Source organism: Schistocerca nitens, chromosome 6 (genome assembly GCF_023898315.1).
Source record: "Schistocerca nitens isolate TAMUIC-IGC-003100 chromosome 6, iqSchNite1.1, whole genome shotgun sequence".
Classification (NCBI taxonomy): Eukaryota; Metazoa; Arthropoda; class Insecta; order Orthoptera; family Acrididae; genus Schistocerca; species Schistocerca nitens.
In genome coordinates, this window is record NC_064619.1 from 26,013,867 (window position 1) to 26,085,955 (window position 72,089).

The following is a 72,089-nucleotide window of genomic DNA, read 5'->3' on the forward strand; positions in this document are numbered from 1 at the left end:
CTTCCATCTGAGGGCGAAAATCGCTCTGACTATACCACCGCCAGGGATGTGGCCAATCAGAGGGTTCTACGGTTCACTTTCATACTTTTACAAGTACAGGCCATTATCGCAGCGATAGTCTGTAGCTAGCTGTCATTAACTATGTTCAGAATTGCTCCATAACTTTTCTTTATCGACGTTAGTATTAAAGAATATTCGCCTTGGGATGCGCCAACAGTACGCACCAAGCGAAATGTTTTGGGCTGAGAGTCGAGTTTTGGGTATACAGTGACTGCGGCCGGATGGAGCGATTTTACGGTATCGTCGTAGGCGGGAGGCTGCAGATTTTACAACTTAGTTACTAGCAGTGCGTGTAATTAGCTCGATGAATCGCATCTTTGCGAGCAAAACAGTGTGGAGTGAAAATAGAAAGTTCGTTTTCATATATTAAAAACCGTTCAAATGCCGAGATCGTATAAAATATTTTATTATTAATGATAGCTGGTTTCGACAGTCTTTACTGTCATCTTCAGGTCTTAAACATTTTTGTGTTGTAAAAAATGTTCATTTTACGCTGAACCCTAGCAACAAGATGTCAAGTAGATAAAATTCAGCAGATTATAACGCTTGTTATCACTTAAATATTTAAAAACACATAGCATCTTCTCCAAGGGCCATTTCCATATACATATTGCTCACAGATACTTGTTACATGATACAAATACGGTACACCGTAGCACATCTGTTTAGATATGCTGGACACATGTTTAAGACCTGCGGATGACAGCAAAGACCGGTTGTCTTGAATAAAAATTATTTTGTGCGATCGTGGCTCTTGGATTGTTTTTAACAATTAAAACAGATCGCTCTTCAATATCCTCATAATGAGAAAATTCAATTTTCATATGTGATGATAATACATGTAAGGTAGTTTATGGGCTAGGATGTTACGCACTGGAGCTGCGTTACGTATGACATTGTGGTTGAACGTTGATTACATAATTTGTGAAGAATTAATGGCATTGCCTGCTACTGGCATCCGTAATAGAAGACTGACTGCTTATTTCGTAGTATAAAGAGTGGAACCTACGATCTGAGTGCTCTACTGCGCAAATACATCTATAGAATACACCAGGTGGGCGGGCAGTTAGAAGCAAAGTGCTCTACCTTGATGTGATAGAGGGCAAGAGGCACTTCACATGCCCTTTGGTGACAGCACGAACGTGGGCAGACATGTGTAATCTGCAGTAGTACAGAGTGTGAGGATGTTGTATCATCTCAAGTCAGGATGAATGCTATTATCTGTAACACATGAGAGTAAATAAATCTAGCTCCTTAATCTCAGTGATTATGTGTCAGCTACCTCTGGTTTCGCCGAGGCAGAACTTCACAGTAACCTCTAACCACTGACAACGTTTTGAATAAACTCAAACTGTTGATTCTGGGTCAGAGATCTTCGAGTAGCAGTCGCGTCCAATGGGTCGAATAGTAGAGCTCAGTTTCGGCACCAAAGCAGAATCGTCGGGTTAAGATTATGCCTGGGCCGGTAAATGAAGTTCCTAATTTGTTTGTAATATAATTATTCGCGACGCGTTTCTTCACTTGATGGTTCCGATATGAAAAATATTGATGCATCCTAGATGTGTATGGAATATTGCGAAACTGTGAGTACTTAGAAGATTCTGCTATGAGTAGTACTCTTGACAGTAGGTCGTACTGTTCTTGATCTTCTGACAGTAACTCTTCGTAAACGACCCTGACTTTATCTCTTTCCTCAAATTGTCAGTCATTGCATTACTTGGCTTTTAATTAACGGATCTGAGCGAGGCAGTAGTTTCGTCGTAATGCAGCACGCAAACAGTGGTCGTCTTATAAGTTTAGAGGCATGCACAGGACCCTACGTGCACCAAATATTGCCTATCGTGTCCACTCGGTAGAGCTGCAAATGTTAATTACTTTCCAGCAGCGAGTGCGGCCATATCTTTTAACCGCAATAACGTATCCAGTAGAATCTATGTACTCCATCAGGCTTCATTATTGGGAATGGAATTTTTCAGCATTAAAGATAACGTTGTATAAGAATGGAATTCTACTGAAAAAACACTCCTGGAAATTGAAATAAGAACACCGTGAATTCATTGTCCCAGGAAGGGGAAACTTTATTGACACATTCCTGGGGTCAGATACGTCACATGATCACACTGACAGAACCACAGGCACATAGACACAGGCAACAGAGCATGCACAATGTCGGCACTAGTACAGTGTATATCCACCTTTCGCAGCAATGCAGGCTGCTATTCTCCCATGGAGACGATCGTAGAGATGCTGGATGTAGTCCTGTGGAACGGCTTGCCATGCCATTTCCACCTGGCGCCTCAGTTGGACCAGCGTTCGTGCTGGACGTGCAGACCGCGTGAGACGACGCTTCATCCAGTCCCAAACATGCTCAATGGGGGACATATACGGAGATCTTGCTGGCCAGGGTAGTTGACTTACACCTTCTAGAGCACGTTGGGTGGCACGGGATACATGCGGACGTGCATTGTCCTGTTGGAACAGCAAGTTCCCTTGCCGGTCTAGGAATGGTAGAACGATGGGTTCGATGACGGTTTGGATGTACCGTGCACTATTCAGTGTCCCCTCGACGATCACCAGTGGTGTACGGCCAGTGTAGGAGATCGCTCCCCACACCATGATGCCGGGTGTTGGCCCTGTGTGCCTCGGTCGTATGCAGTCCTGATTGTGGCGCTCACCTGCACGGCGCCAAACACGCATACGACCATCATTGGCACCAAGGCAGAAGCGACTCTCATCGCTGAAGACGACACGTCTCCATTCGTCCCTCCATTCACGCCTGTCGCGACACCACTGGAGACGTGCTGCACGATATTGGGGCGTGAGCGGAAGACGGCCTAACGGTGTGCGGGACCGTAGCCCAGCTTCATGGAGACGGTTGCGAATGGTCCTCGCCGATACCCCAGGAGCAACAGTGTCCCTAATTTGCTGGGAAGTGGCGGTGCGGTCCCCTACGGCACTGCGTAGGATCCTACGGTCTTGGCGTGCATCCGTGCGTCGCTGCGGTCCGGTCCCAGGTCGACGGGCACGTGCACCTTCCGCCGACCACTGGCGACAACATCGATGTACTGTGGAGACCTCACGCCCCACGTGTTGAGCAATTCGGCGGTACGTCCACCCGGCCTCCCGCATGCCCACTATACGCCCTCGCTCAAAGTCCGTCAACTGCACATACGGTTCACGTCCACGCTGTCGCGGCATGCTACCAGTGTTAAAGTCTGCGATGGAGCTCCGTATGCCACGGCAAACTGGCTGACACTGACGGCGGCGGTGCACAAATGCTGCGCAGCTAGCGCCATTCGACGGCCAACACCGCGGTTCCTGGTGTGTCCGCTGTGCCGTGCGTGTGATCATTGCTTGTACAGCCCTCTCGCAGTGTCCTTAGCAAGTATGGTGGGTCTGACACACCGGTGTCAATGTGTTCTTTTTGCCATTTCCAGGAGTGTATCCGACAGGCTTGGAAATAGCAGAGTATTAATTCAGTGGCGTTCGGTCAGCGTGTTCATGGTGTAACACTTTCCATTTCCGTTAGTGAATGAAAGAATACTCCATGCCTGTTCTTATACCTTTTCCGGCTTCTTCGTTCTTTCACCTCCCTTGTCGAAAACTGCACTGGAATTCAATCTCAAGTAGAGTAACGATTTAGAATAAGAGAAAATTCAACTGTTGCTTAAGGATACCACATTTTCGATAAAAGAAAAAAGAAAACAGTGTTATAGTGTTGTTGGCTGGGTAATCCCGAGGTTTTGGTTCACCCACCTAATCGGAAATGGTTTCCTTCCAGCGTGACAACGGCATTGTCCCTAGCAATTTCTGAGAGTTGTGTCGTAAGTGCATTTGTTGAGTGCTTGTGACTGTAATGAATGTGTGAATTGTGACGTCATGTTTGTGTTGTTCAGTTTAGGGAGGTGGATGAGGGCGAAACCTGGTGGCGGCGCGCAGCTCAATTCTTTCGCAAAGCTCCAGCGCGTCCGATAAGCTTAACCCATCCATCCAACAGACCTAAAGTGTAAGGAAGAAAGAAAAGGAAAGAAACGCATCACGAAGGATTTATCCGAACTGGACGGAAATGGGTAGATGTGAGTACATGCTCAGATAAAAAATGTACATCATAGATACAGATAGTCTGCGTAATCCACTTAACTTGGCAACTGATGCAGCGCATATGTGGATCATGATAACCCCTTCAGCATCAACTAAGGCCTGAAGATGGCGCACTGAAGCACCGAAACTGTCAGTTACACAATAAAAGATCATAAGGACAGCTGTAGGCCTTTCATTTTCTTGCAATATAAGATAACTGGCTGAGTTCTTCAAGTGAAAGAGTTTCACAAATTTAGCTTGTCAATAATGCTCTGGTCCACCTCTGCCCTTGTGCAAGCAGTTATTCGGCTGGCCAAGGTACGCTTGTCAAGCACTAAGACAAGCAGTAGAACCTTTGTGCGCGGGTAGCCATTATTTTGCTCTAATGTAAGCCCAGGATGGCTTATCATGAAGAGCAACAAAACGAATCGTAGAATATCTTTGACGCTGTGCTGTAAGGGTACTACGGATGAGAACCAAAGGGATTCTGCTGTGGAAAGGAGCCGGCCACTTTGACCGAGCGGTTGTAGGCGCTTCAGTCCGGAACCACGCGGCTGCTACGGTCACAGGTTCGAATCCTGCCTCGGGCATGGATGTGTGTGAAGTCCTTAGGTTACTTAGGTTTAAGTAGCTCTAGGGGACTGATGACCTCAGATGTTAAGTCCCATAGTGCTCAGAGCCATTTGAATCATTTAAACCTGACTGTTAGTAGTGGTAATTATCTGCATTTCCATCCCAAGAAAATAATCTATACAGTTATTGCGCCGCACTGACAGCAGCTCAAGTGAGCAAACATTTGCATTCACTATTATTCATTGGTCTAAGATCCTTAACCTTGCCAATTATAGAAAATTTTCAGCTTACATTTCTTTTTATTGTTTCCTCCTCTTGTTAATCGTCGTATTTGGCTGCTACAAACGCGGGTAATGTGTTTCATGACGTGTGGCTTTGCTTTTTACGAACAGGAGGTAGGATGGCTGCAGTACGAACCAAAGGTGATGAAGCTGTCTGCGGCTGCATTTTTGTAAGCTTCGTATAGGTCGTTGCTACTCACATATCTTGTAATAGAAGGAACATATGCTAGTAGTACAAGAGTTCTGTTTCACGTGTAAACATGTCAGCGCGCTTCTTATTCGCTGCTTAATACACTCTTCTATACACAGTGAAGCTTCTGGAAAAAGAGCATATTGCTATTCATGCCGCTTTCTCTTCTGCTGCAATGTGATGAACACACTCACAAGCTGGACGTTCATACAAAATATAAGTTTTATAGGAAAAAGACACTAAATATGGCGATGTAACGGAACATATCTGCTCGAAGCTGTCGAATACTGAATTGGTGTACAGAGCGCCTGTAGGTCCAGCTAACATTTCAGAAAATAATATCTTCGACATGAATATTTAAGGTGTTTCCCTAAGAGCACTTCGAGATAGGGAGCCTGGGGTCGGAGAAGCCAGCTTAAGGAGGTATGGAAGTAAACTTGTCTACCGCTTTGTCTAGCATTACTGTTTTCTAGTGTATTTACAACTAACGTGCGCACAAGTTTGCACAGACTGTGCTGTTTACTTACATGTACATCCTTTATTTCCTGCAAGGAAACAAGGAGGACGAGCCTGATTATCAGGAAGTCATGATGCAGGTATTGTTTACATGACTTGTCCTTGAGGTGGCTCTGTTGTATCGTATTCACGTTGTCCCATGACGTGCTATGAACCAACGACAGAACCATTCATTACTCAGTGCTATTCAGAGTCGTACACAACCATACGATGGGGCAGTACTGGTACAGTGATTCCTAGTCACAGGATTGGAAGGGGAGGTCCTATTCCACGGTCTGCGAGGTCACCTAACCTGAATTACCATGATTATATTTCTTCACTGCAAATTGCAGTTCAAATTACCGCTTTCGATTATTACATGACCATTGTCTGTTCACACAAAAGGTTGTGTATCTTAGCTGACACCCATTAAACAGTGTAAATCCATGGTATGTCACTATTAACGAAATATGTGACACAGCATATTTATACACTGCTTAATCTACTGTTCATATGTTTCTTGTGACCTGGAGGTAATAGATTTATTGCCAACGAAGACTAGTGAGACATAAACTGAAGCCCGCATCTCGTGGTCGTGCGGTAGCGTTCTCGCTTCCCACGCCCGGGTTCCCGGGTTAGATTCCCGGCGGGGTCAGGGATTTTCTCTGCCTCGTGATAGCTGGGTGTTGTGTGATGTCCTTAGGTTAGTTAGGTTTAAGTAGTTCTAAGTTCTAGGGGACTGATAACCATAGCTGTTAAGTCCCATAGTGCTCAGAGCCATTTGAACCATGAACTGAAAGGAGGTGAGCTGACATATTTTATATGTGTAGACTGTTATCACTGGTATAAGCTACTTATTGCATGCATTTATATACTTGACTTTAATTCTGTTATCATTATTACACAAACATTCTTCTCCTCTGATTGAGGATTTACTTTCCTGAAACTGATCACGTAATCAGTAACTCAAGGTGGCAGCGGAAATATAGTTAATGACACAATAATGTACCACGCGCGGCCTCATAGATGTATCTTCAATATCAATAAAATTTTGTGAATAGATTATAACGGCCAAAGTGAGTACTCGAACAAAGTAACACAGCTTAGAAGAAATTGAGGATTTTATTTACACCTGCGTTTGTACACCGACAGCCACAGTACGTCGTGTGGCTGATGGTACGTGGCTACCGGTATGAACTCAACAAAAATCATGTCTTGGTCTCTCGTGACATCCGTAAGCGGATCGAAATCATACGTTCAGCATATTAATGAACATAACAGCACCGAAACGAAAGATGAAAGGAGACGGTCGAAATATTGAATTTCGTATTCTCAAACTCTAGCACCGTAGAAGACAGGAATATGCTTCATCCAGACATCACAAAACAGCCGAAATCGAAGACACTGAGATACATGTCTTGAGGAATAAATAATGTTCTGTAGTCGCTCAATAACTGAAGATACTGTAATAGTATACACAGATTACTACAACGAAATTAAGACCCTTCTGGCAGCAGTTAATTGCGGGATTCTGTAACAAAAGTGTATGTTATTCCCGATATCAAGAAGAGTTGTGGGACAGATGCAGATAATTGCACGCCTATATAGCTAACGTCAAATTTTTTACAGAATTCTGGAATTTTGGTTACGGATTATCACTATTTTAGGGACGCAAAATCTTATCTAATAATATGATTACACAAAAGCTATCATTTGAAACTCACCTTTCTCTGTTCGTCTGTGATATCCAGAGCACTATAGGCAAAGGCGTCCTGTTGATTCTGTGATCCTTGACTTCATGGCGGCTTTCGACGTAGTTCCGCCCTGCCGTCTAGTGAAGAAAGAATAATACAAGCTTGTCGAGTATCGGACCAGATTTGCTATTGCATTCAAGACTTCGTAGCAGATAGAAGGCGACACGGCGCTCTTAATGCGATGAATCCGATAGTTGTAAAAGTAATTACAGGAGGACAGCAAAGGTCTTGTATCACACAAAACACTCACAAATTTTCTAGTGTATAACATAGCAAGTTACTTGAACATGTTTTTGGGTGAGTATATTGGCTATAGCTGCACTTGTAATGTACGTATAAGCATTACGTTTCTCTAATGATCTCATGTCTTTGCCATCATATTTTAATACTAAATACGTTACGTACAGCTTGTCTGTGAAACCAATAATTTACTTTACAGGTACATTATCAATATTAGCAAATTTGAATGCAAATAACTGGTCTCTTCCTTGTAGTACCTCTGTGTTCAAAACGTTACCTATACCCAGAAAGTTAATTGTGAGATCTAAGATCCAAGCAGTAAATTTTAATGTACACAACTCCAAAGTATAGCGCGATTTTTGGTTCCTAGCTTCAGATCCTCAACTGGAGATTTACACAAAGTATACTTTAATATGAATGGAAGGTGTCTAAAGGAACAATCAGTTAACATACTGATTTAGTAAGTAAACATATTCATATCCAACAGATTATGAAATGCTGCGGAATGGTTGACAAACCCTATACATTAAAATTCTAAATATTTGATTTCTATCGATTCGCAGACTTACTTCACCAAAAAAGCTATGCCTTCCTAACGGACATGTCGCTCGGAACATAGATGTCGAAATACCTGAACCGCGAAGGAAAATAGTGACAGTAAACCTTCTGGTTAGTGAAGAAGCTCAAACATTCAGTACAGAAATGATGGACCTGAGACAGGCGATCGTACGGATGTCTGCAAAGTGCAGGCCAAGAAGTACCCCACCACGCCGATGCTGCTACTTTTGCTGACCGTAAATACGAACTGCCATGGTGAACGCCTCTGTCGTGCGAATGGCTCTGCCGTAAATAGGCCAAGGGTGTGTCGCCGCTGCCGCAACTATGGACCAGTTCATCTCCTGGGAAGTGCACGCACCTACGTCCCCGATGTACGCTTCACGTATGCACAAGTAATGCACAGCTTCATGTCTCTTCCATTCCACTTTCCTACGCATGTAACCACTGACTGGACTAATTACCATTGATTTCTGCGCTGAGCTATCGTTTCCCGTCAACACTACAAGCCCGTTAATAGTGAAAAATACATGCATGCGGCCCTAATGGTACGAATCCTTCTAGTAGACAAAATCCTACCAATACTACGCATCGTGGTACAACACCAATCACAGAACAAAACGCCTTAGAAAATGGTTCAAATGGCTCTGAGCACTATGGGACTCAACATCTTAGGTCATAAGTCCCCTAGAACTTAGAACTACTTAAACCTAACTAACCTAAGGACATCACACACACCCATGCCCGAGGCAGGATTCGAACCTGCGACCGTAGCAGTCCGGCGGTTCCGGACTGCAGCGCCAGAACCGCTAGACCACCGCGGCCGGCCAAAACGCCTTACAACATGTAAACAACGGCTGGTGCTGTTCCAGTCACTGACTAATTTATCAGTGGTGCATTTTGCACCCAGCACTAGCCTTGCATCAGAGGTCTAAATCTGGAGAGCAGCTCATGAGGCTAGGACATTATTTTCTGTAAGCTGTGTCCGTAACGGAAAGCAAGTGACGGTTGTTTACAAAAAGCTCTTAGTGAAACATGAGAGATGGGCACTCTCCAAATGCTAGTGCTGTGTCCTGGCCACAGGTCAGGCAACGGACAAGGCCCAGGTTGTAAATACAATCACCTGGCCCATTCCGGCAAACTGACTTCCGCGAAAATAGGCGCCTGGAAACCCAGACAGCAGTGACGACAAAAGACCGCTATTTCTGTAACATTCTCTGCCCAGTATGCCTCAAATCCAACGTTTTGTGCTTTCCCACACATAAATATCATCCACGAAACAAGCCATCACTGAACCAATGTAAATAAATGGAAATAAATATCGAAAGACCGCAGTGTCTCCAAACCCTGTCGTTCGATATGCTTCAAATACAATGAAGGGCCAAAGAAACTGGCATAGGCATGTGTATTCAAATACAGAGATATGTAAATAGGCAGGCTACAGCGCCGCTGTCGGCAACTACTGCATAAGACAACAAGTTTCTGGCGCCGTTGTTATATCGTTTGTAGGCAGGTTATCAAGATATAAGTGAGTTTCAGCGTGGTGTTATAGTCAGCACACGAGCGATGGGACACACCATCTCCGAGGCAGCGACGAAGTGGGGAATTTCCCGTACGACCATTTCACAAGTGAACCACGAATATCAGGAATGGGGAAAAACATCAAATTTCCGAAGGCGCTGCGGTCGTAAAAAGATCATGGAAGAACGGGACCAACGACGACTGGAAAGAATCGTTCAACGTGACAGAAGTGCAACCCTTGCGCAAAGTGCTGCAGATTTCAATGCTGCGCCATCAACAACTATCAGCGTGCGAACCATTCAACGAAACATCACCGATAAGGGCTCGTACTCTCACGGATTTATTGACAGCCCTGCAGGATACATGGTGTCAATTCCCTCCAGCACTGCTTCAGACATTGGTCGAGTCCATATCACGTCCTGTTGCGGCACTTCTGCGTGCTCGCGTGGGCCCTACACGATATTAGGCAGGTGTACCAGTTTCTTTCACTCTTCAATGTAACAATATTGTAAAGGGAATAGGCATCTTTGCCCACTTCTAATTACGTAGTCAACCTCAAATTGAATGAAAACGGAGTGCAAAATTGCTTTCCAGAGCCGGCCGGAGTGGCCGTGCGGTTCTAGGCGCTACAGTCTGGAACCGAGCGACCGCTACGGTCGCAGGTTCGAATCCTGCCTCGGGCATGGATGTGTGTGATGTCCTTAGGTTAGTTAGGTTCAATCAGTTCTAAGTTCTAGGCGACTTATAACCTCAGAAGTTAAGTCGGATAGTGCTCAGAGCCATTTGAACCATTTATTTTGCTTTCCAGATTTAATCCTGACGGAAAGATACACGAGGGCGGTTCAGAAAGTAACCTCCGATTGGTCACAGTGCGGGTTGTGGGGGGAGTAGCGACGCCATCCGTGCGTTCACGCACTCTACAGGTCAGTCGGCATCAAGCCGTGGTCGAGTGAACGTCGTACCTGCGCTAGTTTAGTTTTTGTGGGAGTTTGAAATGTGTGCTGCAATAGAAAACCCCGCCAAATGTGAAGTGCGTGCTGTCATAAGGTTTTTTACAGCCAAAGGATATTCTGCAGCAGCTATTCATCGTGAGCTTTGTGCCGTGTACGGACCAAGAGTTATGAGTGAAGGAGTTGTCCGTGAATGGGTACGTTTATTTAAAAGTTGACGAGAAAACGTTCATGATGAAGAGAGGAGTGGTAGACCATCATTGGTGACTGACGAACTCGTTCAGACAGTTGATGCAAAAGTTCGTGAAAATCGACGTTTCTCAATGTCGGAGTTGTCTACTGGTTTTCCACAGATTTCTAAGACTCTCTTGTACGAGATAGTCACAGCAAGATTGGGTTACCGTAAGTTCTGTGCACGATGGGTGCCCAAAATTCTTACCGACCACCACAAAACTCAAAGAATGGCCTCTGCATTAGACTTTCTGTCACGTTATGAGGACGAAGGAGAACCATTGTTAAACAGAATCGTGACCGGTGACGAAACCTGGATTAAGTACGTGAACCCCGAGACAAAAGAACAATCAAAGATGTGGGCACATTCAAATTCGCCTACCAAACCAAGAAAAGCCTCGCAAGATTTTTCTGCCAGAAAACTGATGGCAACGGTGTTTTGGGATGCCGAAGGGGTGTTGTTGGTTGAATTCATGGAACGTGGTACGACCATTAATCAAGACGTGTACTGTGAAACAATAAAAAAGTTACGACGGGCTATACAGAACAAACGCCGTGGTATGCTGACTTCCGGTATCGTTTTTTTGCACGATAACGCCCGTCCTCACTCTGCTCGCAGAACAACGGCCCTTCTTGAGTCCTTCAAGTGGGACGTTATCAACCATCCACCTTACAGCCCAGACCTGGCGCCAAGTGATTATCACCTCTTCATGCATTTGAAGAAATGGCTCGGGTCACAGCGGTTTGATGACGACGAAGAGCTCAAAGATGCGGTCACAGGCTGGCTCCAGGCACAAGCGTTGGGTTTTATGCAGAAGGAATTTCAAAGCTTGTGAAGAGATACGATAAGTGCCTCAATCGCTATGGAGGCTATGTAGAAAAATAGTGCAAAGATGTAGTTGTAAGATGTATATATTAAAATATTTTTATTTAACTTGGTGTATTTTTTTAAATCAACCGGAGGTTACTTTCTGAACGGCCCTCGTATAAAATTTGATGTGATTAGGAAGGCTTTTCCGGCGTAATAATTGATAATATTCTTCTCGGGTGTGCAGCCGGATCATAACGTCATCATGACACGATATATCCGCGGTCCAACTAGTCGCCATCTTCAGGTGAGAGCGCTGGTACACAGTCTCACTGAACTGGCTTCCCTGGGCAAGCGGCGGCCCCTATATAGGCCACAAAAGACCCACAAAGCCCGCAGGAGGTGCCGTAACTGCCTTCTAGGGCAAGTTAACATACCGCGCCGGCAGTGGTGCAAACAGGCGATATCGAGATATCGCTATCAGAAATTAAAAATTATTCCGACTGACGGAACACAGACCGTTGTTTTTTAATGTCTGATAACACTGGGTTCCAAGTGTTACCTAAAAGGTAACCCTGGCCTCTATTAAAAAGGTTATGAGTTAAACGAAACTCTATGGATTCTTTTAAAACACAGTCCGAGTAGCGAGATGCAGGGACAACCATTTGTGTCTCGTCATACAGAATTCTATGTCCCTCAGTGAGACAGTGCTCCGCCACTGCAGATTTCTCAGGTTGAAGCAACCGTGTGTGCCGCTGGTGCTCAACACATCGGTCCTAAATGGTGCGGATTGTCTGACCAATATAAGACTTCCCACAGTGGCAAGGGATCTTGTACACACCGGGCTTCTTCAAACCCAAGTCATCCTTAACAGAGCCAAGAAGCGCTCTAATCTTGGCTGGCGGACGAAAAATGCTTTTGATATGATATATTTTTTTAGAATTCTTCCTATCTTCGAGGAAATGCTCCCAGTAAAAGGTAGAAGAGCCACCGATTTGCAGGTATCTTCTGGTGGTTCAGGAGAAGGTCCAAACTGGACAGCGCGACGGATCTGTTTATATGTATAGCCATTCTCCTTGAACACAACCTTAAGATGGTCCAATTCCTGTGCCAAGCTGTCTCCACCTGAAATGGCATAAGCTCTTCTCGCCAACGTCCGCAGGACCCCCGTACGCTTGAACGATGGATGACAGCTAGCTATTATCAGATTTAAAATTTTTTAAACTGATTTTCATCCAGAAAAGTATTGACTATACATGTCTCTTCTTGCGACCTTTTTCTTGCCTTGGCCCACAACATGAAAAGAGACTTTCAGTCAGTCGTATCCAGGCTGTAGTGCAGTTTTCTCAATTGTTGCTATTTATAAAGAGCAGTTCTTTTAGTGCAGAAAATTTTGTTGCGAAGCGTTGAACTGAGACGTCGCTTTGGTAAATTTGTAGTAATAAGTCTGTAACGACAACTGTACATATAATAAATTTTTTTCTTTATGAATTTAGATAAATTAATGTAAGCAATGTTTTGAACTTCTTTTTCGGTTCGTATCGTGATGTTAAAGAAACTGTGAGTAACTTTTGAAATGAATATTATTATTTATGTTGGATTTCAAATAATGTGGTAATCAAAGGGAAGTGTATTTAATGTTAGAACTATTCTAAGATGTGAAAATTGTAATTTATACACTTGGTCCATACGTAGGTAATGCATTAGGATATGTGTAGTAGAAAACCTGTGGTGAATACCCTACCTGTAGGGGAGCGGGAAAAGGTGGAGGCAGGCGAGCGCGGAAAACGCACACTGGCACGGTTCGGCACAACGGGCTCAGTAGATCAGTCGGAGTTGTGAATCGGTCAGAGGAACACGTACTGTACCGAGGCGGCTACCCAGGAAAAGTGGATTCCATTGAGCCTCGGATGCACCGATTCCGACGACTAATTGGCATGGCTATATTCTGAGGCACAAAGTTGGAAGGATTACGACGCTAAGAAGAAGGAAAGTGCCTATGTAATGAGAGCCTTAGCCGTGCTTGTATGTGTGCCGTGCTGCCCGCTATCTCGCTGCCCGCCAACCGCCACACCGACTTGCACAGGTCAAACATTTATTTCATCTTTAGAAGTGTATCTGTGTGGACCAGTGTCGAAACTGTTTCTAACTGTTCAATAATAACGTGACTTTTACCAGAATTGCTTTATCCATGACTAATCCTGATCACTGACCTAGACAGGATCCTTACCTCGTATTGTGCAATCCGAGTATCCTGAACTGAAATTTTAAAAATTAGTGTTAATAAGAATTATCAGCAGACAAACCTATGCTATAAAGAAGTTTAAAGTTCTATGTGTTATTGCAGATGTTGGTAAAGAACAAAAGTATGACTAACTTGGAAGAGAGTTTTTTTGAATTGAGTTAGCGATGTTATTTAATTAATCTGAGACAGAAATAATGACTGTTAAATTATTCAGAAGTAAGACAAAAGAGTAGTTATCCATAGATTGATAATTTGGAGTGTTAATTTGCCTTCAGTACTTAATAGTTTCAGTATAACGACCATAACAGTTTTAGGCCCCCCCCCCCTTCTCTTGTCCATTCTTTCAAACCTTGAAATGTGCTGATCAGATTTGACCAGTAAAGTTAAGTTCTATATTGAACCTAAGGATATCAGTGTTGTTTTCCAATTTTAATAGTGACATTGTATGTGTACTTTCAAAACTGCTCATTCTAGGACAATCTATGCCCGATTTCAGTCTGATCAATATACAAAATGCAGTTCGTAGTAATCATTGCTGTGTGGTGTTGTGTGAATTTATCTCGTCCAAATTAGTACAAAAAGATAAAACTTTAGTTCAGTGGCTTTTTCTGGTTACAAACTTTGCCATATAACGCATCATTACTTCGTGTTACTATGCTTGTACATGCACCCACTTGTACAAGGAAAAACTTACTCATTGCCTAAGTAGGCTGGCGACCGAATTATTAATTATAGGTAGCATCTACTGTGTATACTTCTAGTCCATGTGAACGAGCAATTATGCTTTACATTTGCTTGATGCATCACTGTAGTTATTGACTGAATACAAGTCCGATCTTGCTTCTATTAGGTACACGCGGTCAACTTATGTACTAAAATCCTTGTTTATAAGGTGAAGCCCGTGAACTTATTACAGTACAGGCTTTATAGAGCTAACGTACGTCCGAGTAGGGCGGGAGTGTTACAAGTCGCCTGATTTATGCATAGGCTTATGTGTATAATTTTTTTATTTCGAGGCTGAATAAATGCTGAAGTTAATCACAAGTCAAGCAAATCATTGTGGTCAAGAACTGTATTAAGTAAAATATTACTTAAACACTTCATATGGGATGATACTGTAATGTGTAACACGTACACTACTTGTATGCCAGGCTTTCAGTTAAAAGACATCAACACTTTTCTCCATTGCAGCTGTTACATAATAATAATTGCTGTTTTTGATAGTAGATTAGAGTGCTCGATATCAGCATTATGTTAGTACTACTTTGAAAAGTGATGGTTTCATTTATCCTGTACCATCAGTACGGTCAGTGATACTAGCAGACGTAACTGGGGGTGATCAGAAAGTTTCCTTTCGAAGAACACACTAACCCTTCACCTAAATATCGGTGCTAATATACCCGCTTCATTGTCTAAGTGAGTTGCATATACATTGCAGCAGTCCACGCTAACAGAATCTGTTTGATCACCCCTGATTTTGTTGCAATGCCTTCAGTGCAGAGTAAAATTCATTAGTTAATTTCATGTTGCGAATTGCTATTACTTAGATACTGAACAGTAACAAGAAATGTCACAGTTCAAAGACAAGAAATAGTTTCAGTTATTTACATGAATAGTCGCTTTGCTAATTCGTTGTTAATTGGGCATCGTAATTTTAACGATTAAATTAAGACAGACAGATTTAAAACTGCTGTATTTTTCTTTGAATACTGCCAGTTACGTTGGTAGCTAATGTTTTAATGATTGTTTTTGTTTAATTATTCTTTTCTTATCATTTAAGAGAAGAAGTAATCCTCTATTGATATATTCCCTTAATTAATCTGGCGTAAGATCCAAGACTCAGTTTTGTCCTTCAGGACTAGAAATCGAATTGTTTGGGGAACAGCATATTTTCAGAATTATCAGTCACAAAGTAGAACTGTACTGATTCTCTCTCCAGCATTAATTATAAGTACTGTGCTTCAGTGGATGCCTACATCTGAACAGCGATGAGGAATGCATTGTATGTGTGAAGTGTTTTAGAGAACCCACGTATTACTTAATAAGAGCTTCAGAGGAATGTGATTGCCTTTACGGTGACTGAGTCAGGTGTAGGTCAGAGTTAATCATATTATACGTTAAAAATCATTAAAGGTTCTATTAAAAGCATTATAGTTCAAGGTATCACTGTATTAATTTGTTCCTTTGTAGAGGTAAGCCGTGAGTAGCATTACGTGTTCGTGTCTACATCATGCCAGTGAAAATAGGCGACAAAGCACTCGGTAGTAAAAGTTTCGTTTAACGATGAGTGGAGTTAATAAACATAGAGGTAAAGCAGAATTAACGAAACAATAAAAATGACCGCGTGACAGGTTTTATCACTACAGCACTGGAGTGAAATACAGGAAGGACCATAGACAACGGACGGTTGTTACGACTGGCAGTTGATTCTGAACGTCGATAAGTATAACGTTCTGCGTTTAAATATACGAAGAGTTCGATAACTTGTCGCCTGAGCTATTATTTATGTATCACTGGAAATAATAAAAACTGTTACCGTTCAGAGCAACTTAAAGGGCAGTGATAAAAGAAATAGAAGGTAAAACCGATTACAGCCTGAGATTTGTTGCAGCAATCATAGTGAAATAGAAGCAACCCACGAGAGAAATGACTGAAAAACGGTACGTCCGATTATTGAGTATTGTTCCTCTGTCTGTAGCCACTATCCGGTTTCATGAATGTAAGTGGTAGATATGATGTAATAAAACGTGGTTCGTTTCGTAAAGAGTTTTTCAGCTCGTGGAAAAATATTATGGTGATCTTCTAGAACTCCGTTTGCAGATGTTGTACAAAAGACACTGTCCATGGTGGAGAGTTCTGTCGCGTTTTAATTCTTCTTTCGTATGCATCTGGTAAAATGACCACGTCCAGAAGAAGACAGAGCTTATAGTCCATGCGGAAATTTATCGACTGTCATTTTCCCAATACGCCATTCGCGACTGGAGCAGAGAAAAAGGGAAATGGTAGTGGAGTCAGGATTATCTTTCACCACAGATCACAAGATGGTGTGTGGTGTACAGACACTTTTGCACTTTAACGGCGTGTGACGAGGGCCTCCCGTCGGGTAGACCACTCGCCTCGTGCAAGTCTTTCGATTTGGTGTAACTTCGGCGACTTGCGCGTCGATGGGGATGAAATGATGATGATTAGGACAATACAACACCCAGTCCCTGAGCGGAGAAAATCTCCGACCCAGCCGGAAAATCGAACCTGGGCCCTTAGGATTGACAGTCTGTCGCGGTGACCACTCAGCTACCGGGGAACAGACGGAATACCCGAGGGACTTGTACTCGAAGTCGGTGCTCCGTTCTCAACGAAGGCAGCCTGCACGTTCAGTGGTACCAAAAAGTTAAGAATAAAAGCAAGATTCCCACGGTGTGTCACTGCCAAGAAACATAACTCGATGAACCTTCGATCAAACATAGATTATACTGCTAGATTACAGCATTTAAGACAAGTAAAATAGATACGTATTGAGACGAGCAGAAACGATAATTTTATTCAAAAACGGCAATTACACTGAATTTAGGGCGTTTCATGATGGTCTCCTGGCATTAAAAATTGCGGAATATGACTGCTAATGCATCCCCACGTCCTCGGAGAGATTTAAATCGTGTGAAACGACAGTCGCATGAAATCGCCAAATACCCTCTTGCTCCAAAGGCTAATCGACCAGCGCGGTTCGAGCCGTAAGCACATAGCCAACATTAAAAATGGAGCCAGGGCCCAACGCATACTTCAAAAGATGAATCTGAGGAAGAAGTACAATTTCAAAATCTCGTTTACCCGTGTGTATACCGTGCTCAAAGATTTGGAGATCGTTATACCCGAACGTCATTATGTCTCACCACACGATAAATGCTGAACCACCAACATTATTACACTCCACAAATCTGGACGTATCCTCATATGGTAACAGGTGGAAATAAGTAGGGCACCCAAGAACCTTGTTGAACATGATCGGATTGGTGGTGCAGCTGTAACAGTGCCAACAGACATAATGTTGCGTTGATGTACTGACCTTCAAACTTTCAACAAAGTAGACTCACCAGTCAACGTTAGTGCGGCGCAGTACTCCTCGTCCCTGAGGGCCTTTTCAAGGATGCATTCGGCCCTGACTTGATTTCCATAAATGATAGTTTGCGACCGCATAGAACAGCTCAGTTCGAACAGCTCCTTGAACCAGAGTAGAGTTGACGAATGAACTGGCCTGCCTGTTCCCCAGACTTCAATTCTATCGAGCACGTGTGGAGAGTGTTGGGCAGATCTGTACGTCCACTTGTAACGCCGGAAATGCATATCCTCCTATTTCCATCTGCTGCACTATAAATATTTTTCCTGATTTTGTTACCTGAAGATGTGACATTTCTGTCTCTTTATATATTGTAATTGTTTTACTGTTTGTGTATATATATATATATATATATATTTATGCATTTATGTTGGTTTGTTTTGTGAATATTATTTGTATTTATACGCTGGGTCTGGCCAAGGGAAAACTATGCTATCGAACGAATACATCGATAGGTCGTGTGGAGAACCAAAGTGTTTAGGATCTTTGGTAGTGTTAACTCTGTCGCGTGGAGCGCGGACAGAGCAGAGAGAGTCTGGCTGGAGTAGTGCAGTGGAGCAGGTGTGTTGTGTGACGCTCCCGCGAGTTGCCGCGCGTTCGGGGTTGGACAGCATGTAATTGCACTCGACTGGCTATAATAGTTTCTAGCACAGTGTCGCGGATGGGAAGCATTAGCTGGCACACATCAAGAGCCCGTTTCGCCTGGTGACCATGTCGAGAAGAAGGCGCGCCAGCATCCAGCTTCTGCAACAGCGACGGCCGACAATGAGTAACTGTCGCCACCTCCTCGATCGACGACTTCAAACCTTCAATCAACCAACAAGGAAGACTAAAAGCACGTAAAGTTTCAGAATTGTATGGCAGACCTCAGCTTTTAAAATTGTTGCATCACAAAATTACAGCAACTTAGCATGAACCTTTGTTGCTCATTGTCCCAACTGCATTGCCAAGCAGGGTCCCTTCCTTTTCCGAAATGAACCCGAGTGTCGTTGAAATTCAAACGCCAGCATTAAAATAATATAATTCGATTTCACTGCTTTAATTTCAAAGTTCAGTTAAAATATTCGTAGCTGGCTACAATATTTAGATTAACGATCACAAATTAAGAGTGCGAGTTTTGTTAGCATATTTTAGCTTACCTGTGACTGCAGCTCAGCTAGGTACGTACTAAATTTTACTATTGTTAATTGTTCAGAATCATTTAATTCAAGTTCGAAGTTAAATCTCTTACTTCTAAATTGCGTAGATTCAAGTAGCTTTTGAAATGATTGTTGAGGTAGCCCAAGACTAACTGTATTTTACTGAATTTCGATATGCTTCAGAAACAAAGTTCACTATTAATCTCAGGCACTAAATTAACTTTCAGTTTTCCGGTTTTATTAATTCTTTTGCTAAATTAAGTCAGAGTGTGGCGAAATTTATTACTTCTGACAAACTTTCAGTTTTCACACTACACGTGTCAACCTTCAGTTGCCACGCTTCTAGTGCTAATTATATGTGTAATAACCTTTTTCAGTTACTATAGTAATTGTCCTTAGGACTGGCGACCGTAATTTCCCCAAATCTCAAATATGTGATAACCGCTAGTTAATTGTTGACGTAATGGCCGCACATTTACTTTATTAACTGTACCCCTTTTCAAAATTAATTTCCACCAGTTTCATTTGCATTTTTCCTTTCATTTGGATGTAACTCTTTCCTCCCTCTTTACCGACAGATTAACTTCGGTGACGATTGCTTTAGGTACACGCGGTTTAATTTTTCACTGTCATTAAGGTCGATAAGTGAAGGGGAGGTTACACACTACTACCAAGGACTATCCAGCAGTCGTCAACAACGCTGCTGGAGGAATGGAGCACCCTTCCTCAAGAACTCAAAAATGTTTCAAACAGCTCCAACTGAAACGACCATTGGCAGGAAATGGTTATGTTTGGCTACTTGGAGACCATTCGCAGTAACTCATGGACCTCATGTTCCTAAGAAAGGTAGAGGACAAAGTGCCATGTCACCGGGCAACAGTTATTCATGACTTTTTTTTAACAACTTTCTAGACATTTGGAGAGAATGATTTGGCCTACCAGATCGTCCGACATAAATCCCATCGAACGTTGGTGGGACACATTCGAGAGGTCAATTTGTGCTGAAAATTCTGGACCGGTAGTATTTTAGCAATTATGAAGGCTGGAGAGGCAGCAGGGCGGAATAGAGGAATTCCAGCGACCTGTTAAGTCCATGCCACGTCATGGTGCTGCACTATGCCGACAAAAGGGGATCCGACACGATATTAGGAGGTACCCATAACTTTTGTCCTCTGTGTGTACAGTGTAGTATTTGATACCTTGAGAAATGTGTATTATGTCAAAATGTAGCAGAATCATTACAACCTCTGTCATATTAGGCAGGCCACTCAAATAATTTTCTTCCTGTCCTACTTGAATGTCGAACGCCTCCTGAAATCATTGCCATGTCTTGTCTTATGTGGCAGTTCTGCCTTTCGTAAACAGGTTTCTAATGGAATTCACCTTAACCGTGAAATGATTTTGACTGTGGACTGGAGGTCGAGACGTCGCCCCGCAAAGTAATCAGGGCAGAAGGCGTGCACCACAACTGACGATAATGGTGGTCTAGGCACCCACATAGCTTTCGCCAGACATCACTGTGGGACACATTGTAGTACTTAGTCAGATCCACTCTAAAATCTAGACAAATGGTTCAACTGGCTCAGAGCACTAGGGGAGTTAACTGCTGAGGTCATCTGTCTCCTAGAACTCAGAACTACTTAAACCTAACTAACCTGAGGACATCACACACATCCATGCCCGAGGCAGGATTCGAACCTGCAACCGTAGCGGTCACTTAGTTCCAGACTGTAGCGCCTAGAACCGCTCGGCCACCCCGGCCGGCACTCAAGAACTCCTCACCAACTTAATAGCCACCATGGGAGCACGTTGCACAGCATACACTGCAATCTGTGGTGATCGTACACCTTATTAGGAAACAAACGCAGGCTTTTGCAATGTTCAAGGGACCATCACAAGTTACCGTGACTTCAGTGTAATTATTGTCATTCAATAACAGTGCCATTTGTATTCTTCTCAACACCCATTACTTTCAGTTGCCTTCTGTACTACTCTGCAGCTGATCGTTCAATGTGTGAGACAAGCTCCATTGATCTACATTACTTAGCAGTGGGAAGCAATGCGATTTCACCCTCGAGCTTTGGATACAAGGGTGCTACCAGCTTCGATTACTGGCCAGCGACGGAGCAGGAGCGCCGGAAGCCAGTCCGGGAATGGCGGGCGCTGTCACACCTCGCCATGGGACCCGATAAAAGAGACGGGACGGGAAAAAAAGGAGGAGGGCGGGAAAAACAGATCGGCTGCGCCGGCACGTGGCTTTCTGTGTCCGTGATTTATAACGGGCCGCCGGAAGTCGCTCGATGCGGCGGACGCCATCGCGCTGACCGCCGCCTGCAGCTGCCGGCGCCGGCTTCGCAGGTCCCGCCGACCGCTGCCGCCGTACCCCGAGAGCAACCGGCGGGGGTGGGACATTGCCCACCCATTCCCTGAGCAATGCGGCCGGCGTTGTCAGAAAGAAGCGTAGGTACAGTGATGACAATAGAAGGCAGCACGTCATCAGTCACCACTCCGATATTTATTAAACTTTGTGGGGGTGTTCACCTCACGACGTCTATTAAGTGATTACACTTTCACGTTATTCGGAACAAATGTCAACCAATACTACCTCCTTTTGCTCCCACTCTCAACCCGTCCCCTGTTCCTCCCTTTCTCTCTGTATTTCCCCCTCCTCCTCCCACACCCCTCCTACTCCTTCTCTCTGCCTATCCCTCCCCTGAGACCTTCCCGTCTCCTCTATATCTCTTTTGTTACGCAACTCTCCCTTTTACAATAACCTATGAAACCTTCCCTTTGGATTTCTACCTCTTTCTTAATAATAACAAATGAAATCTTCCCTTTGAAATTAATTGTTTTTCTCAATCTCCGCATACAAATTTAAATGCGGCTTATTAAAAGTTATTTTCTGATTATTTCGACGAAACATAGAATATGTCGTCGGTGTGGCCCTCAGTCGTTACCAGCAATAGCCCAAAACTGTTCCTTAGCTTTTCTACTGTTACTGGATAGCCATCTGACAGCTACATCGAACTGCGACATGAATATACTTACTCTGTTTTACTATACTGTATTAATTACTTTTGAATACGTTAATAGTAAATATACTTTATTAGCTGCTGGTGGGCTGTCATAATAAGTGGCTGTATTTATTACCAAAGCTGACGTTATTCTTTAATAGCAAAGCTGACGTTATTCTTTAATTAACTTGACTGAAGTTACGTAATTCATAGTTAATCTTTTTCTTGACAACAATAAAATTTTGCAAAGTTTTACGTTGTTGGTTTTAGGGATGGATTATAATCAGTAATGCAATATTGGTGACAAAAATTAATTATATTCTGAATGAAATGATATTATAAACGTTCAAATTAAAATTATATCAATGTGCGGTCTCTCTTGGCAACAATACTTTGGTGCAGACATTCCCTGCTACCACAATTATTTCCAACATGACAAATATTAATTATTCCTACTTAACCCTATTAATAAAATATAAACATCTTTCACAAATTGTGGTTTGACAATAGACAATAGAAATATACAAGTCTTACACCCTCCCCGTGTCCCTGTCCATATCCTCCTCTCCCCTTACTCCATCCATTTCAGCATCTCCTATTTCATATCTCTGCCCATCTCTTACTTAAGTTTCACAGATTCATAAAAAAATTAGAAATTTGTGGTAAGGTCTTATGGGATCACTGCTGAGGTCATAGGTCCCTAAGTCTACACCCTACTTAATGTAATTAATATTTGTAGCGCGTCAAACCAATAAATTGAAAGAGGATCTCCAAACTTAGTTTAAGTTTATTTCCTTACCGTACTCATATTGCAGCAGGGATAATGCAGCCTCATTCCGAATGCTGATCTTACGCACGGAATGAGTCATTTGCTGTTCATAAGCAGCAGGAAATCATCCCTGCTACTGTCAAGCGATTGGCAACTACAGCGAATAGATGTATTGGGAGGCATACTGGGAGCTTTCTACCACATGGTTCAAATGGTTAAAATGGCTCTGAGCACTACGCGACTTAACTTCTGAGGTCATCAGTCGCCTAGAACTTAGAACTAATTAAACCTAACTAACCTAAGGACATCACACACATCCATGCCCGAGGCAGGATTCGAACCTGCGACCCTAGCGGTCGCTCGGTTCCAGACTGTAGCGCCTAGAACCGCACGGCCACTCAGACCGGCTTTCAACCAGAGATATCGGAAGTACCTGAAGTACTATCATTACCTTTGCATATTATGCCTTCGGTAGGAGAACGTTCCGGAATGATTCCTTAGAAAAGCGCGTGACAGAGTTTCTTTCCAATCCTTCCGTAATCTCAACTGATGTGCCATCTCTGACGACCGCATTGTCAATAGGACTTTAATCTTCCTTCCTTCCTTTCTTCCTTTATCTGCAGGAAATGGTAGATCACCACTAGTCTGTTCCTTTACTTGACTGGGACGGGCGTGTCAGTGGTAGGACCATCCGTTCTGTAAAGCGAGATAAGGTCGAGGGGGAATGGTACAGCCATTCCCCAAACTGACAATTTCCATGTGGTTTCTTCCGATGAATCTGAAATAGATCCCGAGAGATTCACTTCACTTACAGGTATACGTAATGGGTCCAGTGAAAAGGGAAGGTTGACACACATGGTTTCGGCCTACCGTAAGCAGTTGAAATATGGGGTGAACAACGGTACTCGTTAGGGAAATGCCAGCAGGGAATGCGGAGCAACACGTTGTGGACTCAATTTACATGACTGGGGACCTCGTTCAACATTCCGAAGTGAATATTTCGGCAACATTGAGGAAAGAGGGCATAACGAACTGCAGACAGTAGTTACGTCACGTGCGCATTAGACATCAACGGCGACTACGCTGATAGCTGATTGTGCCTGAGGTGCACACCATGCTAATTTAGATTAGGCGACTCTACATCCAGTCATAATGATAGCAATAGGAGACCCGGAGATATCTGTGTAAGACACAAATAAATGCGCTCCACAGGAGAGAGTATTAAAATCCTTGCAGTTAACTACCAAAGCATTTGCAAAAAAAAAGTACCAGGGCAAGAAGTGTTCCTAAAAGCACTGAATCTCACATGACTAGGTACAGATAAATGATCTGACCTCTATGAGGATGTCCACCTTGAGGCACTTGTAGCGACAACGATTATCATAGTACAAAGGGAAATTAAGAAAAGTCGAAACATTTACATGTTAAGAAAACTAGGTAAAGAAAGAGTAGTGTCATTTAGCAATAAGGAACCTGAAACTTTTACCTCAGGATAGGATCATGCAGAGGAACTATGGGTCAGTTTTAAAAGAGTGGTTGACCATACACTGAATAGATATGTTCGCGCAGAACAGCTCGTGGTGGTATAAAACAAAGTGCAGGATTATAGGTAGAGAGTTGCTTAATGAAACATGTTTTGCTGTCAACGATGCAGTCACAATTCGAACGGTAGAAATTCATATTTTAGTACCATGAAATTATTGTTAACAGCCCAGTGGATTACTAACTTAGTTTTCACGTAATAATTTTCTAGAAGGGGCGCTCAAAAAATAATGCTATATATTTTTTTTCTGAAAGCAGATTGTTCTTAATTAAGATTCCAATACACATTGATGTTCCAAACTGTTTTGGTGGCTACAAAACCCTATTTTCCTACATAATTTCCGTTCAACGTGAGTGACCTACGCCACCTTACTAGGAGGTCATTTATGCACGCATGATACCACGCCACCAGTCGCATCGGAGCCAAAGACTCGCTGCATCAATAGTCTCACTGTCACCCACGTAGCGCTTCCCTCAGAGTGGACCCTCTATTATGCAACAGGTGGAAGTAGGAAGGTGCGACATTCGGGCTGTAAGGTGGATGACGGCCCAATGACGTTCTGTGAGCTCATCTCTGGTGCGCAGACTTGTGTGACGCCTTGTGTTATCATGGAGAAGGAGAAGTTCATTTGCATTTTTGTGGTGACGAATACGCCAAAGAGGTTCTTCAATTCCTGAGGGTAGCACAATACACCTCAGAGTTGGTCCTTGAACCGTGAAGGATTACATCGGACAGAGTAACTCCTTCAGAGTCTCAGAAGGCCGGCAATGTGACTTGTCGGCTGGGGGTATAGCTTTGAACTTTTTCTTCGGAGAAGAGGTGGTGCGGCTCCACTCCATGGTATGTCGTTTTGTTTCTGATTCAAAGCGATGAACCCGACGAACGAAAGTTTCATTGCCTGTGGTCATGTTCGACAAACAGTTGCGACGATGGGCCTCGTAACGGGCAAACAATTCCGCACAGATGATCCTTCGTTACTCTGTATTGTCTCCTGTTAGATGTCGAAGAACCCAGCAAGCACACACCTTTGAGTACCCTAACGGATGGAGAAGTGTGTCAGCTCTACCAACAGAGACGTCGAGTTGAATAGTGAAATGTTTGACTGTGATCCGTCGGTCACCTAGAATGAGAGTGTCCACACGTTCCAATATTGCAGGAGTCACATTAGTGTACAGCCGGCTGGCCCGTGAGAGGTAGCGACAGATGTGCAAGACCAAATTGCGATGACGAGAGACGCGTCTCCTTAACGACTCACCGCGATTGTGTGCAATGCTAATTCTCCATAGACATCCTGCAAGAGCCTATGAATATCTGCTATACTCTGATTACACAGGCCAACGAAAAAATTTTTTGAAAAACTTATTTTACTTTGATACCTGTTCTTCCTAGATTTTTAAGAGCTAAATCCAAATCAAGCCTTAGTTTCTTTGTATCACCCATAGTTTTCGAGCAATTTGCTTTTTACTATATAGTATAAAATCGTATGCTATATGGTAAACGGGGGAATTAAACGAACGCTTTGTTACAACATAAGCATGGTTTGTATTTACAGTAAGCTACTTAAAACAATGTTATGTGTTAATAGAAGCTTCACTTTTCAGCTGGAATTGGTTTGTATTTTCTTTCTCTTTTATTCTTTGAAGCTTCAAGTGTAGCTTTTCCTACTATGTCACTTGCTGAACTTCTTGGTGAAGTGACCAAGAGTAGGCTCCCACCATTTTGGTGTTCCAGCGGCCTTGGTAGCGTTTTTCCGTCACTTTAATGTACTGGTGAAAACGCTCTCCTTGCTCCTCACTAACATCTCCCATATTGTGCGGGAATTAATCAGGGTGATTGTTCAAAAAGTGAACTTTCAGGCTCATGAAACATCTTAAAGCTTTAAACTTCTTTAACATTGTAAGTAAAACAGAAACATATTCTGGCTCTTTTTTATGTCCTACGAACTCTGTAACGGCTTGCTTGAATGATACCCATGATTATTTCACATTTAAGATAATTGTGGATTCAAAATTAACATCAAACATTAATTTTCTACTGTCAGACCTCCTTTTAGCTTAGCTTCTGAAATATGTGGGAACTTTTGTCAAAGATACTTAAAACATGGTCCATCTTTGGGCAAAGCCTTTAGAAACTGTTTCATTAGGGCTAATTTTGTGTGTAGAGGTGGTAGGATTACTTTTACTGGATCTACAGGGTTTCTGCAAAGAATGTTCTTCTCACCAGGTTTTAAAGACTCCCCCACATACCAGTTCTTTCTGCACCAGTGTTGATCCCTAGCCCTACTGTCCCATTCACACAAGAAACATGGAAATTTGGTAAAGCCCCCTCGCTCACCAAGGAACATGCATGTTACTTTTAGGTTGCCACGTATCATCCAACTATGAGCGGAATAGCATATTTTATTTAGCACCATTTCTGGGTCTTCATAGCTTTATTTCATATGTATAGAATGTCCAACAGGTATAGATGCATACATGTTATCATTGTGTAAAAAAAAAACAACCTTTAAACAAATTTTGGATGTTCAGATAACTTACGGGTTTGCTGCCGGGTGACATCGTCGACCATCGCAGATATTTCGACAGGAGCACACCCTGCCATTCTCAAGGTACAAATTCACCGGGAAAAGTTAATGTCTCACATAGTTTTGGATGAATCAATAAACAGCTTCCAGGCTTCCTTTTTGTATTCAATACCAGACTCATTCATCAGATCGGGAATGTCTGAACGGTACACTAAATCACCTTCTTCTTGAAAAAACTTGGAAAAGAGCTGCTCTCTCTTTCTACACATGTATATCCTGGTTTCAACTTTCAATAAGTTCGTTTCTTTTAATCTAGAGGCAAGCAATTCAGATTTTTCTTTCGTTTGGCCCAGATCCCTAACCAAATCGTTAAGCTTCACCTGTGTAAACAATTTGTGCTCTAGACTTTCTATATTACAATGGAATCCATCATCATCTGGTTCACCTAAATCACAATGTACATCAGGAAATACTTCTGTTTGAAAATAATTTAAATCATCTGGTGGTTCAGAAACCAGCAAATCTTCACTATGCCCTACTGACGGACGGAAAGATATGATAGCTTATTACCTTCTTGTTTTTCGAATTATAGTCAGTAGCATCAACACTGCAAAAGTAACAATCATCAGAATGATTTCTTGGCGCCCTCCATATCATATAAACAGCAAATCTAAAGGCAGTTTTCCCCTATTGGACCATTTTCTCAGAATCTTCAACACTCACATAACATACCTTCTGCAGCGCCCAAGATTAATCTTCATCACCAAGTTTAAATCCTAAGTATGATATATAAACCTTTTTCACAACGTCTGTAATGTTTCTTTGCTGTGTATTTAATCACAAATTAGACACAAATATAGCAAAAACAGTCAGCAGAGTTTTTACAACCACGATTAGACACTGTACTGAGCACATGTACAGGAAACGGGAAAGTGAGATTAGGTTGACAGTAAACAAAACACCATCTGTTGACACAAAAATAGAATCGACCTTTTTTGCCAGCAAATGTTTTTCAGCGGTGGTACCAACGTCATCTATAATCATTACACCTCATTTTTAAAATATTTTAACTACATAAATGATGTTAAATTCTTCAAAATATCACTTAATTTTATAAATTTAACTGTAAAATTTGAAAAATGGTGGGTGATACAGTTTTTTAAGTATTATATTTGGATTTCCAACCCTAAGAAACACAAGATTAAGGTATTTTTAGCAAAATAGTTTTGCCAACGTTGGCCTGTGTTATCCGTGAAAGGATGATCAATGACAGCTCTACTGGGAACGCATCTCCGTTACAAACGCCATTTTAAACGCTGCGTATAGCGCCGCCATCCGTTGGAATTTAGTGAAACTATAGGACCAAAGCGGGAATATTCCACGATGTGCTACAGTAAGTCCCGCATTTTTTCAAGCGGCAGTGCCAGAGTAAGTGATGTGTTGCATCACTTATTGAATTCCCATCGTATGAAGGCATAGACACACTTTTTGTATATTGCAAATAAATCTGATACGTTTTTCACTCTTAATCAGTTTCCTTCCGTCGTCCTTCGTGGGACAAACAGAGAGTGTACGGTTCTAATAGTATTCTCTTTTGGAATGGCTTTCAGCGATGTAACTCTTCTTGCATCTCGTTGCCTCCATGTTCGTTTCCTCATTCGCCAAAACTTTCATCTTCAGAGTTAAGTATCCTGTTATCCTTCTCGATTATTAATTTTTTCTTCAATGAGAAAAAGAAGCCATGGATAACAGGTCATATGCTCAGACATCAGGGAATAGCTTCCATCGTTGTAGAGGGAGCCTTAGAGGGTAAAACATGTAAGGGAAGACAGAGATTGGTACACGTCGAGAAAACAATTGGGGACTTACTATGGAGGTGCTACTCCCAGATGAGCAGGGCGACACAGGTGAGGAATTTGTGGCAAGCACTCTCCAAACAGTTTTATGTCTATGTTTTAGAGAGTTGAAACATTTGAGGTATCAGTTTTACTGTTTCTTTGGCATTAAAATCACGGAACCGTTCGTATTGCGAAGGTGATGATATTTGCGTGCCACCCACGTTCAGCATCCTATTTAATCCGGTGTCTCTTCAGCAAATCTATTTGAGTAAAACACGAAATCTTTTACGCCTTCAACCTGCATTAAATCTGCTATTGTTATTATTATTAATGTCTTTTTTATTAACATTTGAACAGAAGCACAGTTTTTCATCACACAGAGACGCCACTGAAAAACGTGACATGACCGAGTAAGGAGGCAGAACAAGTCTGAAGGCCTATATCCTAGTGCTGTTGGTGTATGTGATGTTCTGTCTCTGATGATAACCGACTTCGATACTTTTGCCCAGTCCTACGGAACCGATTACACACCTCAACAGCAAGTTACGCAAGGGATCCCGACTTCGTTTTGCTTCACTAATTTTCTGGAAACAGAGCTCCACCTAGGTGCCGGTGCAACAGGCGTCCCATCGCTGTTATCTCGCGGTCGTGGCTGCTGCGGCTTGCAGCTGCGGCTTCTGCTCGTTATTCAGCGGTCTCCGCCGCTAAACAGGTTTAGGGTGAGGGCAGCGGGGCAGGGGGAGGGACGTACTAGTGGAAGGGAAAGCTGACAGCAACCGCATACTCCACTGGTTTCACACCGGACTAAGTAGGATGCGGAACGTGGGAGGCACGCAAAGCTCAACGCCTTCACCATACGAACGGTTCCGTGATTTTAATGCCAGAGAAACAGTGAAACTGGTACCTCAAATGTTTCAGTTCTCCAAAACATATACATAAAGCTGTTTTGAGAGCGCGTGCCACAAATTCCTCACCTGTGTTGTCCGACTTATGTGGGAGTAGCACCTCCATAGTACGTCCTCAATTGTTTTCTGGAAATGTACCAACCTCTGTTTCACTTACATGTCTTAGCCTCTAAGACTCCAACAATGGAAGCTATTCTCTGATGTCTGAGCATATGCCCTGTTTTGCATTTCTTCTTTTTCTCAGTGTTTCCAAATGTTCCTTTCATCGATGATTCTGTAGAGTACCTACCCATGAGAAAAAAATAAAATTCGAAGCGCACACATCTGACAGAGTCAGGAACTAAACAGTCTGATGATGTCGACGTTGTACTATCTGACGTGTCTCTTGACTCTTCTTTTGAGCTAATGGACCTTGATGATGGACTGGTAAATCATCTCACCCCAAGACTGAACCTCCCCCCCCCCAATTATGAACTCGCCTCCCTGGCGAAAACACAGGGTGAAAGTGTGGCCTCCGTGATAGATGGGTCCCATATTACGAGGTGCATTCAAGTTCTAAGGCCTCCGATTTTTTTTTTCTAATTAACTACTCACCCGAAATCGATGAAACTGGCGTTACTTCTCGACTTAATCGCCCTGCAGACGTACACATTTTTCACAACGCTGACGCCATGATTCCATGGCAGCGGCGAAGGCTTCTTTAGGAGTCTGTATTTACCACTGGAAAATCGCTGAGGCAATAGCAGCACGGCTGGTGAATCTGCGGCCACGGAAAGTGTCTTTCATTGTTGGAAAAAGCCAAAAGTTACTAGGAGCCAGGTCAGGTGAGTAGGGAGCATGAGGAATCACTTCAAAGTTGTTATCACGAAGAAACTGTTGCGTAACGTTAGCTCGATGTGCGGGTGCGTTGTCTTGGTGAAACAGCACACACGCAGCCCTTCTCGGACGTTTTTGTTGCAGTGCAGGAAGGAATTTGTTCTTCAAAACATTTTCGTAGGATGCACCTGTTACCGTAGTGCCCTTTGGAACGCAATGGGTAAGGATTACGCCCTCACAGTCCCAGAACATGGACACCATCATTTTTTCACCACTGGCGGTTACCCGAAATTTTTTTGGTGGCGGTGAATCTGTGTACTTCCATTGAGCTGACTGGCGCTTTGTTTCTGGATTGAAAAATTGCATCCACGTCTCATCCATTGTCACAACCGACGAAAAGAAAGTCCCATTCATGCTGTCGTTGCGCGTCAACATTGCTTGGCAACATGCCACACGGGCAGCCACGTGGTCGTCCATCAGCATTCGTGGCACCCACCTGGATGACACGTTTCGCATTTTCAGGTAGTCATGCAGGATTGTGTACACAGAACCCACAGAAATGCCAACTCTGGAGGCGATCTGTTTAACAGTAATTCGGCGATCCCCCAAAACAATTCTCTCCACTTTCTTGATCATGTCGTCAGACCAGCTTGTGCGAGCCCGAGGTTGTTTCGGTTTGTTGTCACACGATGTTCTGCTTTCATTAAACTGTCGCACTCGCGAACGCACTTTCGACACATCCAGAACTCCATCACCACATGTCTTCTTTGCCGGCCGAAGTGGCCGTGTGGTTAAAGGCGCTGCAGTCTGGAACCGCGAGACCGCTACGGTCGCAGGTTCGAATCCTGCCTCGGGCATGGATGTTTTTGATGTCCTTAGGTTAGTTAGGTTTAACTAGTTCTAAGTTCTAGGGGACTAATGACCTCAGCAGTTGAGTCCCATAGTGCTCAGAGCCATTTGAACATGTCTTCTTCAACGGTCGATGAATTTCAATTGGTTTCACACCACGCAAATTCAGAAAACGAATGATTGCACGCTGTTCAAGTAAGGAAAACGTCGCCATTTTAAGTATTTAAAACAGTTCTCATTCTCGCCGCTGGCGGTAAAATTCCATCTGCCGTAAGGTGCTGCCATCTCTGGGACGTATTGACAATGAACGTTGCCTCATTTTAAAACAATGCGCATGGTTCTATCTCTTTCCAGTCCGGAAAAATAAAATCGGTGGCCTTAGAACTTGAATGCACCTCGTACATTGATACATTAGTATGTTCAGGACACCTGTAAAGGAACTGAAACGGCTGGTGCAGGAATGCCTCTGTTCTGTGTTAACAAGAAACACATTTTAAAACAACTGACACTCCAGTAATATGATACTATACCCTTCACCGAAAGGATGATCCTACTGGGGACCGAGCCAAATGAGGCATTTCTACTTCACTGTTCCGCTCTCCCCATGGTCATTGACCTGCAGACTGACTGTTAAAATTCAAGGATGTTGGAGGATCACTGCTTTCTCACTGTAATTACCTCCGCAAGATGAAATAGTCTCTGAGGCTTTGACGTGTCTTGTGGAACAGCTCCCATGAGCTTTTCTTCTACTGGAAAACTTAAATCCTTCTTGTGGAGCTTGACCTCTGCTTGCCATCAGGATCGGGTTTGGTGAGCCTTGTGACGTCTCACGAGCTGTGCGTCCTCAACACAGGTACGTACACATATTTCTGTACCGCTACTGGATCATTCGAAGTCGTAGGTCTCTCTTTTTGCTCTATGACCCTCGCTGACTCTGTTCAATCAGAGGTCATTGACGACCTTCATTCCAGTGGCCACTTCCCAGTCCGCATTCACCTGTTGGATGGTGGATTGCTGCAACAGAAGCCAGCAACGTGAATGATTGGCAGGGCTAACTGGACGTTGTTCAGCCAGCTGGCTGTGTTTGAACATCGCGACAGCGTCGACAGGTTATCGTGGGAGGCGACCTGTACCTTGGTGGACAGATAAGTGCCGTTCAACTATCCGATACAGGCTTGCAGGTCTTCGATGATTTAAATGCCGCCCTAAAGCTGACAGCCTCCTAGTCTTTTGAGTGGCGAGAGCCGAGGATCGACGTGTAATTAAGGAGAGCCAGAAAAGGTTATGGAAAGCGTACCAGGGCACTATAAACCTTTCCACTTGTTCCGCAAGAGTATGGGATGCCATCTGGAGGATTTCCGGTAAACACAGTCGTTTACCGCTGGCAACAGTGCTGAAACAGGCGTGTTTCTAAACAACGCCCAGGGACATCGCTAAGACGCTGGAAGATCATTTTGCAAACACCACTGCCAATTCCAGCCAGGATCCAGAGTTTGCCGCTACCTTGCGACTGTAAAGGGGCTAACTGGATTTTAGATCCCACAGTTCTGAGACAACTTCCCTTTTTACATGTGGGAGCTGAAATCGGTACTATCTGTGACCTGTGATACTACACCTGGTCACGACCAAATCCAGCACTACATGATTCGACATTTGTCAATACAAAAACTTCATCTTCGCTATAGCTGATGCACTTTAACGTTATTTCACTTATACTTATTTTTTAGAGTTTTTATCAGCTTCACTCTGTTCTTCATGATTCACTTCCTTCTGCTTATATTTCGTTCTTCATGTTTGTTCAGCACATCCTGTACTTCAGATTTGCTTAATCGTAATCAAACTGTGGACTTTCATATTGGTTTTTACTTTTTCCTCTTCTTTATATTTACTCAGTACAGCCTGTATTTCTGATTCACTTAATGAATAGTTGTCCTATTCGCAAAGTGAACTTTGATATACTGATGAATTTCCATGGTAAGGAAGCATTTGTTTTTCAATTTTTCCGTTTTCTCCGATGGATATCAGCACATTATCAACTAATCCTTCAATTTTTTTGTTTTACCTGCACGATTGCATCAATAACATTCTGATCTACTATCTTATGCTTTCCATATTCTGTTCGTGACTGTAAATTCGAAATCTTAAATTCTCTTTTTCGGTTTCTCAGTTTTTTTCTATTACTTTTACCTTTTGCAGCTTCTGGCTTGTATTTTCCAAACATTTACTACAGACCAAAATACCTTAGTATCATATTTTTTGCGTTTGATGTTTAGATGTAAAACACTTTGATATCTGTACTTTTGAAATGTCCCCTTCGAACAATTATATACGACTGTGCTTAAACTGTCACACAACATTTTTAGCGCAACGCAATCTGAGTTTCAAAAATCCCTACAAAAGAATGGCCCTGACTATAACATTAACCTATACCTTTCACAAATCACTTACCTCACAAAAATCTTCGTTACTCGAACTACTGCAATACAGCGAGCGCCACTACTGCCAACTAAATAAAAGATTCAAACTACGGAAGGCACTAACTACTGATAGGCATAGTTAGCAAATGAAAGATTTTGATAGAGAACAAACAATGTATTTACCTTAATAGTCATCAAAAGTCATAATATATATATGAGTTCATAACATCCATTCTTACAAATATCAAAACTCCGCCATTTCTCTCCCCACATCCACCACTGCTGGCGGCTCACCTCCAACTGCGCAACGCTACGCACTGTTCACATCCAGCTGCCGCTGCCCAACACTACAATGGCAGACAACAATGCAAACTAGCCACAGACTGCACACATCACAGCCAGTGATTTTCATACAGAGCGCTACGTAACGTAGCCAATAAGAAAACATAAACAGCCTACTTACATAGCCCCCATGTTCCCCACAAAAAAATTTACAAATTGTTTTGGGCAGTGGCCAATAATTATTTGATAAAATTTTTCATAATTACAATAACAAAGAAATCAAAGGCACACACTTATTGATACAATGTTGGTCAAAAAGCTAAAATTTTCTCATAGTCCATATAGACAGTCCTGATCATCCATCACAGTAAAACTGCCATTTCTTTTCTCAAAGTCTGAGTAGTAAAAGACAATGCACACGAAAGTAGTGGATTTCCATGCAGACTTGAAGAAGTAGTGTTGTCCTTCCAACGGAAAGACAGTGCTGACTCTTGACTAGCTGACAGGTAATGGTCCACAACAGAGCAAACCCACAGCAGAGTCAGTCGAAATTTTGAAGAGTATTGGTAGGTAGGTCATCACAGAGCAGACCCACTGTAGTCCTGGTAGAGATTACGGTATTGGTGGGCCACCAGAGGTGCAGACCCACTGCAGTCCTTGTAGAAATAATGGTACTGGTGAGTCAGCAAAGGTGTAGACCCACTGTAGTCCTTGTAGAAATGGCCAGCAGCCATCTGTTGTGACTGTGCAGGTGCACAATCACTATTGAAGAGTCTTGCGGATAATATAGCAAGTCCATAACCACCACTTGTGCACTCACAAAGTTTTGGAATTGTCCTTAGAACCACCAATGCTGTCATCCAGTCCCTTGCTGAATTATTAACACACGTGCAAACACTAACGGTCCCTACTTGTCACATATTGTCCATATACTATGACCAACAGAAACGTGTGCAGTGAAATGTAACTTAAAAGTTAATAATATGATGAACTGGTGTTAATTAAAATTTTAGAACATATGAATACAATTACAGAGGTACAAAATACATCATTAAAGAACATAATGATACAGATAACATTTGTAGTACAGGCTTTACAAAACAATCGAAATAACATATACATCAGTGTTACAGGAATTATGACATGAGTACATACATAAAAGATCAGAATAACTTTTGAAACATCAACTTCACACATGAGCATTAAAACAGAACAGAGTAAATAATGTTTAAACATCTTTACAAAGTAGTATTAGAAAAATTCTACAACATAACAACATCAGCTAAACACATTAAGACAGGAAAAACACAAACACACAAGGGAACACAAACACATAGTGGGATAACACAAGGAAAGGACAGGGTTTCTTATACTGCAGTATTTTGCAAACAAAACTTTCTTTACTTCTTGGAGATCTCCCTTCGTTCTTCATTATTCCCAAAAGGTCCTATCTATACCTGCTTTCTGTACTTTTTTCGTATAACTTCTCAATGCATTTCTTCAAATTCATCGCAACTCATTATCTTATATATTCTACCCCCTCTTAAGCTAACTTAAATCTACTGAGCTCAGATGCTAAACTAAGGGACGAAGCAACGCAGCAGTACAAAACAATTAACACAAACAGTAGTGACAAAATATTCAAATTGGCCAAGCAAGCAGCAATATTACAACTAATATTACGCAATGAGCGGCAAACAAGGAAAATAAATCACTAGTAAAACTGGCTTAACAGAGTAATGTAAAGTGAAATTTAGTAGTACTATGCCTGGCAAACAGCAGAAGCAAATGCAATAAATTATATCTAAGCATGACAAAGCTCAAGCAGAAAAATATTACAGTAAAGACAACAATGCAGATAAGGGAAATGTCTATTCACATCTTAATATCTATGTCATTAAAGTGGTGCACCACAACTTATTCTACAAAATAAATTACCAAGTACTTGAAAAGAAAATTATGAATGCAGTTCCTGTGAAGGTAAATGTCTTTTTGTGCTCCCTCATTTTTTTGAAAAAAAAAATTATTATTTACTCGATCTGTAGACAGAAAATATTTATATTAGTACATCTATAAATTTTATTTTAACCAATGCTGCAGCGCAGCTAGAAACTAGATATTAAACAAATTGAGTAAATAAATACATAAAGCAAGCCATATGGCATTTCTCTCAACTAGCAAGACAATAGTCGTGAAATGTTTCTCATCGTTTCATTAGGCATTTTAGTAAATATCATAAATTAAGAGCTCCACAGTATAATCATATGTTTTAAAGTTTGAGCGTGTCGTATTTGCGATGCTTTCTACAAAGGAATGTCAATAGCGAGGATAATGGCCTCCCTGTTTTTTCTACCTGTGCCTCTGAAAAGGCACACACTAATGGCTTTTTCTCCAGGTATCTGACACAGCTGGGTGCCCATGACGCATTACGTGCAGGTGGTCACTTAACTATCTTATGGAAATATTTATGACAGCAGTTTCCGCTACAGTGGCGGTCTCATATAAAAAATTTTACAGGTCGAGAGTTTGTGTTGCAAATGTGTAAAAACAAAATCCTATGAATATAACAGCGTCCAAAAAATTTTCAGTGGCATTGTGATACATTCACACATGTACACACATTTCATAATTTTTAAAATACGATTTTCGGTTTCCTACATCCTTTTTCACTAACCAGAGTCCCTTACCACTACTCATTATTCCTTACCTTATTCGTCGACACTTTTTCAATATTTCATCATAACAGATACGTAGCATACTCAAATAAGTCATATAGCATCAGCTTATTGATCATAAACATACCGCAACAGCATAATACACATGGTCATCGTAATAATAACATCATAAAACCTCAGTCAACTCTCAAAATCGTCGCAGCTTCCTTCTCTGCTCATGTCAAAAGTTTCATCCACCTCAAACGTACTTTAAAAATCATGATCCTATACCAAATACATCATTCAAAGATGTCATAGTATCACAATGGTTTTGAAAATTATGAAGGGTTCACACAGTACACACAAAATAAAATTTCATAAGTGTTAAGTTATCCAGCTGTGTAATTGCGTAAACATCTGTCACTGACGTAGAAAAAAAAAATGTTTGTCTCTCTCAGTTAAATGATCAGATAGCTGTGTAATTCTGTGTTAGAGAAATATGGTACCGATGTGTAAAGTTTTATAAGCAAATACCATATTAGCTAGGGCTCCTTGTACTTGCCACACACACGGTACACAAAGTAGGCGTGTACTCCCCTGAGGATTAATGTAATTATACCCTCAGGTGTTACAGATAACAGCAATGGAATGAAATGTATCACGGAAAACCCTTGTATCATTGCACTTCAAATATCTTAAAAAAATTAATGTTTTAAGTGCGAAATTAATCACTCAAATACGTGTACTTTAGCGCTAAACTGTGCGTCATGTTGTAAGATAATCTCTGTGGAAGTCTCGTAGTTATCGTCCTCCGAATGCTAAGTTCTGCAGAAGTCAATGTACTTACCTCATGATAAACAAAAGTGAAATGCTTTGTGTACAGATATCGTAGTTATTACGCTTATTGTTGTGATGAAGAAATTACTGTACTGTAACGTATTGTTGTGCTACGGAAAAGGCTGTCTCATTGTAGCTATACCACAAAAGTTACTACTAAAACATGTTTTACTTTCCAGAATAAAACAGAAAACTGTGCAGATATAAAACAGAAACACTGCAAAAGCAACATTGTAAACTGTCACTCATTAGTAGCGTCGTGATAAAATCGTGTAGCTGTCACATAAACTAACCACTATGTCATCTGGTATTTCACAGAAAGTACTTTAAATCCAGAATGTATTTTCAAGTAAACCAAAATGTTGCATTAAAATCTCATTAGCAGTACCAGTATATGTTCTAAGTATGTAAGCCTTATAGTCGTTACGTAATCGTGCAACTAACAAGCAAGAATGTACACACACAATAACACTGTGACGTCTGTTCACTACAACAATGCACTCGTAACCACTGTCCAAACATGTATCCTAGGTTCTAGATTGGATAGTTAACTTCAAACACTGTTGCATGTTAACAGTTTCCAAGTCTAACAATGCTCACCAGAAATGTGAAGAGTTTTATGGCAAACACAAAGTCAAAAAGCAGATTATCCCTCAATAAACGGTTTTACATGTGAAATGTGGTGCAAACCCTTACACTTCCTAGTACGCAGAGCCTCAACCCCAACGCAACTATCATGTGGTATACGTCGGTAAAGAATACTGGAATTTTTCTCAAGGTTAGCATGTATGCTATTTTTCCCTGAGCCAGCCGGCGCAGGTGGATGCCTGCGGTGCGAGTCATTGTCTGTTTCTTTGTTGGCGTGCGTCGTTATTGGGATTTGGAGTCATAACTTCTACAAATTCACCTTGTCGAGAGGACCCTGCTCTGTTTGAATCCCGCCAGTTCTGATGCACTTCAGGTCTGTCGTTATGATCATATCGTCTGTCGTCATGTCGGTAGATTCCCTAGTTTCTTTCTTGTCGGTGACAAGGTGGAGAATTTCTCCCTGAATCGTAACTGCGCATTGCGTCTAGAGTTATTCTGTCTCCCATGATAATAATAGTTCTGGTTGCCAAATTGTCTGTTTCTATGATTGTCTCTGTCATATTCATTACTACGGAAATGCGATCTTTCTCTGTAACTATTACTCTGCCAGTGGTTGTCATATGGGTGGTGTCTGTTTTGTTCACGATTTGCGTTGTAAGAATAGCCTTGTCGTGTCCAGTTATTACACTCCTGGAAATTGAAATAAGAACACCGTGAATTCATTGTCCCAGGAAGTGGAAACTTTTGTGACACATTCCTGGGGTCAGATACATCACATGATCACACTGACAGAACCACAGGCACATAGACACAGGCAACAGAGCATACACAATGTCGGCACTAGTACAGTGTATATCCTCCTTTCCCAGCAATGCAGGCTGCTATTCTCCCATGGAGACGATCGTAGAGATGCTGGATGTAGTCCTGTGGAACGGCTTGCCATGCCATTTCCACCTGGCGCCTCAGTTGGACCAGCGTTCGTGCTGGACGTGCAGACCGCGTGAGACGACGCTTCATCCAGTCCCAAACATGCTCAATGGGGGACAGATCCGGAGATCTTGCTGGCCAGGGTAGTTGACTTACACCTTCTAGAGCACGTTGGGTGGCACGGGATACATGCGGACGTGCATTGTCCTGTTGGAACAGCAAGTTCCCTTGCCGGTCTAGGAATGGTAGAACGATGGGTTCGATGACGGTTTGGATGTACCGTGCACTATTCAGTGTCCCCTCGACGATCACCAGTGGTGTACGGCCAGTGTAGGAGATCGCTCCCCACACCATGATGCCGGGTGTTGGCCCTGTGTGCCTCGGTCGTATGCAGTCCTGATTGTGGCGCTCACCTGCATGGCGCCAAACACGCATACGACCATCATTGGCACCAAGGCAGAAGCGACTCTCATCGCTGAAGACGACACATCTCCATTCGTCCCTCCATTCACGCCTGTCGCGACACCACTGGAGGCGGGCTGCACGATGTTGGGGCGTGAGCGGAAGACGGCCTAACGGTGTGCGGGACCGTAGCCCAGCTTCATGGAGACGGTTGCGAATGGTCCTCGCCGATACCCCAGGAGCAACAGTGTCCCTAATTTGCTGGGAAGTGGCGGTGCGGTCCCCTACGGCACTGCGTAGGATCCTACGGTCTTGGCGTGCATCCGTGCGTCGCTGCGGTCCGGTCCCAGGTCGACGGGCACGTGCACCTTCCGCCGACCACTGGCGACAACATCGATGTACTGTGGAGACCTCACGCCCCACGTGTTGAGCAATTCGGCGGTACGTCCACCTGGCCTCCCGCATGCCCACTATACGCCCTCGCTCAAAGTCCGTCAACTGCACATACGGTTCACGTCCACGCTGTCGCGGCATGCTACCAGTGTTAAAGACTGCGATGGAGCTCCGTATGCCACGGCAAACTGGCTGACACTGACGGCGGCGGTGCACAAATGCTGCGCAGCTAGCGCCATTCGACGGCCAACACCGCGGTTCCTGGTGTGTCCGCTGTGCCGTGCGTGTGATCATTGCTTGTACAGCCCTCTCGCAGTGTCCGGAGCAAGTATGGTGGGTCTGACACACCGGTGTCAATGTGTTCTTTTTTCCATTTCCAGGAGTGTATTTCTTTCATGGCGGAATTGTGACGGATGTGAACTGTAATTGTTGTGTTCCTGTTTTCGCGTTACGCGATTGTCAGTGTCAATTTCTAATTCTTGTAAGAGTCCCTGAAATGCTTCAATGTCGTCTTTGCAACGTCCTGCCAAAATAATATGTCGTAAATGTTCAGGCAGTTTGATTAAGCAAATGCGGATGAGTTCTGAGGGGCTGTATGGGTTTCAAAGATACTGATTCTTAATCAACATGTCTTCAAAATATTTCATAAGACTGGAAAATTCAGGTTGTTCGAAACTTTTCATCATTATGATGCTATGTTTTACTCGGTCTTGTGTGGCTTGAGACCAATATGCTGAGAGGAAGGCATGGTAAAACTCTCCTTCATTGTGGCAATCGTGAATGACCGACCGCATTCTTACAGCTGGTTCATTCTCTAAGTAGCCACACATAAATTCTGATCTGTGTTCTAATGACCAGTTGGGAGGAAAACAATGTGAGAATTGATGAAGCTACGCTTGTGGATCAATGTCGTTGCCGGAATTCTTAAATGTTTTAAATTTACGTGTAGTAATGAACAGCTTATATTCAAAATCATCATGTCGGCGAGTCGCATATCGGTCATTGTTACGTCGTTTCGGCGGTTCCATCTCAAAATTCGGTGTACCTTGCCAATTTCTTTCATAATTTCCGAAATGCCCTGTGATATTATTTTGTGGCTTTTCTGTATTTCTAAGTTCCTCTTCCCGTGTTGGAGCGCGAGTGTCCTCTGAAATATGAAATTTTTGTATTACTAGTGCCAACTGATCTTGTACTTTCCGGATTTCTCTTTTGTATTGCGTATTAATTTGATTCTGATTTTGTTTGAATTTCCTAATTTGTTCGCACTCTTCTGTGTCATTAAAGACTACCGGTTTTGTGTCGTTCAGATTATCATCTACCTTCGTAGATAAGTTAGTGAACTGATCCGAAAGTTCGGCTACTTTCTCCGATAGTGAACACATTTCCTCAGTGTGTTTTTCTCAACCAAGTTTCAGAGTGTCCATTTGTGTTGAAATCGAATCTACTGTGTCCTTTAAGTTTTCTTGAGTTTTTGCAAGTTGCGTAACCGAATCGGTAGATGCAACTGAGTCAATTTTAGCCGACAAGGTTTCATGATTTTCATGAACAATGGTTTGCAGTTCTTTTATGGCTGCTTCGTGATTCTGTAATGCATTTTCATGCCGCGAAAAAATAGATTGAAAATGCTCACAAATTTGTGTTTTTACGTCATTACAGACTTTTTGACATTTCGATTCAATGTTATGTAACTCAGTAGTTAAATCTTCACGTGTTTGTTCAAGTGTGGTGTCTAACTTCCGAAGATTTTGTTCCATTGTGTCTAGCTTTTGAAGCTTTTGCTGTGTTTGTCTCTGATTTTGTTCCATCGTGTCTAACTTTTGAAGATTTTGTCCCATTTGTTTCTGATTTTGTTCAAGCGTTGTGTCTAACTTTTGTAGCCTTTGTCCCATTTGTTGCATTAACTGTAATAACAGTGCACTGGTGTCTGAAACATATTCCTCAGTGCTATTAGGCAGTGCATTTGAACCGGCAATATTCGCATTTTGAAATGCAGAAAATGTGTCTTGATTTATTTGAGAAAACGGTGAGGACGCAAAACCTGAATCTACAGTATTTGCAAGATTGTGTCCTGTCATTTCGGAATCCTGAGGCGAGCTGTTGCCGACCGATCGATAGATAATGCCTCCCTGTTCACTAATTGTTTCACTGCCTACACCATTATTTGCAGCCCGCTCCATTTCCCTATGCACAGTTACCAAATTACTACTTTGAACATTAGTTATTTCATTACATGGTGGCGCTAACACACTGCTTTCGTCTTCACTGTCATTTCTCAGTTTACTTTGGAGCCTAGTATTACGTTTTTCACACGCCATTATTGTCACAATATTTCACACGACAACACAGAAAAACACAATTTGAAGAGCAAAAATAAGAGAACACATTAACATAGCACTGAAGATAATATCTAGTTAATTGCAAGTGCAGCTGCGAAATACTTGGTGCAAATCTACATGCATGCCACAACTGTGTACAACAATGAAAAACTACAACTACAAAGGAAATTCTCTCTATAATTACGCACTAGCAATAAACAAAAGCTACACTCATTACACAAACTACAAGAAAAAATCAGAAGATTCCAGTGAGGTATCCTCGGCTAAGGGTCGACATATGAAACGTCCCCTTAGAAAAATTATAAATGACTGTGCTTATCCTGACACACAATATTTTTAGCGCAACGCAATCTGACTTACAAAAATCCCTACAAAAGAATGGCCCTGACTATAACATTAACCTATACCTTTCACAAATCACTTACCTCACAAAAATCTTCGTTACTCGAACTACTGCAATACAGCGAGCGCCACTACTGCCAGCTAAATAAAAGATTCAAACTACGGAAGGCACTAACTACTGACAGGCATAGTTAGCAAATGAAAGATTTTGATAGCGAACAAACAATGTATTTACCTTAATAGTCATCGAAAGTCATAATATATATATATGAGTTCATAACATCCATTCTTACAAATTTCAAAACTCCGCCATCTCTCTCCCCACATCCACCACTGCTGGCGGCTCACCTCCAACTGGGCAACGCTACGCGCTGTTCACATCCAGCTGCCGCTGCCCAACACTACAATGGCAGACAACAATGCAAACTAGCCACAGACTGCACACAGCACAGCCAGTGATTTTCATACAGAGCGCTACGTAACGTTGCCAATAAGAAAACATAAACAGCCTACTTACACTTTCCCTCACTCATTTGGTTTCCCAGTCATATGTATTGTAAGTAACACAAACTAAACATTCGAATGTTTACTACAACATTCTTTAAAATCTTCAAACTTTAAATCACCAGGAACATAGCCATGATATTTACAGCTTTAATTTGTATCATCTTCTCTAAATGCTTTTTAAAAAAATTAAATTATTTCTTACATACTGTTTTGGTAAGTTTGAATATGTCTGAACTAAATATGAACAGTCTATTCCTTTTTTCCTCTAGGAAAATATTCTATAACCACATACTGATTTTTGAGAATGAGATCATCAAATAATACATGTGAATTATCTTGGCATTCACCTAAAGTTATAGTTTCTCCATTATTCTCAATAAATGTTATAATTGTCTCCCTATCCTTGTCTTCTACTTTTTACATATGTTTATAAATCCCTGATATTTTGTCTGAGCTAAACTTTTACAGTTAAAACACATTTGATTGATTTTATTCCAATTCAACAATTCCAGAGCTAGAATATAATTGTCAAACATTAACGTTTGCAATATGTAGGGAGTTGGAGTTAAGTGGAAGTGTGGTGGGCCTCAAATGTATTAACATATTTATTAAAAACACAAACCAAATTATTAAATCACAGAAAACGATCCAAAACAATCGGAGTAGTTACCCCTACAATAAATTAAACTGATTTCCAACATCACAACTCTTGGTAGATACTACTTAACGTTAAGGGATAACTAAATGAAAGTTTTAGAATTTTTTTTGAAACAACATTAATTTTAAAGAAATTATAATTGTGTAGCACAGAGGTCTAATTGGATCACAAGTCCATGGAATTAACCTGCATATTCCACATTATAAGTTTCAAAAACACACAGCTTAATAGCTAACAGGTCATTAACGGCAACCATCCACTGTCACACAACTGTTTGCTAATAATTAAAACGAAGACCTGATGTTGCAGGCAGGCGGAATAATGTGACATCATTAAATTCAATGCACGATGCAAGTGAGAGTTTCAAAATCAAGCAATGTCTCTTTCTTCACTTAAGTGGGGACAACAATCACCACTAGGGACATAGACACTCACAGTAAAGGCATTTATCGTGCCTAAGCCCCTTTAGCGTACTCGCTATGTAAACATCGGACACATGAATCTATCCTCCACCGTATGAACCACTAATTAACAAAATGAATTACAGTGCAAATAGACACTGTAAATACACGTGAAAAATGCGGCCGTTGTGAATGAAGACACTAAATCGAAAATAATCATCAAATATTGGTTAGAGGTGCAGTGAAACCTAGTCAAACAGCTCGAGCATCACAAGTTTACTCACATACATTCACAAAAAGTAACTTGAGCGCGATCCCTTAAGGTACTTGTGAATTAATATGCTTACGAGTCTCGAGGGATAAGCAAAATAGCGAGTTAGAAAAGCGACACAGCATAATTATCTTACTCGATCCATTATAAATGGTTCGGAAATCCTGCGACTGCGAAAACAATAGGTTTGTTTATAAATAACTCATCTGCTACCAGTCACGATTTTCTTTATTTTATTTTTCGCACGACGTTGTTTCGGGAAATAATTCCCTTTTTCAAGTTTTTTGTGTTTGTTATGTCATTCCTATGCGATGTTGTCGATGTGTGAGATTCTGCTTCATTTCGTTGGCTTTACTGCAATATACAAGAAAACACGCGATTTTTAGTTGGTTGTCGATCTTTTTGCGAAGTTGGGGGCGATATTTAGAAGAATTTGTACTTACAGTTTGTGCAGACTCTCACACGCAGCAAACATCACACACAACTTGTTGTACACTTTTAAACATCTAAAACATTTTACATAAATAAAACAGTTAAAACAGTTACACAGATGCTCCGACGAGTAGTCAACAGAGATGACATTTTAGGTCTTCCACGGAGTATGATATGTTTTGTACAGTGGTTATTCACCATAACAATTTGGATCATAATTTACGTGTGTCTATTTTACAATTGTGCTTATTTCTATGTTTTACTATTTTTATTTAAGTATACCATCGAACCATCTTAAGAAATTCACTTTCAAGTTTTTCGTTTAATATTTTATCTTCATATTTTCTGTAATGTGAATATATCTCCAGTTCTTCTAGCAAATCAATTTTATGTCCTTTATTTAGTTGGTGGAGTACTTTGACATTTTGCTCTATTTTTCCAAATGGGTGTCCTGTATTATGTACATGTGTTGCTATGGCTGATGTAGTGTGTCTGTTGTGTGTGCAGTCATTTATGTGTCCTGTGTACCCCGTGTTGAAATTTCGGCCTGTTTATCCTAGGTAGAACATGGACCATCCCTGGCATGTGATTTTGTGTATTCCAGAGTCTGAGTATCGATCATGCTTACACTTTATAATTTGTATTAGTTTTTGTTGTAGTTTATTAGATCTCGAAAACCCACATTTTACTTTGTGATTTTTGAAAATATTTACAATCTTCTGTGATAAATTGCCAATGTATAGGCTACCACACATTTCTTGCAGATCGAAGTGTAACTGAAGAACAAGTCAACCAATGGCTTCCATGATGTTTCGACGAGTTTGCTAAAAACCAGGAACCGAGGGATACTATTCACCAGATGTCCCTGCATTCAACTCTTGAATCTGGAAGACAGGATCCCAACACCGTACCACAGTGTACACTGGCTTCTGGCAAATTGAGATGCCAAGAACAAGTCGGGTTGCGTGTGTCGTGCAGAGGTAGTTTTCTCAACGAGCAATCTTCACGGCTACAAGCAACACTCAGTCCCAAGAAAACCCGCAATGACCAAAACGGAAGTTTAAGCTGTGGTCCGAGGATAATGTCGACCCCTACATCACAGTGTTTACTCCAGCTGTAGTCGAAAACACCACCCATCCAGCTGTCATTCCGACAGCGCCTCCTGGCCCAAACAGCACTTAAATACTGGCCCCCAGACTTACACCCAAGAAGCTATTGTGGCCAGAGAACCTAATAAAGAACGGAAACTATCGACATCAAAACATGCCCGCACGGCACAATGTTGTTCTTCCACTTCCGCTCGGCCCTCTTACTGCACAATTAACAGAATTAATCAAGTGTTTCCTAAGCTCACTTTTTTTATTTCTTGTCTGAAAGTCTTATTCTGGGATCCCATCCACTTTTCACACAGCCAATAACAATGTTTTTAGTAGTAAATGAGTCACCTTTCTCAGCTGAGCGATAAGTCATGTGTTCTAAAAAAAAAGAATTACTGTATCTACACGAGACAGTTATAGTAATGTTCCACTACTGATTTTCTTATACAACACTTTTAATTCCAATAATTACGTCGAAAAATAGTAAATGGTATTGAGATGTGGATACAATAGAAATTACTGCTGGTCAACGTGCTTTTAAAACCTTAGGAAAGCTTATTCATTCAGAAATGCTAAATAACCACATTAAGGAAGATGAAATTTTAAATAGAGTTATTACTGACAGTGATCTTAAATTGTGTATGCATATAAATGATAGTATTGGAAGTGTGCTTGCATTTGGTGGCTGAATTGTTCTTGCTAATGAAAAGGCTGTTGCTAATGTTGTTCCTAAAATCATTCCACTCTAATTATTTCAACACATACTTTAATGTAACTGATGGAATATTTGTGAAGCGTACTGATCACTTTCATCGAGAAACGAATATAATTGCTTCATTCAGGCCTAATGCTGAATCTGGTGGACAGTAACTCATGAATCTCCTTATCCTGCACGTATTCCAGTTTTTTATACCATTCATGGGCAGAAGTAACTGTAACTTATGAAAATGATAATTTATTTGATTTAAGTTTACTTATGACAGTTGTTTTGGAAATTTCCTAACAAAATTCCGATGAAGCTGTCGATCTCCTATATGGAACAAGATTGGGAGGTATCAGTTTCAGGCATTCCTCTTGAATGAGGAAAGTAAATATAACCTAAATGTTGCCAACAAGGATGGTGAAATTAACAACCATATAGGAGACGGAGAGCTTCATCGAGATTATCCTCAACTGTACATGCGCTTTAATACTGTTAAAGCTGATTGATTCGATTACTCAACATATGATGAAAAATCCAATAAAATATTAATTGATTATTACGTGCTGTAGCAATCTGCTATTGTACCCATAATGAAAGGAAATAATGTTTTATCTACAGTTGAACATCCTTTCATTTTATCACCAGTTTTTTTGCATTTGACTTCATCTCTCGCTGATAAAAGAAGTGTCGAAGGTAATATGCTAAACAATGAAAAAATAAAGAGCAAGGAAAATTAAGTGCTTTGTCTGATTGGAATGATTGGTGGATTTTTCGAAGATTACAAATAGGTCATGTTTGAGGGCGATCTTCCTGTGATTTTTACAGGTGTTGGAGAAGCTATATATAGGTGGTCTGATTAGAATGATGCTGGAAATGAAATAAAAGATTCTCTTCAAAATGAAGGTAGATTTTTTGTGGGATCTGTGGAAATTAATAGTTAATAGATAATTAAGAATCTAACTATGAGCTTGAACAATAAGAAAATATTTTGAAAAATCCGAAAACTAGAAAGTTTAGAAGTTGATGCATTGGGAAGTAAAATGAATTCTGAATTAGATATTACGAATTTCCATAACCAAGCAGAATTCGATATGCCTTACTACGAACTTAGTTTTTGTTACATTTCCGAAAATTCGTAAAAGGTAATTATTTGAAAGCTTCATAGTTATTTTATCATGTTGAGCTAGGCACTCTGTCTCCGAAGAATTCAAGGACTGAAGTTTTTCCGCGAGAAAAGTGGAACTTAGGTCCATGAAATAATTATTTGAAGACTGACGATGCTTCTCTGGTTTCTAAATTAGTTACTCTATTGAAAGACAGTGTTGCTATAAATCCATATAATTTCATAATGAATTATTCAATCTATGTCATAAATGCTAGTCATAGAAATAATATAGTTGCTACTCAAAAGTCAACATTGAAATTTTGTGTAACCTTTAATGATAAAATTCTTGGAGGTACCCTTCGTTATCTAATTACGTACAGTAAAAAGAATCTCACATATAACGCACAGCACAGGATATTAACTGAAAATTGTTCGTTAAATAAATGAATAAAACATAACGTTTAATTTGTGAAGCATATTAACAACAATAGATGAAGAAATTTATCATGCTAATTACAAGATGGTATCTGGTTTCATTTATTCATTTACATGGATACTCTGCAATTCACTTTAAGTATCTGGAAGAGGGTTCATTGAACCTTTCCGTACGAGATCTGATTTCCCTTATTTTGTCATGGTGATCGTTTCTCCCTATGTAGGTCGGCGTCAACAAAATATTTCCGCACTCGGAAGAGAAAGTTGATGATATTAGTTTCGTGAGACGATTGCTCCGCAACAAAAAACGCCTTTGTTTTAACGATGTCCATCGCAAATCCTGTATCATTTCAATGAGACTGTCTCCCTATTTCGTAATAATACGAAACGTGCTGCCCTTCTTTGGACTTTTTCGATGTACTCCGTGAATTCTATCTGGTAAGGATCCCACACCGCGCAGCAGTATTCTAAAACAGGACGGACAAGCATTGTGGAGGCAGTCGCCTTAATAGATCTGTTACATTTTCTAAGTGTTCTGCCAATGAAGCGCAGTCTTTGCTTAGCCTTCCACACAAAATTTTCTGTGAGTTCCTTCCAATTTAAGCTGTGCGTAGTTGTAATTCCTAGGTATTTAGTTGAATTTACCGACTTTAGATTTGACTTACTTATGGTGTAAACTTTTAACACTCATGTAGATGACCTCACGCTTTTCGTTAGTTACTGTGAATTACCCATTTTCGCTCAATACAGATATCTTTTGTAAATGGCTTTGCAATTTTTTTGGACTTCTGGTGACTTAACTGGTCGATAAATGGCAGCGTCATCTGCAAACAGCCTAAGATGGCTGCTCAGCTTGTCTCCCAAATCGTTTATACAGATAAGAAACAGCGAAGGGGAACGACAGATATTACTTCTTACTCTATGACTTTCCGTCACTTATTACGAATTGTGACCTCTTTGACAGGAAATCACGAATCCAGTCACATAACTGAGATGATATTCCATAAGCGCGCAATTTCACCACAAGCCGCTTGTGTGGTACAGTGTCAAAAGCCTTCCAGAAATCCAGACATACAGAACCAATTTGAGTTCTCCTGTCAAAACCCCTCAACACTTCACGTCAGTAAAGTATTAGTTGTGTTACGCAAGAACAATGTTTTCTAGATCCGTGTTGACTGTGTGCCAATAGACCATTTTCTTCGTGGTAATTCGTAATGTTCGAACACAATTTATGCTCCAAAATCCTGCTGCTTATCGACGTTAATGATGTGGACCAGTAATTTAGTGTATTACTCCTACTACTTTTCTTGAATATTCGTGTAACCTGTGCAACTTTCCAGTCTTTGGGTAAAGATCTTTCGTAGAACGTACGGTTGTATCTGATTGTTAAGTATGGAGCTATTGCATCAGCATAGTCTGAAAGGAACCTAATTGATATACGGTCTGGACCAGAAGAGTTGCTTTTATTAAGTGATTGCTTCACTACTCCGAGGATATTTACTTCTACGATACTCATGTTAGCAACTGTTCTTGATTCAAATTCTGGAATATTTACTTCGTGTTCTTTTGTGAATGCATTTTGGAAGGCTGTGGTTGGTAAACCTGCTTTTGCAGCACTGTCTTCGATGGTGTCTCCATTGCTATCGCTGCGAGAAAGCATCGACTGTGTCTTGTAGCTAGCATGCTTCACATACGACCTGAATCTCTGTGGATTTTCTGCCAGGTTTACAGGGTTTACAGACAAAGTTTCGTTGTGGAAACTATTACAAGGATCTCCCGTTGAATTACGCGCTAAATTTCGACCTTGTGTAAAAGATCGCCAACATTGGAGATTTTGCCTCCGTTTAAATTTGGCATGCTTTTTTCGTTTCTCTGCAACAGTGTTCTGACCCGTTTGGTGTACTAAGGAGGATCAAGTCCGGCGTTTGTTAATTTATTTGGTACAAATCTGTCAATTGCTGCTGATACTATTTCTCTGAATACATGCCATATTTGGTCTACACTTATATTACTTTGGGATGTGTGGAGATTGCCTCTCAGGTAGGCGTCAAGCAAATTCCTATCTACCTTTCTGAATAAGTATATTTTTCGTTTATTTTTGGAAGATTTGGGAGTTACATTATTCAATGTCCCTACGGCAACCCTGCGTTCAGTGATCCCTGTATACGTTTTGATGCCCGCTATTTACTCAGAATTATTTGTTGCTAAGAGGTCAAGTGCGGTTTCACAGCTACTTACTATTTGCGTCGGCTCATGAACTAACTGCCCGAATTAATTTTCAGAGAACGCGTTTATCACAATTTCGGGTGATTTTTTATGCGTACCTCCGGAATTAAACACGTATTTTCGCCTACTATAATCGTATGGGCTGGGTACGTATTTGAAATCATACTCAAGTTTTCTTTGAAGCTTTCAGCGATTGTATGATCTGAATTGGGAGATCGGTAAAAGGATCGAATTATTGTTTTATTCCCTTTGCCAACAATGACCTCTGCCCATACTAAATCACTGGAACTATCTACTTCAATTTCGCAACGAGATATATTACTCTTAACAGCAACAAACACGTCACTTCCAACTGTGTTTAGCCTATCCTTTCGGATCATAGTTAGGTCCTTCGAAAAATTTTCGGCTCATCTTATCTCCGGCTTTGTCCACCTTCCTGTGTTTACAAGTATTTGAGATTCAGTGCTTTCTATTATTGCTTGGAGCTCTGGTACTTTCCCAACACAACTACGACAATTTACAACTTGTATACCGAAGGTTCCTGTATCTACGTTCTTCCTGTGTTCGGTCTGCACCCTTTGTGATCGAAGCCCTTTTTGTGTTTTCCCGAGACCCTCTAACCTAAAAAACCACTCAGTCCACGCCTCACAGCCCCTGCTACCCCTATAGTCGCCTCCTGCTTATAATGGAGACCTGACCTATTCAGCGGAACCCGAAACCCAACCACCCTATGGCGCAAGCCGAGGAATCTGCAGCCTGCTTATAGCGGAAACCTGACCTATTCAGCGGAACCCTAAACCCAACCACCCTTTGGCGCAAGTCTCGGAATCTGCAGCCTACACTGCCGAAGAACCGTCTGAGCCTCTGTTTCAGACCGTACACTCGGCTATGTACCAGAGGTCCGCAATCGGTCATGTCGACTATGATGCAAATGGTCAGCTCTGTTTTCATCTCTGAAGCAAGACTGGCAGCCTTTACCACTTCTGTTAGCAACTCGAAAACACTGAGAATTTCTTTTGATCAAAAGCGACGCACATATTTATTTCTCCGCGTACCCCTTTCATTTACATATTGCTAGCCTTTTGAATTTTAGAAATCAGTTTATGTTTGGCTGATAAACATATATATGGATGCAGTTGCTTGAGATTGCTGACTCGACTGTTCGATTCAGTAAGTGTGCGCGATTGATATAGCGCTCTCAGAGCCCCTACCGAGCAATCTAAAAAATGTAAGCAATTCTACAGGGTGATAATAATTGAAGTACATGAAAAAACGTAGTTACAAACTACGGCGTGCACTAACTTTATTCAACATGTATTCGGATTTAGGTTATCACACGTTCGATATGGCTGCCATCATTGGCGATGACGTGGCGCAGACGAATAGTGAAATTCTGCATGACTCACTGAAGTGTCGGAACATCGATGCTGTCTATTATCTCTTCAGTGGCTATTTTCAGCACAGCAGTGGTTTTGTCTTTAATATAGCTGTACAAAAGGAGTCACACGTTTTTAGGTCTGGAGAATATGGCCAATCGAGGCCCATGCCAGTGGCCTCCGGGTACCCAGAGCCACAATGGAATCCCCAAAGTGCTCCTCCAGGACATCAAACATTCTCCTGCTTCTGTGGGGTCGATCTCCGTCTTCTATGAACATCTTGTCGAAATCGAAGTCAGTTTGGATAATAGGGATGAAAACATTTTCCAAAACCTTCATCTACCGTTCGGTAGTCACCGTGACATCCAGGAATATCGCACCGATTATTTTGTGACTGGACATTGCACAATACATAGACTCCTCTTGAGGGTGAAGAGACTTCGCGATCGCATAATGCGGATTCTTAGTCCCCCAAATGTGCCAATTTTTCTTATTGAGGAACCAATCCAAATGAAATTGGGCTTCGTCGCTAAACCAAACCGTGCATTAACGTGCTAATTCCCATCATGCCACATGGCCAACCATGCAGTTTGAAGGTCCTAACGCAAACTGTTCAGAAGTTATGACGATTTTATTTCATATAGCTCAATAATTGTCACCCTGTAATTTGTTGAAAAAATTTATGAGCTTCAAGTAAGTGTTCTGCACAACGTCACTGAATATGAACATTTGAAAACTGTATATGTCGAGAAAATTTGTATGGAGCTTAAAAACGAGCTGAAGATTCTTTAACCAGACAGCTATTTGAAATCAATAACTAACTGGCATTTCCTATTTTTTGGGAGATATACAGATTAAAATGATAGACAATGAATTGGAAAAATTAAAAATAGTAATAATTAATTTTATGATTTGTAATTTTTAGTTTAACTGAACATTTTTAATGGCAAAAGAGTTACTCACCGCCCAACTGGCGCCATTTTTTTTCCTCTTCCAAGTGAGCTCAGTGTGTCCACTGACTACTGATATGTAAAATGTATAAAATGAAACAAAAATATACGTATATTATACCTAAAATTGGTCATTTCTCTGCTCACAAAAAGTAGGCTCTAAAGAAAGCTTAGAAGGACACTCAGTGTGCTCACTTACGATAGATAAGTAAAAATAAAGTGTGTATATATTATGCCTAAAATTGGTCATTTACTTTTTAATTTACATATTTATTGTTATTTGATTGAGGTGAATGGCTCTGAGCACTATGGAACTTAACTTCTGTGGTCATCGGTCCCCAGAACTTAGAACTAATTAAACCTAACTAACCTAAGGACCGTAGCGGTCGCGCGGTTCCCGACTGTAGCACCTAGAACCGCTCGGGCACCCAGGCCGGCGATTGAGGTGAATGAGCTCAAAGGAAGTAGAATAGGAGGGAAATTTTTTAGGTTCTGTGGTATTTTTCTCTAGAGCAGAAACGATACAAATCGCGGAATTTTGAAGGAATTTTGCGATTTATTCTATTTCATTCTTAGAATAAAATGAGTTACGACCTACAAAAATATCCTACATACATTGTTGTCGTTGATGACTTATGAAGCATTGGCTACAGGACAGAATTTGGCGAAAGCAAATGAAACCGGGAATATTTTTTCCGACTTCTGAAATTGTATAAATGGGGAGGGCCCACCTTGCGAAGGGTGGGAGGCAAACACATGCTCTGAATTTGGCAGCGTCCCTGAGAAGAGCGCGGATAACAAGGATCCACTTTTCCTAGAATGGGTCTTTCATCATAAGCATATCTTGACGTCATATCTTGTCTGTGGAGTCGACCAGCCCTTGTCTATGACGGGGTAAGATCGCTTGCACTGACGAATGGTGCAATGGAAGCGACATTCCCGAATAATTCCCGTAGTCAAGCAATTCATTCCCAATAGTAGTCAGAAGACAGTTTGTGACAACTGAAATGCGAGTGCCTAACTGCAGCTACATGGACCTTGGAATCAAAGTCGTGGTGCAAGGGAGGCCATGGGGATCAGCTTCTAGGTTTAATTGTTGGATCAGCTGACAGACCAACAGTCCCATATTGGACAGCAGGAAACTGTGTTACTGCTTATTACCTGCAATGTTGACGAGGAGGTGTTGCCCCACGCTGGTGACGTACCAGCACCTGCGTTCCAATTTGCGGTCGAATTGCTGGGGAGGCGGTAGCATTAGCCGGAAGTTGTGCACGGAAGAGTCCATCAATTTGAGGGGCCCGGCAATCTCTGGAGCCGACTGGGTGACAGCCGCCAGCTGTTTAACGAGGAATCCACTGATGTGTTGCATTCTGCGAGAATTACCACCAGATGGGTTAAATCCACAGGGTCCGCAGTAGTTGCCATTGTTAAATAGTTTGTCAAACAAGGTTAGACTACCAGGAACAACATGCGTGGAAAGCATGTCCTTTTTAAACGCACATCGTTAGCTAATATGTCTGCTTCAATGAAGATATCTACTAGGGACGATTAGTCACAATATAACAAGTTTAGTTCTTCAACAAGACGTTAATAAAGTCTTCGTTATATTATGGAAGTAAAATTCCTTCAAGTCCCAAATTGTAAAGTACACAATAGTCCTCCTTTGGGAAATTAAAATTAAAGTTCTCGATTAAGAAATTATTGAAGTTCTTCTACACGTGAAAGTGATGAGTTGGTAAATAAGATGAACAAAACAGTGAAGCGTAAATGAAGGTAAGGTTCAATATGAAACAGCTTCTTTCATTCCTAGCTTTGAAAATAAAATAAGTCTTCAGTCTAGCTTAAGTAGCGGAAGGAAACACTCCGTTGTGTTTCACAGGAGAAATTCCGATAATCAAACAGTATAGAAAAGTTCCAAGTTGAGCACGGATTGAGGCACCAAATTGTAAATGCTGCCCACTCGTATCTGAAAGGGTGCCGTGGAAACTGTTTTCTCGGATAGCTAGACAACGTACAAGCAAATAATATTAATAGAGTTATTTACAGTAATTGAATTAATAATACTAACTTTGTATTTAGAACGTGATGTCGTAAGCGATTGGAGACATTCAAATAATCAAGGTCCTTAAACGTACACAGTTTCCATGTAAAGAATGTATAACAGATCACGCAAGTTCATAAGTCACTGTTGTCTTTAATATCACTGAGGCTCTTCTAGTGCGTCTCTTTTTGTACATGCCGCTGCTGTCGTGGTGAAGTCCTAGTCAGCGTGCTATTGGCTGACGTCGTCTCACAGCCCCCTCTGCTGTGTCGTTCTTAACTCTAGGACACCCAAGCCTTTTTTTCTAACTTGGATGCCTAAGGGTGGGGGGGGGGTTGGCTTCGGCGAGCCCACAGGTATTAAATAAGTTTACTGACGAAAAATTACAACTTTCGAAATGGTTTGTGTATTTCAACTAAGGCACCAGTTTATAAATGTTGTTAATTGTTATAGTTATTGGATTAAGTGATTAAAAAATTGACATATTACAATACAAAATACAGATGTGTTCATATACAATACACTACTCTGAGTCCTCAACTTCAAGGCAAGAGGCACACTTCACAATTTCTTCTGAATGTGTGTTACACACATGTTTATGACACTGTCCACAATTGTGTTTTGGTTTGCTTAGATTGTTGTACTTCTGCTTCTTTGTTTTAGCTTTTCTTACACAAACGTGGCACTGACCTTTCCCTGCATGAGTCTAGCTTACTTCTGTTGTCACTTCTTTGATTTTCTTTTGTGGAATAGTCTCCATTGATTGAACAATTTGGTTAGATAACCCTCTTGCATTGGCGTTTCTTTCTTCTACCTGCAATTTCACTAGTTCCATCCCAGCTTGCAGAAGGTAAAATTTTCGTTTGTTGTGTTTCTTTTCATTCCATCTTGGATGTTGTTGGATGAATATGGTGGTTACATTGATAGCACAAATGTCGATGAGAGAGTAAAATGCAGGTAGAAACCATGTCTTTGTTCTCCTCTTGTAGGTGTACATATGTGCCATTTGATCAATGGTATCAATTCCACCTTTAGTGGAATTATAATGTGCATCTATCTCGGTTTTATTCTTCTCTCGTCCAACAGTGCCTTTATCTTGGTGTATTGTTGACAACATCAGTAAGTTCTTACTTGGTTTCGGTTTTGCTGTGTAGGACACCAAAGTTACTGGAGGCCTACGAGCTGCAAACTGCACTAACTCACTGCGAATTTACAAGATAAATAACAGCTGACTGACATCAACAATCACCTCCTCTGAAAGTAAACCGATTGTTGTGAATACCAAGAATACCAACCAACAGGAAACTAACTTGCATTGTTGTGGAGATGAGAAATACGAGATCCTAGTAAGGGAAATTTTCTATAGCATGGAAGCCCAAGGGGGGGGGGGTTGTAGGACCCATAATAAGTTTATTTATTTTATCTTTCAAAGCAGGAATTTTCTATAAAATATATTGACACTAAAGTTTCATAAAATAGCCAACAAACAATAACTGAAAGGGAATATGTAGTATGAAAGTTACTTGGGCAAAAGAAGGGGACATAAAAAAATTGTAAGTTCAACGAACCCCCCCCCCCAAACTCTTAGGCGTCCTAGGGTTAATATCCGTGCTGGCGCTTGTCGTTATGCCGGAACACAAATAAAGTCTTGGCTATACCTTGTCTGTGTAGTAAAAACATGAGAAATTATGAGAAATTATACCAACCCCCAGCTCACACGATGCTGATCATCCGTAAGGTCTAGCCGGAGGAAGCGGCGTGATCTCCCGGAAGCAGGTGTTGGAGCACGTAGCTAGTATTTTTGAAATCTTCTTGTTGGTTCCTCGTTGCGATTGAATTGATTAGCTTAGCTCACGCGCGACCCTAAATGGCTGTCTCACAGTCGAACACTATTGGGCCTATTTTCGGCACTTGAAACTGCGGACGTCGAAGTGGGTGCAGTACGTCAGCGGTCACTACCGTCGCCTTGCACGCTGCTTGGTGACCTGGTAGGAATCCTGTTTTCTCCATCTGCCGGTTTCGCCGCAGAATAACAGAACTTAGATTTCCGGTGCCGTCTTCTCTGTAGGAGCGAGGATAGCGGCAACTGAAACTAATTAGACGTGGGGCGTGGTGCAGCCGGCGCCTTATTTATAGGGCGCCACGCCAATTGTAACATAATTTTTCTCCATTTTCTGGGTTAAATTCAACGAGATTGTGGTCTATTCCTTCCTCTATAGCCGGCCGGTATGGCCGAGTGGTTCAAGGCGCTTCAGTCTGGAACCGTGCGATTGCTACGGTCGCAGGTTCAAATCCTGCCTCGGGCATGGATACGCGTGATGTGCTTAGGTTAGTTAGGTTTAAGTAGTTCTACGTTCTAGGGGACTGATGACCTCAGATGTTAAGTCCCATAGTGCTCAGAGTCATTTTGAACCTTCCTCTACAATTTATGACCTCAATTATTCATCTAGTAAGTCATCGATGTATATGATTCGCTACATTTTAACTTGCTTGCCATCTTTCTTTTCTCTAAGCATTCTGCAATTTAAGATTAACTGATGGTTTATGTAGGTTTGCTGTAAAGCCAGCAGCTTTTTGAAATAGAAACGATTAAATACATAGTTTTCGTGCCACTTCAGGCTCCATAACAGACAGAGACGTAACAGGAACAGAATGTTCTGGAGCATGTTCACCTAGACGCGAGGTTCGTGGTGCTCATGGAAGTAACGGAAATGTAGGCATAAGTTAACGAAATGTTTGCGTGATGAAAAGCCTGTTATAATTATGATACTTAAATTGCACGGCCTCCTGGTGTCCATGAGAATTCATTCCGATAAAGTATACGGTAACTAACACACACACACACACACACACACACACACACACACACACACACACACACACGCACGCACGCACAGGCACACGCACACACAAACACACACACATACTGTTTAGGTCCCCTTGGTTTCACAGACAGCAAAAACTGGCAATAAACGTAAGTACAAAGTGTATGAAGAAGCCAGATATCTCAGTTTTCCACATCGTGGTCTTCGGCAAGTGATACATTACATTACAGAATAAAATTTTCATAACCATAGAGAGGGGACAACAGTGAACATAGCAACTATCAGTTGGCTCCATACTTTGAGAGGATCACAAATTTACTGCCAAACAAATAGACTGACATACACTGCCGAAAACAAGGTTAGTACATCTATAAAGACGACGCCATTTCCGATCGGATGACGACATATACCACCTGGAGGACAGTAGATGAACTGACAATAGTTTCAACAACGTCCGCCAACAGTTAGTGCAGGGGCATAGCTACTAGAGCACCATCTGTCTCTACCCTTTAATATTGAATGCTCGCAGCCAGAGGGCTCATTGATGTGCAATCGTGTGAAGAAACCTGGAAACCAAGCCACGGAGATGAACTTGTCACCCCTACAACCAACTGACCGACTCTGAAACGGCTCAAATTACGGCCTTCCGAGTGGTGGGATAGTCATTTCGGATAACTGCAGATCTGGACGAGCTGTCAGTTGGGCAGGGATGGTGTCATTGGTCACGTGAACCTTCTCACACCCGTACGTTAGGTTACGGAAGTCCACGCAGCGCAGACACCCGCCGGGATCGTCGTATTGTTAGAGCAGCAGCGGCAGATAGTACAGTTACCACAGCACAGATAAGATGGCTTGTGAGCCACGACGTGTCAACATGATGTCTCCCACTGTGCATTTACCCAAGACACACTGTCCGCATCCCAGGCCTCATGGACTGGCGTGTGGTAAACTGTAAGTGTCCTTTACCTTTGGTGTTAGTGGAGGCGACAATGAACACCGTTCGGCATGTGTAGAATGTTGTTTACCCGTTCCTTTACCGTTCCTGCAAGAGGAAGATTATGTGTTGTACCAATAGGATGATGCTCGCTCTCTAATTGCCCGCGAAACTCAATTTGCTCTGTAAGACTTGCAACACCTTCCCTGACCATCACGACCTCCGGACATCAGCCGAGCATATGTAGAGCATGATGAAATGAGAAGTGACTTCTGCGACTCGTCAACCAATAACTCCTACACAATTACGGAACAGGTAGAGCAGGCGTGGAATAACTTATCCCAGGACTGTATTTGTCATCTGTACGATCGAATGGATGCGTTGCAGCCCATGGAGGCTACACTACGTACTAACACGGATATTTCAACACGGGTCAATTCATGGTACCTCAGAACAGCTATTGATATTGATCTGTAAATGTAATCGTTTCAGCCGGCCGCTGTGGACGAGCGGTTCTAGGCGCTTCACTCTGGAACCGTGCGACTGCTACGGTCGCAGGTTCGAATCCTGCCTCAGGCATGGGTGTATGTGATGTCCTTAGGTTAGTTACGTTTAAGTAGTTCTAAGTTCTAGGGGACTGATGACCTCCGATGTTAAGTCCCATAGTGCTCACAGCCATTTGAAGCTTCTTTGTAATCGCTTCATGGTCTCCATATGCACTGTTGCAACAATAAATCTTAAGTGAATTGGGAACAACTTTTTTCTGTCAATGTATTAGCTACGTAATTAAAAAGTGAATGAGTTGCTAGTGCATGTGATAGAAATTTTTTTCTATCACTTATCTTATGCCTAACATTTCGTTGCCTCCGCAAGCAGCAGGACCCTACTGCCTATCTGCACATGGCCCAGAATGTAAAGTTCCTGTAACGAATACATCTAGCCATGAGCCGGCAATGTCCCGTAAACCACTTAATGATACAATGAATATTGCACCTACATAAATCATCAGTATCACTTGGTTTTCCACAATGGATATAATGAATTCAAAATTAATTTTTAACGAAGGAACGAATTTCATGCGTAACAAATTCACCGTTGCCATTCGATCAGCTGCCAACAGACCTCGGTGGTTTAAGCTGAATAGACGCTGTTCGTGCCATCACCGTCAAGCCACCGTATTTGGCTTTCAAGCTCGGCACAGCAGGTGGCTGCCTCCTTCCCCGTATTCAGTGCGCTAGGTAGAGCGGCTTACAGTTGAAACGCCTGCTGCGCCGCTATCCGCACAACGGAGAAGCCGTTTGGGCTGCAGCCACGGACGGCGCCAGGCGCGCGTGCTCACTGCTTAAATGGCGTAATGCCGTAAGCTGCTTAGCGCTTCCGTTACGCGACGCTCCGGTCACTGGAGTGGCTCATTCCCTAAAAACGAGCCGTCTGCAAAATGTAGGACGCAGCTCGTATGGCCACCTGACGCGCTCTTAATCTGCCTAAAAGGGAATTTCGTTAAGCGCTCCCCCAGCGCCGGCGCTACCTTACGTAAACGCTCAGATTCACAATAAGCGAAACTCACTGAACTCGTCATATGACGACACAGGTTAATAGATTGTCTCTCTTGCCTTTATTTGTAACTATATCTCCAGTACGGGGATCAAGTGAAATATTTTCGTTCATGTCCTGATTGTATCGTGAGTAATGGTGAAAATTGTCAATATGAAAATACACAATAATGGAAGCAAAAGCACTGTAGTAAGCATGGTATCTCAAAGAAGCAGTTTAAGAGATAATTGCGAAGATGTGGTTATATGGAGAAAGCGATTTCATTGTGTTGTCCTAGTGAATAGACACATGCTTGAAATGTGAAACTTTGTATAAAGCGGTCCAATTTCACACGTGATCCACGGTTGAGGAATATGGCTGATGCCTCATGAAGCACTGGCATTGTCTAACACGACCCCTAACGCATCACAATGTTGCAGGACGGATATGTCCCGTTTTACCTGTACGTTTGCCTCCTTCATTACTTGACATCGATCTTCTTGAGTTTTATGACTGGGTTCATCTTAAAACTGAATTCTGCGGCGTACCGTTGAAACGTTTGAGGAAATATAGAAGCCCTTTCTATAGAGTCTTCAAGTTTTACGAGACGATCTGGAAGAATTTGAAATTATTCGCAGCTCACTGGAAAGGCGAGTGCAATGTTGCATCCAAATGCAAGGACAGAGCGCCCGAATATTTCCATGTCTGTTCCGTAAAAGATTTGAAGGCCCGATGTTTCTAACCTTAAACAGTCCACTAAGGTGACAAAAAGTTGTGGGACAGCGATACACGCAAAAAACAGATGGCGCTATTAGCATGTTGAGCCGTGGCGGGGTTGTTGGCGTTGCGTTTCGAATTCCTGGCGCCACTAGCCCGATCTGTGGTGTGTTGTCCTTCTGGGTCGAGGCCACTAAAATCTTTGCTCGATGTTGTGGATTGGGATGAGGCGTGTAGTGGTGTGGGGAGTTGGGGAGTGGTACTGGAGTGAGCGAGTAAAGTGAGCACCTGCGTAAGCGTCTTGGGCACGGAGTCTGGCCAGTGGATGCTGGGCACATTTGTGGACCGACTTGCCCGTGTCTGACTTCGAGTGTCGTCTTCGTGAGTCACGCTTGGGCGTGGCACACCGATGAGAGAGTTAAAGCCAGCTTCGCTGTGTTCAGTTCTGGGATTCAATTTCGATTCGTGAACTTAACTTTGGTTTTTGTGATCTTAACTGTTATTTTATTATTGATTTTCTTGTTGGTCTGTTGCGATAATTGCGATTTTTTATCTGATCTATTTCACCACCATTTGGTTCCTAGAACTGTGGCTGTTTTCTGCTTTTTCTGAGTCCATACTGGCCTTCGTTGTTCGTTAACAGGATATCGTAAACTGTATGAGCCGATGGTGTTTTCTGAGTCAGAACGATAAGGTGTTCCATTTATGCTGTGGCCGGGCCCCCTGTAACGCAGGAAATGCATATCCTCCTATTTCCATCTATTGTACCATAATTTTTTCTTTATTTTGTTACCTGAAGATATAACATTTCTGTGTCTTTATATATTGTAATTGTTTTAATATATATAGACCCAGCGTAAAATACAAATAATATTTACAAAACAAACGAATTATACATCGACATAAATGCATATATATATATATATATATATATATATATATATATATATATATATATATATATATATATATATATATGCATTTATGTCGATGTATAATTCGTTTGTTTTGTAAATATTATTTGTATTTTACGTAGACCCAGCGTAAAATACAAATAATATTTACAAAACAAACGAATTATACATCGACATAAATGCATATATATATATATATATATATATATATATATATATATATATATATATATATATATGCATTTATGTCGATGTATAATTCGTTTGTTTTGTAAATATTATTTGTATTTTACGCTGGGTCTTGCCTAGGGAAAACTATGCTATCGAACGAATACATCGATAGGTCGTGTGAAGAACGAAAGTGTGTAGGATCTTTGGTAGTGTTAACTCTGCCGCGTGGAGCGCGGGCAGCGAGGGGGAGTGTGGTTGGTGTAGTGCGATTGAGCAGGTGTGTTGTGTGACGCTCCCGCAAGTTGCCGGGCTTTCGGGGTTTGGCAGCATGTAATTGCGATCGACGGGCTATGGTAGTTTCTAGCACGGTGTCGCGGACGGGAAGCATTAGCTGGCACACATCAAGAGCCCGTTTCGCCTGGTGACCGTGTCGAGAAGAAGGCGCGCCAGCATCCAGCTTCTGCAACAGCGACGGCCGACAATGAGTGACTGTCGCCGCCTCCTCGATCGGCGACTTCAAACCTTCAATCAACCAACAAGGAAGACTAAAAGCACGTAAAGTTTCAGAACTGTATGGCAGACCTCAGCTTTTCAAACTGTTCAAATCACAAAATTACAGCAACGTAGCATGAACCTTTGTTGCTCATTGTCCCAATTGCATTGCCAAGCAGGGTCCCTTCCTTTTCCGAAATGAACCCGAGTGTCGTTGAAATTCAAACGCCAGCATTAAAATAATATAATTCAATTTCACTGCTTTAATTTCAAAGTTCAGTTAAAGTATCCATAGCTGGCTACAATATTTAGATTACACGAGCACAAATTAAGAGTGCGAGTTTTATTAGCATATTTTAGCTTATCTGTGACTGCAGCTCAGCTTGGTACGTACTAAATTTTACTATTGTTAACTGTTCAGAATCATTTAATTCAAGTTCAAAGTTAAATCTCTTATTTCTAAATTGCGTAGAGTCAAGTTGCTTTTGAAATGATTGTTGAGGTAGTCCAAGACTAACCGTATTTTACTGAATTTCGATGTGCTTCAGAAAGAAAGCTCACTATTAACTTCAGTCACTAAATTAACATTCGATTTTCCGGTTTATTAATTCTTTTGCTAAATTAAGTCAGAGTGTAGCGAAATTTATTACTTCTGACAAACTTTCAGGTTTTCACACTACACGTGTCAACCTTCAGTTGCCACGCTTTTAGTGCTAATTATATGTGCAATAACCTTTCTTTTTCAGTTATTATAGTAATTGTCCATAGGACTGGCGACCGTAATTTTCCCCAAATCTCAAATATCTAATTACCGCTAGTTAATTGTTAACGTAACGGCCGCACATTTACTTTCTTTATTAACTTTACCCCTTTTCAAAATTAATTTCCACCAGTTTCATTTGCATTTTTCCTTTCATTTAGATGTAACCCTTTCCTCCCTCTTTACCGACAGATTAACTTCGGTGACGATTGCTTTCCCAAATTTCCATTAGGTACACGCGGTTTAATTTTTCACTGTCATTAAGGTCGATAAGTTAGGGGGAGGTTACACTCCATCCCCCATCGTCAAGCACTAAATGGATCGTTGGGTTTTAGTCACCCTCCCTGCCCAAAGTCTTTTGGCACCAGATAAATTCCTTCCTCTATAATACGGCCTGATGCCGGTTTCGAGATACCTTCGGGCACTGCGGACATCATCACCCTGTTAAATGTATTGGCTTATAAGGTGCCTGGGTCTCAAAATTTGGAGTTTCTAGGGTTATGTAATTCGTGTTGGCAGCCTAGTTTTCTTTCGGGCATTTCGACGTCGTTGTAGAGGCGGTATCTAGCAGTGACGCGGGTATACCGTTTAGCTAGTTATTGGTGCTTTCACGTATTTAGCATTGCAGTGTTAACATTTCTGTGGCTGGTCTGTAGCCAACGAAAAGAGCCTTGGAAGGCCGGTCCTCTCGTTGTAGCCTTTCGTGGCCTTCCTATTTGGTGTAGCCATGTGTTCCTTGGCAATCCTATTTGGTGTACTCCTGTGCTCCTTGAATATAAGCTTTCTGGTGCAACCCTTGTGAGGAGGCAATTGAAGGTCTTGATTACTTAACTAAAACTGTTATCATTAAGGCCTGCCTGTTTTCTGTTCCATAATTTTACACAACTATCGCTGTTTTTGAAGAATGCCTGCGTGTTTCCTATTTTGGTAATTTTACTTAACTGAAGCTGTTTTCATTGAAGGCCTGTCTGTGTTCTGTCTGGTAGTTTTACTTTTATTAAAGAAGGTTTGCCTGTTCTCTATTTGGTAATTTTACTTACCTGAAGCTGTTATTATTGAAGGCCAGCCTGTTTTCTATGTAGTAATTTTACTTAACTGAAGTTGTTCTTGTTGAAGGCCTACCTGTTCCCCTTTAATTAAATTAAGAGCTATTTCATGATTTGGGTTAGCTGAAACTCTTATTAATCAAGGCCAACTTCTTTTATTGATCTATTATTGAGATCTGGTATCCTAGTCAATCACTGTTGTACTTAACTGAAATTTTGGTTGCTAAAGGCCTACCTCATTCAGAGTTATTTATGTTAATAAGGTAATAACAGGAAATGACACAGGATGGTACATGGGCCTTATCGTTTCATCTTACACCCCTTTATCCATAATTGATGTATATTTCACATGTACACAAGGTATAAAAGGAAGGTGCATTCTCGTAGTTGTTATGCCGGCCGTTGTGGCCGAGCGCTTCTAGGCCCTTCAGTCCGGAACCGTGCTGCTGCTACGGTCGCAGGTTCGAATGTGTGTGTGAAGTCCTTAGATGAGTTAGGTTTAAGTAGTTCTAAGTCTAAGGGACTGATGACCTGAAAAGTTAAGTCCCATCGTGCTTAGAGCCCTTTGTTATTTGTGCTTTGGCGATTCATTTGCAATGTTTCCGACGTGATTATGCCGCACGACGAGAATTAACAGAGTTTGAATATGGAATGACAGTTGCTGCTAGACACGCAGGACGTATCATTGTTAGGGATTTCAATATTCTGAGAGACATAATGTCAGGAGAGCGCCGACAATATCGCATTTCAGGCATTACGCCTCACCACGGACAACACAGTAGCCGACGCCATTCGCTTGAAGACCAAGAGCATCGGCGTTTATGTAGAGTTGTCAGTGCAAATAGAGAAGCAACATTGGGTGAAATAACCTCAGATATATTTGTATCTGGGATATACAACGAACGTATGAATTAGGACAGTGCTGTGAATTTTTCGTTAAAAGGCTATGCTAGCAGACGGCCGAAGCGAGTGCTTTTGCTAACAGCACGACATCGCCTGCAGCAGCTCTCCTGGGCTCGTGGCCATCTCAGTTGGACCATAGACGATTGTAAAACGGTGGCCTGTTCCGATGAATACCGGTTTCAATTCGTAAGAGCTGATGGTACGGTTCGAATTCGGCGCATACCCAACGAACCCATGGACCCAAGTTGTCAATAAGGTAGTTTGCATTCTGGTGGTGACTCCATAGTCATGTAGGCTGTATTTGTACGAGGGTTGGAACTTTAATAGTGGCAACTATTTATTTACAGCTAGTACAAAATAGAGATATGTTTCTAAGTTTTACTGAGTCACCAGCATTGTGTATAACCCGTTGCAGCGATGTGGAAGTCGTAAAATACTCTTAGCAGTGCCAGTTGTTTTGACAGTTCGAGGCCCGCATCTCGTGGTCGTGCGGTAGCGTTCTCGCTTCTCACGCCCGGGTTCCCGGGTTCGATTCTCGGCGGGGTCAGGGATTTTCTCTGCCTCGTAATGGCTGGATGTTGTGTGATGTCCTTAGGTTAGTTAGGTTTAAGTAGTTCTAGGGGACTGATGACCATAGATGTTAAGTCCCATAGTGCTCAGAGCCATTTGAACCATTTTTTTGACAGTTCGAGGGGCGCGGTCTATTGCCCGACGAATTTGTAGCAGTTCTGAAGCGAATGCCGTGAAATGTTTCCTTCTGTTAAGAAACCGAGTTGAACTCACTAGGGCTTAAGTCAGTAAGTCAGGGGAGTGCAATAGGTGGTATAGCAGTTACCAGCCCCATCAGTCAAACAATCCAGTAACAGCTTCCTCTGTACGTGCTTGAGCATTGTCCTGCGAAATGATGGCCATGTCCTGCAGTAAGTATCATCACTTCTGTCTCTATGCTGTTCATTTCTTGAACTCAACCTGCGACCAGATTTCTAACTAAATTCGCCTTAGCCGTGAAATGATTTCGACTGTTGAGAGGAAGTGGAGACGTTGCCCCGCAAAATAATCAGGGCAGTAGCCGTTCACCACAGCTGAAGATGATGGTGGACTTCGCACTCACATAGGATTCGCCATAAATCGGTGTGGAACATATTCAAGTACTTGTACTCAGACAGGTCAACTCTTAAACCTACAGTTCAGACAGCATCTCACTACCAGATAAAAACTGTTACTTTGCGTGTGGAACATACATTCTTGTTACAATGTGTCAACTTATGACGTAATGTATTGGTACCAGCTGAGAAAACAGAGTTAGACACACTACTGTTTGAAAGCAAACTGCCTGAATAAAAGGGAAGAACGCGTAAGACACGTTTGGATGTCAATGTAATTGCGAACACGTGAAGTTTTCCTGTGATATTAGAGTGTCACAGGACTAACGGTTGAGGTACTCTGTGGCATAACAAGAATTTTTCGGTTTTTTATGGAAATGAAATATGACCTTTGCATATGAGAATTGACCCACCTGTATTTTATTTTAATATGTCACACTTCCTATTTCCTGTCTACACCTTTCCATGTGTGTGTGTTTGCATGAAGTTTTTGATGGGACACAGGAAGCCAAAGGTGGTTAGAGTGTAGTGGGCTCTGGCAAAACACAGCCTGCTGGAAGCTTAGCAATAGGTTGACTGAAGGCTTCGGAAAAGTTCGACAGAGAGTGGAATGGCTACAACCAATAGGTGAGTTTCCCCGCCGGCAGTTCGAACAAGGGGACGTTGTCTCCGAAGTCCGCCATACGTGACCACTGTTAGACGAGCTGGCCTGAGGTACGGACTCTTTTGTGGAGCTCTTGCCCATTGGTGAATAAAAGGTACAAAAGTGATTTACATCACTGTGGATACCATTCACAGTGCATCGTTTACAGTCAATGTAGTCAGGGATGTATCAGACACAGTTTCATTATGATAATTTTGACGACATAAAGTAATTGGTAAATTGTAGGCGTGACCGGTGAGTTTGAGTGTTGGCCATCAGTTCTGCTCTCTGTTTGAGGGTATGTGTCGGGTAGTTTCATTATCAATAAATTTTGTATGGGAAAAAGCTGAACGTTATGCCAGTTTGTAACGCCTTCAAGAGCACATGTTAGTGCCAATTCCTGAGTGCAGATTAAGCAGTAGGGATTTAAAGATTTGCAGGATGTTAACCATTTTCAGTGTTTTCGAAAGAAAGCAGAAACCAGGTCAGTGTATTTTGATTCAGTTACTTCATACATTTTGGACAGTTTGTTTGTGACTGCTATTAGTGCTACAGTACTCACCACGCGGGTGTATGGAACCTTTTCTGTACCCACGTGAGGTATCAGAGTGTATTAAAGTGTCTTAGTGTTTTCTAAATGTGATTATAAGGAATGTGAGACCCTTTCTCTGACAATTTTCATTCAATTTTGATTTGTTTCTTTGTGAAGACTGATCATGTGTACAGCAGCAGTTCATGTTGTACTTAAATCGAGAGTGATTCAGATATTGTCTAGTTTCTGTTGTACAATATAGTGATACTGATAGCCCTCAACTACGTCTTACGTATTAATTTGGTGAATTTCGTGAATTGATTTTGTGAACACTAATGGACCGCTTTCCTCCCGCTATTGCGTGTTCGTCATCCCCCGTCCGTCTAAGCCGTTTCTTTCAATCTCTTGGGGTGGAATAGCAGCCCATGTGAGCTAAGTTGATTAATTTATCTCAAATTTCAATCCTGGTGATAGATTTTACGTGTTGACTTCATCCACACCAGCTTGCTTTGCTACAGATATCAGATACGGTGGCTCTCCTCATACGAGATTAGAACTTGATTTGGATGCATACATTTACACAAAGCCCTTCAGAAATCTCAGTTTAGTTTCGGTTTCCGACTGTGCAAGCTGGGATAATTAGTGGGAATAATAACTATACTCCTCCCACCGCCCCTCCCTTCCTGTTTACAGCGAAATGCAAACCATTAGTTGCTTACAGGCGTTGATAAATATCAACGGGGACAGTTGAAAACCCGTGCCCGGACCAGGCCTCGAACCCGGAATCTCCTGATTACATAGCAGACGCTTTATCCACTGTCCACACACTACATTTGTGGTGCCCCTGTCCAATATACTCATTAGTGGCAGTAGTCAATCTACCGATTCCCGTAAGAGTTTGAGCAATGTGAGTGTATCTGCTCTGAAGGAGATCATTGGCCGGTAAGCCTTATCTACATGATAACATATCCGAAAGAACAGATTTCCTGTAGTTTTTACGTATTCATGTAAGAATATTACCTTGTAAGCTGCTGAACTGAATTACATTGAAAGTAATCCAAGCCTCCCCTACAGTCTGAATGAAGATTATTACGTAGATGGGAGATCAAATAAAGTAAATATACATAAAACCTCATATTGGAAGCATCTATTCAGACCAATAAAAGTAGATAATTTTATAGAATCCGTTTCTGAGATCCGTAGAACCAGATCACCACTCCTTTTCATTACTAATTGCAGAAAATTTTGAACTCCATCGCAGGGAATGATTTTAAACATGAAGCAAACGACTGCTGGAGGAATGATTAAAGCTTTAACGAAAGAATATCATTAGTAGCTTAACTATAGTCATGAGAAAGCAAATGATTAACGCCCTCTGTATTGAACGTGTTTGTTAGAGATACAGTTAGCGTTATCCGTTGCCATGTTACGTAGATAAGATTTCGGGTTCCATGTAGAACCATTATATATACAGGGTGCATCACCTAACATTACCGCTGGATATATTTCGTAAACCACATCAAATACTGACGAATCGATTCCACAGACCGAACGTGAGGAGAGGGGCTAGTGTAATTGGTTACTACAAACCATAAAAAAATGCACGGAAGAATGTTTTTTAACACAAACCTACGTTTTTTTAAATGGAAGCCCGTTAGTTTTGTTAGCACATCTAAACGTATAAACAAATACGTAATCAGTGCCGTTTGTTGCATTGTAAAATGTTAATTACATCCGGAGACATTGTAACCTAAAGTTGACGCTTGAGTACCACTCCTCCGCTGTTCGATCGTGTGTATCGGAGAGCACAGAATTACGTTGGGATCCAAAGGGAACGGTGATGGACCTTAGGTACAGAAGAGACTGGAACAGCACATTACGTCCACATAATAACACCTTTTTATTGGTCTTTTTCACTGACGCACATGTACATTACCATGAGGGGTGAGGTACACGTTCGACGGGCGTTTCATGGGACGTGGAGGACGCATAAATTGGCCAGCCCGTTCTCCTGATCTTACACCTCTGGACTTCTTTCTGTGGGGTACGTTAAAGGAGAATGTGTACCGTGATGTGCCTACAACCACAGAGGATATGAAACAACGTATTATGGCAGCCTGCGGCGACATTACACCAGATGTACTGCGGCGTGTACGACATTCATTACGCCAGAGATTGCAATTGTGTGCAGCAAATGATGGCCACCACATTGAACATCTATTGGCCTGACATGTCGGGACACACTATATTCCACACCGTAATTGAAAACGGAAACCACGTGTGTACGTGTACCTCACCCCTCATGGTACTGTTGCATGGGGGCTTAATAAAATTGAAATGCAAATAATTTTAATTTCTGCTTTAGTATTAGTCTGTCCGATTACGAAGTCTCGTACCGGTTGGCCCTGACTAGTATTATTACGCAATCTGACTGCTTAGAATAACAACAAGGAATGAAATGGAAATTTTCATTAACACAATTAATCAATTAAGTCCCCAGCAACTATAAAACCTACGAAACCAAAGCACAAGTGTAACTGTTCTGTGTGTGGAAGTATGACTCAACGTACACATCTGGCACGGTTCTTCTTCAAAAGACAAGAATTTCAAATACCATTTATACTGAATTAATTAAAGAAAATACGAATACCATAATTACTCAAGAGAACCACAATTACACTATAATCCAAGAACACAAGCCAGATGCTTTGTTGACTGAACCTGTTATGACACATTATTTAAAACATGGAAATAATGAAAAATAAATCAAGTTTCGTTACCTTCATATATTGACCAAAATCACTCTCATAATTACAATATATCTCCACACCGATTCGCTATTACAACATCTCAACAAGAATTTTTCAGTATCACATCTCAGCAAGCACATCTCAACACGAACTGACTACTACGAGCTCTCCCCAAGCACTGACTACTACGACATCTCAATAATCACTGTGCCAGTGGAGGCGGGCGAACAATGCTCTCTAGCGATCTCTGGCGCTGTGGCTCAGTGTAGCCACCTTTCATATGCCCTTCCTCCACGGCTAGAATTTGATGGTATTTTTGCCAGCATTGGTGGTGAAAATACCACCAAATTCGTCAAAAAAATACAGACAAAAATAAAAGATAATATTAATACGTAAATATCAAATAACTAGATAAAATTTTGGCTTTGCACTGACCTTTCAATAACCTATTATATAGAATACAGTAAGCAATACAAATTCTTTCATACATGTGACTTTACATAACAGTTTATACAAGTATTATGTGGTTAAACAGTTCAATCAATAGCGTCAGCAATGACGAATATGTGCAGGTAAGAGTCTCATAACTTTCCACAAACAGTAATACACAAAAAATCAGTTTATACAAATATTCACATAAACACTTTCCATAGCCCAAGAATAAGCAGTTGACAGTTCCAGCAGTAGCACCCAGCAATGGTCAACAGATGCAAATACCAATAAGTAACATTTTTTCAATAGAAGCAGTCCATCAGTGGCACCCGCAATGTTGATCAGGTGCACACAGCAACAGGTGACTTCATTTCAGTAGAAGCAATCCATCAGTGGCACCCAGCAATGTTGAGTAGGTGCAGACACCAACTAGTAACACCATTTCAGTAGAAGCAGTCCATTAGTGGCACCAGCAATGTTGATCAGGTGCACACAGCAACAGGTGACTTCATTTCAGTAGAAGCAATCCATCAGTGGCACCCAACAATGTTGAGCAGGTACACACAGCAACAAGTCACATTTCTCAGCAGAAGCAGTTCCATAAAATCTAGTATCACTGATCACACTGTTCATCAGAGTTTATAAGCAGAAATTAAACATGTCCTAGTGGCACCAATCATGTAGAGAAGGTACAAGTAACAGTCCATAATTTTTTTACAATCACTGATCACACAGTTCATCAGCAGAAATTAAACATATCCTTGTAGCACCAATCATGTAGAAAAAGTGCAAGTAACAGTCCATACTATTCACCATAACTACTGAGACAGTTCAGTCATGAATAATAGTTTGAATGCACATACAATTTCTTTAACAAATTATTATCAATGCTCTTATACTAAACATACAAATCATAATAAACACACAAATGATATCAGGTAATTGTCACATTAACTATTACAGTACACAATAACAGTTAACCTATAATATTTATGGGTGTCAGTGCAAGCCACAACAAACAAGTGAAATAATATTTAGGAGATAGGTTGGGATCACTTCTCTGGGATTATAAACGGAAAACACACAAAACACACTCACTCATCTTTCATCCACATTAGTGCTACTGTGTAATTGAATAGTGTTAACTGTGTAAATGCAATTCTGTCAAAATTTTATGTTCATCATGTGTATGAAGTAGTAGTGGCAGCAATGTATAACAGTCAATAATAGTTAGTCAATGTCATAGTCATCATGTCAAGACCAATGTTTGCCAAGCCAGATCAAAATGTACTGTTGCTGAACAACTGTCAGTGAGCCAATATATGCAAATACTTCCTCTCTCAAAAAAAAAGTATATACTGCTTAGCGATTTGACAAAGTGTGTGTGTAGGCAATCTTCTTTCTACTTGAGTGTTCTAGTCTGCCATCTTCATCCTCCTTGTTCCATATGGACCAAAAAAAAA